Consider the following 53,138-nt stretch of genomic DNA (forward strand, 5'->3'; position numbering starts at 1 on the left):
CGTTGTTTGTCAACAACAACTATCGGCGGTATATATTTCGTTTGTCACTGTTATTTATGACATCGTTCGTGCGTTTGTACTGGTTTTAGCTTTAGGGTTTTTAGGGTTAGGGTTTTAAAGTTAGGGTTTTAGAGTTAGGGTTAGGGTTGGGGTTTTAGGGTTAAGGTTAGGGTTGGGATTTTAGGGTTAGAGTTACGGGAAAATGTGAAAAATGAAGAAATTGGAGGGGGAAGGGAGCAAAAATCTCTTTCCGAAAATAGCTGAAAAAACCTTAACCTAACCCTAACTCTAAAATCCTATCCCTAATCCTAAAACCCTAACCCTGACCCTAAAACCAGTACAAACACACGAACGGCGTCATAAATAACAGTGACAAACGAAATATACACCGCCAGAACGTCTTGTTGACAAACAACAGCAGTAATTGTTTTCACCTCAATAGACGTCATTGATTGGCTGAAATTACCGAAATACGACAACTTTAACACGAAATAACTTCGAAAATACACAATTTTCTCAAAAACGCCAAGAGTAAATGATGTTTTATGTGACACATTCTACCAGTATACGAATTTTCAAAGTGTTTAGTTACAAAAAATTATTTTTTAAATGTGCCGGCCAAAGGGAAAAGATCCGAAAAAAATTTTCGCCGACGAACGGGGAGAGGAGCACTATTTTTTTTTTTTTTTTGTGACCGGATGTTAACGTTGAGTTTTCGGATCCAGTGAGATTGATTGTTGAATTTTCCGAGTCTTCTCCCCACCCACTGTTCGCCAGCGCGTATTTTTTTTTTTTCATATTCGTTTATTACATGTTGTTTTACAACTATTACACTATTTTTTTTTTTTTTCGCTTGAGTCAAACACTGGAGTTTGACCAAAATAAATAGGCAGAGATACATCAACAAACATACATATACCAATACATTTAATCAAGATTTGAAAATCTTGCAATGCATAGTAGTAACTTTTCGAAAAGATCGCACTTTTCGTATCTTCTCCGCCACATAAATTCGCAGAGACAGGAGTCAATCATAGAACGGTAAATTGCTGAGGCTATATGATTTGGCTACAGCTATACTTCCAAATACAAAAAATAAAATACAACAGGCAAGTAAACGAAAGTTGATGAAAATTAAGCAAAAATAAAACAGAGTGGTGAAAATAATTATAGGCAGTAAGCAAAAATATCCAAAAACACAGTAGCCAAGCTGAAAAACAAACCGAATAAACCACACTAGGTTCAAAAATGAATTTAACAGACGACCCGGAAGTTGATGCTCTTCGATTACTTTCGCAAACAGCAGTAACGATCTTCAGCTGAATACACGTCATTGATTGGTTAAAATTATTCAAATACGACAAATTTAACACGAGCTAACTTCTAAAATACAAAATTTTGTCAAAAACGTTAAGAGTAAACCGTGTTCTACGTGACATATTCAACTAGTATTCCATTTAAAATGTTGTAATCTGTCATATATCATTTTAAATTAACTTTTTACATTTTTTTATTTTCTTATATCAAAAGTGCGAACCTATAGCGGAAGTTATCTTATTGCCATAGCAGAGCGAAGATGGATTTCTCAAATATGGATTTTGGTTCTATGCCGAGCTCGAAAAAGATTGAAGGACCTCCCACTCCCACTGGAGTGGTTGAATTCATGAAAAGTTTTTGGACTGATCCTTTGAAATGGTTTGTATCTTTATTGTTTGTGTTGTTCTCCAACAGTTTCTAAAGAGAATATACCTCCAATACAAATGCGTAGTCACATGTGAGTTTTTAGCTTTCATAGTGTATACTGGAAACTTTATTTTCATAATTTGGTAGTTATTAACTGAAATAAGATACCCTCTCTTGAGGCTTCCTGCTTCTCTTTTTCTTTTCTTCTACGTCCTCATCCAATAATTCTCAATATTTCGTTTGTTTGTATATTTAACCTCGGTTGGAGCTTCACTAAATTCCTTTCATACTACGTAACATTTAAATATACACCTAGCACGTTTATTTAACTTGTAAAACTCCCAGAAAATTGGTAATAACTTTTTTTATGTAGCTGTCATTAATAATTAGTATCATGAATGTTTCTGCAACATTCTTAAGTTGCCGAAATCATTTTACGAGAAAATTACTTTTAGAAAACACCCTTTCTTCTGAAATGCATTGCTCATGTTTTAATTAATTTTGAAAATAACGACAAACTTAGTAAAACAACTTTTATTGTTATTAAGTTGATATTTGGAACATAAATTATAAATTAACGGGAAATATTAAAGGAAAGTTAAAATCAAGGGCGGTCTTATGCTGGTTTGTATCAAAAAGGTGGGGCGAAAAACCCTGAGAAGCTTTTGTTTTTTTATTATTTTGTCTGAAGGTGTTTGTTATATAAGAAACAGGTTTTCTTTCTCAAGGTCAAAGGATAAACTTAGCGTGGGAATCAAATTCTTGTTTGTTAGGAATGAAACAAATAAATGAAATTATGCAATTGACGTGTAAGAACAAAATTACTATCGTAGAAACTCTGTTAAATTTTATTTCAATTTGTAAAATTTTAATTCAGTTTCTCTTTTCTATTTTTACTTTGATAATAATTTGCAATTTTTGTTAGCCCTCCGTGGGGTAAGTCATTGTTTCGTATCGAAACATTTCTAAATATAGTTTTGTTCTTGTCAAGTATTCTGTCAAGGAATTTCAGCAGTTATTCTGTCACTCCACAATCACACCCGAGTTCACGATAAAATATTTGAAGGGAGACAATCAAGAATTATGAGATTTAATGAAATGGTAATTAAAAAAACTAATGTTACCTTTCTCTTAATATTTCAGTACAAGATCTTAAATTAAGCGAGTTGGGGTTAACTTAAATAAAAGAAACGAGGTATTTCGGGTTGCAAGACAGTGTAGGAGAGAGAATAGTGATGTTGTAGGAGAGAAATGTGTTCGCATGGATGATGGTACGCTTGCATTAAATGAGGATGCAAAGAAAGAGGTCTGGAGATGCCACTACGATAGATTGCTTAATAAAGAGAATGAATGGGAGAAAGAGAGCCTGCCTTATGTCGACCCAATAGAGGGACCAGCTATCCGAGGTGATAGTACCAGGGTAGATAAAGCAATTAAGAGTATGAAGACCGGGAAAGCCCCCGGCCCATCAGGAATCACTGCAGAGATGCTCAAAATATCTGGCAGTGTTGGCTATAGCCTAGTCACCCGTATTACGAACCAGGTGATACACGAAGGAGTCATACCCTATGACTGGTGTAGCAGCATCATAGTCAACTGCTACAAAGGTAAAGGGGACGCTTTAGATACAAATAATTACAGAGGCATCAAGCTGTTAGATCAGGTTATGAAAGTTACAGAGAGGGTCACAGCCCAACTAATTAGGGAGCGAATCAATTTAGATGAGATGCAGTTTGGGTTCGTGCCAGGTAAAAGCACTACTGATGCCTTATTTCTAGTGAGACAGTTGCAAGAGAAATACCTAGCCAAGGATAAACCTCTGTACCTGGCTTTCGTTGACATGGAGAAAGCCTTTGACAGGGTCCCCCGATCCCTTATCTGGTGGTCAATGAGGAAACTTGGGATAGAAGAATGGCTAGTGAGAGCTGTGCGAGCCATGTACAGAGATGCGGCCAGTAAGGTGAGGGTTGGAAATGAGTACAGCAATGAATTCCGGGTAGAGGTAGGGGTCCACCAAGGTTCCGTCCTCAGCCCCCTATTATTTACCATAGTCCTCCAGGCAATCACAGAGGAGTTCAAGACAGGTTGCCCCTGGGAGCTCCTCTATGCTGATGACCTTGCCCTAATTGCGGAGTCACTATCAGAACTAGAGGAGAAGTTTCAGGTGTGGAAGCAAGGTCTAGAACTGAAGGGCCTTAGAGTCAACCTAGCTAAAACCAAAATCCTAATAAGTAGGAAGGTAGATAAAACACAAACCCCTTCAGGTAGATGGCCCTGCTCAGTATGTAGAAAAGGAGTAGGTAGTAACTCTATAAGATGTACCCGGTGCAAGCTATGGACACATAAGAGGTGCAGCAACATCAAAGGCAGGTTAACTAGCAAGTTAGTTTTTGTTTGTGGCAGATGTTCAGGTGCAATAAAGACTGCAAACAAACAGGAAACAACTTCTATCTCATTCCAGGGTGAAAAACTAGAGGTAGTCGATAGCTTCCGCTATCTGGGCGACCAAGTTAGTAGTGGGGGTGGGTGCGCTGAAAGTGTAGCTGCTAGAATAAGAATAGCCTGGGCAAAGTTTAGAGAGCTCTTACCCCTGCTGGCGACAAAGGGACTCTCACTCAGAGTAAAAGGCAGACTGTATGACGCATGCGTACGAACAACCATGCTACATGGCAGTGAAACATGGGCTGTAACTGCTGAGGACATACGTAAGCTCGCAAGGAATGAAGCCAGTATGCTCCGTTGGATGTGTAATGTCAATGTGAATACCCGTCAGAGTGTAAGTATCTTGAGAGAAAAGCTGAACATTAGAAGCATCAGTTGTGGCGTGCAAGAGAGACGATTGCGCTGGTATGGACATGTGGTGAGAATGGAGGAGGATAGCTGCGTGAAAAAGTGCCACACCCTAACAGTTGAGGGAACCCGTGGAAGAGGTAGGCCCAGGAAGACCTGGGCTGAGGTGGTGAGGCAAGACCTTCGTACATTGGGCCTCACCGAGGCGATGACTACGGACCGAGACCTTTGGAAATGGGCTGTGCGTGAGAAGACCCGGCAAGCCAAGTAAGATCGTTGCCAGTGCCCCTGGACTGGTTCTTGTGCGGGTGGCACATGAGATGCACCATTTTGAGCGTGGCCGTTGCCAGTACCGCCTGACTGGCTCCTGTAGGATTTTCGAGCGAGATCGTTGCCAGTGCCCCTGGACTGGCTTGTGCGGGTGGCACATAAAAGACACCATTTCGAGCGTGGCCGTTTTCGTGCGGGTGACACGTAAAAGCACCCACTACACTCTCTGAGTGGTTGGCGTTAGGAAGGGCATCCAGCTGTAGAAACTCTGCCAAATCAGACTGGAGCCTGGTGTTGCCATCCGGTTTCACCAGTCCTCAGTCAAATCGTCCAACCCATGCTAGCATGGAAAGCGGACGTTAAACGATGATGATGATGATGATGATTGATGTAAATGGTTTCAAAATGTTGGTGGAAAAGAGGATATAGATTTTCCAGTAAACCTAATTAAAGTTGTTCCCCTTCCTTCCCACCCTTTTTGGTTTTTTTTCATTTGTTTATTTGTTACAGAAAGTGTCGCAATTTCGTTGTTCACACCTCCCATGGTACTTTGAATTTTCTTTTATATATATATACACACACACACACACACACACGTCTAACCGCTTCATTGCTGTATTGTAGGTCTAGGTGTACGATTCTTTGTACAAGTATCACTGAGTGATGAAGTAGCGAAAGTAAAAGATAAATATATCAACCTTTGAAAATACCATAGAATTTGTTGTTCTTAAAAATGAGCAGTTCTAATCAAAATAGTTTTTGTAAATAAACATCGTTTTGTTTTTTATGTAGTAAATTTTAAATGCGAATTTTCGTTTTGTTTTCAAAGGCAAATCGTGAAGAGTTTGGCTGTGTTTGGCGGTGCTGTATACTTGGCACGAGTTATAAGTTCTTATGAAGCGTCTATCAAAGCAGAAGCACTTGCATAACTTATGCAATAGTGGTAAGTTTTTCAAAAGTACAGGTTTTTGTAAGCATAAGCTTTAATATTGGCGATCGTAAAGACTTTTTGAGGGTTCAATCAAAAATTTAGTCATGATGTTGAGAGGGAAGCAAGGATAAGTTGAATCAACTATGAAGCGTTGGTTGATGAACTCACTTTATGAAATTTAAGTAATGCACCATATTAAGATAATCATTACCATTTTATGTTCACTTTCAATACAGGCACAGGTTCTATGACACATCATTATGGCCTAAGTTCTTATTTGGAGTTATTGCACCCCTAGACAGAGCAAAGGATGATGTCTTACACATTCCAGTTTTTAGCATGATTTCTATGGTTGGATGCCATTCCTAAGACCAACTACTTTACAGTGTATGCTGGATACATTTTATCTTTACTAGCCAGGTGTTTATGTCCTCAGAATAACGTCTGACTAGTCGATATAAAGAACCTCACCCATTATCGAAAACAAAAAAAAACAGCCTGCTGGATGTTAACAACTGTGTAGAATACGAAAAAAAAATTGCACAAATGAACCTGAGGGGGTGAGGAGAGGACTTTTGGAAAATTCACACTGGAATTTTGAATTTGCGATTTTTGAAAAAAAAATGTTTGTAATCAGAATCTCTAGAGCTGGAAACGTAGGATTCAGTAAAAAAAAAAATCAATATATATATATATCCATTTTCCTGAAAGTTAGAGAAAAATCGGATCTTGTGAATTTTCCAAAAGTCCTCTAAAGTTTGTATGTGCAATTTTTTTTTTTTTTAATTCGTTTTCTACACAGTTGTTAACACCCAGCAGGCTGAGTTTTTTTGTTTTTGTTAACAGGTTTGAATAGCACCACAGTTGACAACACCCAAGTTATAAAAAAAAAGTTGGGTGTGTTTTTAGAAAAATCCTGTGTCACTTCAAAACATTCTTGCATCGAAGTAATAAGGCCACTTGTCTTGATTAGTGCAGTTGAGAAAGAAACTACTGGAAACCTGGAGATGCCTTAGTGAGGACAATTTATCCACCAGGATAGAGAGTTATAAGTGTAATATTTCTTCAGGAAATATCACAGGAGGTAATGGCATATTGGGTGCAGCTTTTTTGTGCAATTGAAAAGGATAGTAATATTTTTTTTTACATCCACTGTTCCATGATAGAGAGCACATCTCATTCATACATTCCATTTTGGACAGGGTCTCTACAACTGGACTCACTTCCGATCACCTCCCTTATTACAGAATGTACTGGGTGCTTTTTGTTGAGAGGTTGAAGAATGAACTCCTTTTAGTTATTAGAGATCAAGGTAGCCTGTTGGGTGCTGGTGAATGAACAGAACACAGATAGAGAAGACTAGTCTGACTCTGAAAAACTAAAGTCTTTTTTATATTATCTCTGTTCATTCACCAACACCCTAGAGGCTACCTAGTCCCCTAATATCTAAGAGGAGTCCTGCTTTGCATGCTGTATTAAGAGAAATTCCTGATAGAAAATATTATCTATAATTTTTCCCAAGCTGTCAGATTATTACAAATGGTTGAAGCTCCTACAACTGTTGGGGAGAAAACATCAGTAGAAAATTGAAGAAATAATTTGGTATGAGCAAAATGTTAATAGATAACTGAGGTGAGAAATAAAATTAGTTGGGACAGTTTTTCCACATAACACACATCAAGTGTACAATATTTTAAACTCTTGATGTCTCATAGAAAGATTTTATCAAATGTAAAATTTTGAAAACTTATAAAAGTCTGCTAATCTTTTGCAGGTTCTCTCACGTTAAATTAATGCAGCTGATTCCCAACCTGAATATTTGTAGAACAGTATGAGCAGGAAGGGAACTACTATAACATAGATAGTTACATAATACTTAATAGAATTCTAACACACTCAGTCCGAAACAGCAGGTGATTTCCTATACTAATTATACCTATCAGACTGACTAGTAATGTTCTTTTTCCATACTATATGGTTTAGAATTTCTTCAAGCATTTATGATTAAAAAATTATAGTTGTTAACAAAGAATTGTGTTAAAGAGGCACTTGTCTGTTAGATTTTTCTTAATATTTTCTCTTATTTCTATTAGATATGGGGAAAATTTGGTGTCTGATCTTGTGATTGACCGAAATTTATTGGTAAGTAACGGTTACGTCCCTTACCCTCATTAACTAAATTTTTGTAAAAGTTCTTTTTTTTTTTCTTTCGAGGTTAATTAATGATTAATAAAAACAGGAAAAGAATTCAGGACCCTAAAATTATTACTTAACATCAGATCCTACCAGATCAAGTATACCTATCAAAAGTTTCCTAGTTATCATTCCATCTTTTTTTGCTTAGATACAGTGCACCTAAGATCACATTATCCAATGTGTCCTCAAAAGTACATTTGATAAGCACATTTGGTTACTGGGTGCTATTTATACCAGATCAATTAACTTTCTTTAAGATGTAAATGTACATAATCATGTAGATTTTTTTTCTTTTTTGTCTGTATTTTACTTTGTAATGCAAAATCATTTCTTGTAAAAACACTACCAAATTTAGTGTTGGAGTGATCTGTCTTGCATCATATAATCACTTGGATGTTGCGCGTATGAAACCCACTAATCATTAGATCTGACCTCATTGTTGCTTTTTTTTTTTTTTTTTTTTTTGTGCCGTGGATACATTTTACTGACAATATACATGACACTTTTTCACCAGTATTCCTTGAGTATTCCATCTCACTTATCCATACCAATGTTGCTTATAAATATTAGAATTTCACTCAACTCATTTCTGTGTCATCTTTTTATGCATGTTAATATCACATGCCCTTACATATCTGAATCTATGTGATATTCAGCCTCTATTTTAGTTCATCCATGTTTACCTTTCACACATGCTAATTTTAGACATGCAATGAATCATACCCACCTCATTTCTCTCCAATTACCCTCAAATCTTTTATGTTCAGTGTCAATGTTTCGTTTAGCATGCAGCAGCATACTTACACATTTTCATAATCTGCTTTTTGTACTGAGGCAACAGCTCCTTGGGTCTCTTCTACCTTTTTCTCAATCTATTCACTATGATTTTACCACAGCCACTCCTTGGACTGATTAAATTCCGGAGACAAAAACCTATCAATTACATTTAGTGAGTAGTTTGAACAGTCCATGGATGCCCCTGTTAATTTCTTCTGTACATCTATCATAGAAAGCCCATCAAGTGTGTCTGTTTTGATGCATATTGGGAGAGAAAAAAACAGTGCTCTTTAAAGTGCTTTACAAAATGTCCTTTGCACCAATTTAGACACACTCCCTTATTGCCCTTACTAGCAGAGGTGCAGTGAACCAGCTATTCATCCATTGGAAACATAACCAATGGCAATTGTTCACCTGTTGTGTTATAAATCTCTAACCTTTTCTCTAAAAGATTACTTAAATATTAAATTTGAATTTGTTATATTTTGTCAAACAACAAATTGATTTTTTGCTTTTCTCCCTACAGGAAAACCTGATGATGAATAAGTTTACCAACTTATTTAATTCCTTTTCGTGTAAATATTTTAATTACTCCTGTCAGCAGTTTTCTATGCAATAAAAAAAAAATCTAATTACACTTCTGTGGATTGGTTTCTTTATTTTTCAATCTTTCATGATTTGCAATACTTCATTGTGGCTCTGGAGTTTTGTAGATACTCAACAGTTGATTAAAACTGAAGTATTTCTTGGTCTTGTAGAGAGAGGTAAGTCTTTAGGATGCAGCTTTTATTCTTATGTATGTGATATCCAATCTGAATGTTATACCACTGCACAGAATGTTTTCTTAAAATTATCAAGAGTTACTTGATGCTCAGTTTGGAAAAATTAGTTCCACCTAATTTTTAGCTGTAATATGCACAAGCAAATACTATTGGGTCATCCCATGAATGTGTTTTTTATACTTATTTTATTTTTCAAAATTAAGATGAACAAATTTTAATGTAAATTATACTCTCCTTCATTTTCTACAATGCTTTTCCATCAATCTGGTAGATTTGCAAGGCCCCTCTTCCAAAATTCACTTGTAAGTGACAAAAAATAATCCAATACTGTTCTTACCTCATCTACAGAATTCATATTTTTTCTCTCCAAATGATTTTAAAGACTGTGGAATAAATGATAATCAGATAGGGCAGTGTCCAGCAAATATGGTGGATGGAGCATCATTTCCCATTCAAACTGTTTCAGCCTTTCGAATGTCATCCTCGCTGTATATGGCCGAGCACTATCCTGCTGGAAGAAAACTTTTTTTCTTGAAACCAAAGATGGTCGTTTTTCTTCTAGCGCTGACTTAAGCCACTCAAGCTGCTCACAGTAGATTTCCTTGTTATCATTTGGTTGGGGTTTAAAAGTTCAAAATGGACTAAACCTTTCATATCTTACCAAACAGAAAACATCTTACATGGGTGAGGCCTTTCTTTAGCCTGGGCCGCACATGATTAGACTTGGAAAGCGTGAGGAACCCATTGACCCACAAAGGTGTCAATGAATGGTTGAATGATCAAATCCAAGCTTTTCTGCTAGTTTCTCAACAGTTACAATGGGATTTTGTTCCACCAGGGTTTGCAGGACATCCTCGTCAAGCACTAGAGATCTTCCAGGTCGAGGCTTGTCTTCTAGGCTGTAGTTTCTAGAATCACCATTGACACTGGCTTATGTTTATTGTCCGATCCTTGTATACTGCATTAATATTCCTCGCACTTTCCATTGCATTGTTACCTTTATTGAACTCAAAGTAAAATATACCAAATATGCACCTTTGTCACTTCAATTATAGCTTTAAAAAATAACTTAAAATTGAACTGCACTAAGAATAAGCACAAGGTAAAATTACTAACTGCTTTTATAGCAAGTTGATACAGGTAGTTTATCCTGTCTCCCCCTCTGACTTTCATACAATTGAAAAAAACCACATTTATGGGATGACCCAATATATCAGTATGGATGTTATATATATATATATGATCCTGGCTGGCTCCTGTGCTGGTGGCATGTAAAAAGCACCCATTACACTCTTGGAGTGGTTAGTGTTAGGAAGGGCATCCAGCTGTTGAAACATTGCCAGATCAGATTGGAGCATGGTGCAACCACTGGCTCTCCAGACCTCAGTCAAACTGTCCAACCCATGCTAGCATGAAAAACGGGCGTTAAACGATGATGATGATATATATACGAAGAATCGCTGTTGGCTGAAAGAGTGCTAAATGATCCAGTTGAAATGCTGAACCACACAAGAATGAGAAGGGACTGCAAGTGGTGCTGTGCTGATAGACCTGTCCAAATCCTACAAGTATGGAAAATGCAGCCTTGGTCTACGGACATAAAATGATAATGCAATTTTGTTGTATTAAATCTGAACTATCAATTTTGTATTTGCAGCATTGTATTCTCATTCTTTAACAAGGGAATCTCTGACTGTGCCAAATCCATTAACCTACCATCTTTAATTCTGTAAGGACATTCTGTTGATAATAGACTTTAAAAATAAAGATACATTTTTGTGATAAGAACACCAAAACTATCACTTTTTCAACCACTCTTTTTAGGCTGCAGCCATACTGGAGCACTGACTTGAATTTTAATTGAACAAATCAACACCAGTGCTTGATTTATTTTTTCTTTTTAACTGGGTACTTATTTTTTTTGGTCTCTTGCGATAGCACTAAGCTGCAGGGACATAAACATACCAACACTGGTTGTCAGGCATTGGTGAGTAGGAAAAGACACGAATATATACATACACTGGGTGCATAAGATATTTGAGAACAGATTTATCTGTTTTAAGTATAATGCACAGATTGCTATTTTGAAGTAATATTTCTTCCATTGCTAAAAACAGAAACACACACACATATATATAGATATATATGGGATAAATTATCCTGGCGGATACCGGCTTATTTCATAAACTGGTATAGATGCAGGCTATCCACAACAGCCCAATTACATAGTACTCTAGCATAACTCTTCGTGGGTCAGCAGGATTGGAATTACACAAAAGGCCATTGGGGTCCCAAGGGTCCCCCTTTTAATTTTGTGCCTTCCCACACTATCCACAAGGTAATATTTGTTTATTCTTGTATATATGTGTGAGTGCATGATACAGAACAAGAAATTTGGCACTTTATAGGTATATATTTGTAATTATTAGTGCTTAATGGTGGGGAATTAGAATATAATTTATTTGAAGAAATCAACATTTTTTATAGTTTTATAAACTATCCATATAGCACTAAATATAAAATAAGACAAAATTATTTAGTATATCAATTCATACCAGTACAAATACGAAGAAAATTGTCTTACACTTCATCAGAATACCTAAAAAAAAAAAGAACAAAAAAATAATTTCACAGAAGGCCAATGGGGTCCAGTTTTACCCCCATTGACCATATTTTATGCTATAACATCCATATGACTGAAAATGTGTACATGCATACATAAACTATTGACAATAAAAGTCATGAGATATAAAATCATTTATATAAAAAATGTAAAAGTTGTGTGACTTTTAAATTTTTCTGGGGTCCCAAGAGACCCAGCTTGCCCATGAAGGCTTAAATAGATACTGACACTTGTAAGCTTCAGTTGTCAGGTGGTTCCTTGTTCCTATTCCGAACTGCAAATATTCCATAGAATATATAATTGAACACTAAGAGGAGAGTTTGAGATGTGAATAAATCTCCACTCTGCTCTTGGTTTTCAATTGTATATATTGGGTCATCCCATAAATAATGCAGTTTTGTTTTGGGTTTTTTTTTCAAAATTACGATAAAGTTTTTTAATCTAAAATATACTCTCTTTCATCTACAATGCTCTTCCATCTAGTAGACTTCCAAGGCCCCTCTTCCAAAATTCACTTGTCCATGACAAAAAATACTCCTCCAGTACTGTTCTTACCTTGTCTACAGAATTCATATTTTTTCTGTCCAAATGATTTTGAAGACTGCAGAATAAATGATAATCAGATGGAACAATGTCCAGCAAATATGGTGGGTGGGGCATTGCTTCCCATTCAAACTACTCCAGCCATTGGAATGTCATCCTCACTGTATGTGGCTGAGCAGTATCCTGATGGAAGAACACCTTTTGTCTTGAAACCAAAGATGGTTGTTTTTCTTCTAGCAATGACTTAAGCTGCTCAATCTGCTTGCAGTAGATCTCCTTTGTTATCATTTTGTTTGGGTTTAAAAGTTCAAAGTGGACTAACCCTTTCATATCCCACCAACCAGATAACAACACCTCACTTAGGTGAAGATCTTCTTTAGCCTGGGTTGCTCGTGTTTCTCCTTTCCCTACCCACTGCCTATGGCACTTGACATTTTTATAGAGAACCCATTTCTCATCACCAGTCACTATTCGGTCCAAAGCAAGTTCATTGGTGAGGCATGACAGCAAAGAAGAGCACATATTCACTCTTTGGAAAGTTTGTGAGGAACCTATTGATCCAATTTGATGACTTTTCTGATGGCACACAGGTGTTGATAAAGTGTCGAATGACCAAATCCAAGCTTCTCTGCTAGTTCCTCAACATTTATAATGGGATTTTTGTTCCACCAGGGTTTGTAGGATATCCTCATTGAGCTCTACAGATCTTCCAGGACAAAGTTCATCTTCTAGGCTGTAGTTTCCAGCTCAGAATTTCTGGAACCACCATTGACACTGGCTCACGCTTATTGTCCATTCCCCATATACTGCATTAATATACCTCGCACTTTCCATTGCATTGTTGCCTTTATTGAACTCATAAAGCAAAATATGCAGAATATGCTCCTTTGACACCTCTGTTATAGCTTTGTAAAAATAACTGTTAAAATCGAACTGCACTCTTCAAAACTTGCGCTAAGGATAAGTACAAGGTAAAATTACTACCTGCGTTTATAGTAAGTTGATGCAGGTAGTTTATTTCACCCCCCCCCCCAACTTTTAGATCATGCAATTGAAAAACACTGCATTATTATTGGGACGACCCAATATATATATGTATGTATGTGCATATATATATATATATATATATATACACACACACACATATGCATATATGTATATATATATATATAGGTATGTATGTATGACATGTAAAAAGCACCATTCAAGTGTGGTCGATGCCAGTGTCAGTGGCACATAAAAAGCACCCACTACACTCTCAGAGTGGTTGGCGTTAGGAAGGGCGTCTAGCTGTAGAAATCTTGCCAGAACAGATTGGAGCCTGGTACTGCCTCCTGGCTTGCCAGTCCTCAGTCAAACAGACCAACCCATGCCAGCATGGAAAGCAGACATTAAACAATGTTGATGATGATGATGATGATGATATACTTTGTTTCTTCACACAGAGAGGAATAAACTTTTCATTAATTCTTTCCTTTATAACTGCAACAAGTTCTTTTAAACAGCCTGGCTGCAGCATTGTGCAGAATATGCCCTAGACATCCAACACCTTCCATCGATTCATTCATGCTTTCCTTGAATTTTGAATAGACATTATTTGTGCCTATGCACAAACGTCCACCAAAATTAGTATTTGTGTTATCTCCACTAAAAGCTATATATTTCTTCACATCCTGTCCTAACTCAATGAGGCTCTCTCTGCAGAAGGTTGCTACTGTTTCCAAGGTCTCATTTGGGAGGGATCTTACTCACAATAATTTTATCGGCAAACCCTTTTCATGTGAAAAACATTGCACAATCAACAGGAAAATTTACTCGGCATTGTGGTTACTTGCATCTGTAGATATGCCTTAAGAAGAAGAGTTACTTATATTTTTAACAATCTCGGCAATAGTGTATGGAGTCACAGCATTTTTTATTATTGCAGCTCATTTAGTCCTAGCACTTGAAAATTTGCATGCAATTTTAGAATCAGGAAATACTGTTGGTGGTAGTACGTTTGTACAGTCATTTGAACTGAATGACTGATGATGACAGATGATATGAAATGCCATTGCAACTTCTGCAGCTATTATTTTACTTTCTTCATCTGAGTTTTTCTTGATCAAGAAGTTTTTTTTTATATCTTACCAGCTTCTTTTGAAGTAGAGGCAATATTACTTTTGAGTTTTGCTGTTTCTATGTGTTGCTTGATATCAGACTTCTCACCATGTTCAATACTGAAAGTGCAATTACATACACTACAGTTTGCTTCAAAACAGCTACTGCCTTGTTTGATAAATGTCCATTAGCTGCAATATTCATCTTGAAATTTACACTTACCTTTTGGCATATGGGGATGGATGGATTGGTTTTTCGGTTAGAAAGAAAGTGAGCCGTGGCAAGTAGGAACACCGGGATCCAAACAAAAGCTCCCTAGGACGAAAGCCCCATAGTTAAAGTGTGAAATTGGAGAAAAGCCACCTCGGTTATATTTTTCAGTTATTTTTTCATTTTTTTCTTTTTTCTTTTTACTTGTTGCAGTCATTAGACTGTGACCATGCTGGGGCACCATCTTGAGGAACTTCTAGTCGAATGCATCAACCACAGAATTTTTTTTAATGATTTTCAACCAGCGCATGAGGTTAAGCCTAGAAGGTCTCCCCACATGCTAGAAATAACAGCCAAATCTCTTGAAAATTTTTATAACCCCTCGGTTATATTTTTGGTTATTCTTCGATTTTTTTTAACTGCGGCCATACTGGGGCACGGCCTTGAATTTTTAGTCGAATGTATCGACCCCAGGATCTTTTTAAGGTGATTTTCAACCAGCACATGAAGTTAAGCCTAGAATGTCTCTCCACATGCTAGAAATAACAGCCAAATCTTAAAAACAATTTTTTTAATAATTTCACGTAAACAAAAACGGAAAGCGCACTTGTAAAGAAAAAACTTTTATTTTCCAAAATTCCAATTTTTAAGTAAACAAAATATATTCAATAGAAAAAAAAAAAAAGAACAATAGAAAAGCAGGACACAAGACTCTTTACTACTCAATGTACATATTGTCTGAATTCTAACAGAAGGGAAAGCATTTACTTCAAGAAATGTGTGGAAACATAAAAACGATAAGAAGTACGTTTGAACGATAAGCCTTCGGTGTCATAATTCTGATAGACAGGAGAAAGTTCAAAAGATCAGCTCATTCTCATTAATCTGTAAGTGCTGGGAGAAGAAAACAAAAGACTCAATTTAAATTTTAAAATGCTGATTTCTCTCTGACTAAAAATTCTTCAAGGTGGTGTCCCAGCACGGCCGCAGTCTATTAACGGCAACAAGTAAAATAAGTTTTAAATTCTGATGTCGATACGTTCAACAAAAAATTATTCAAGGCAGTGCCCCAGCATGGCCACAGTATAATGACTGAAACAAGTAAAAGGTGATAAAAATAAAAATAAAAATACCTGAAAAATATAACCGTGGGGCTTTTGTCCACTTTCTCACTTTAACTATGGGGCTTTTGTCCGAGGGGCCTTTGTACGTGGGGTTTTTGTCCGTGGGAGCGTTTGTCCTACACTCAGTAACAACACAATTTGTTGACAGTATCAAGTTGCAAACACATCAGTTTTGTGTAAAGTGCTAGCATCACTAGTTTCCTCGTTACATTTAGGTTTTTTTCATTAAGAGAATATGAAAAAAGAAAGCACAATTACTGACAACTAAAAACCGAAAGAAGGTAGAAAAAGTATTTTTTTTATTACGAGATTTGAAAATGAACTAAATACAGGACATTTGGGGTGTCCCTGAAGGGTCAGTACGGGGCAGGGGACAAAATTATCAAATATGGGACATATCCCGTATATAAGGGACATCTGGCAACCCTTGACAAGTCATTTGTCTGACTCTCTACAGGGATTCTACAAGTAGACTGCAATTGTTCCTTACTTCTTCTTCTTTGTTTTCTCGGTACAGATTGAAACCACCCTATCTAGACATTTTATTTCTTTTCATTAATTACTGTATTAAAATTATCTATTAACCAATCTTTGAAACACTCGCTTCAAGAGGGTCTTGTATATTATGGATCTTTATGTATGTTTCCCCGTTGTGCCAACAAATAAAATAAAGAATTATTCTTTTCTATTCTAGGCACAAGGCCCGAAATTTTGGGGGATTTAACCAGTCGATTAGATCGATTCCAGTACGCAACTGGTACTTAATTTATCGACCCCGAAAAGATATGACTTCGATCAGGGAAATATTGATGTCTAGCAAAATTACCTTCGTGTGAAGAGTGCCAAATTAGTTAACTCCCTTTCCTCGATAATTGTAAATATCTCCTATAGCAGTTTAGAGTAATATATTAGCAAGTCAGGATATTCCTTCTGGGAAATTAATCCTCTACAAAAAGTAAAATAAAGAAGCTTACGGAAAAAATATAAACTTGGCAAAAGCCAACCTATGTTCCACAATAAGATATAAATGAAGAAAGCAGTCGACAGTTTTGATTAATGTGTTGATTTTGGACTTGTCAGATTTTTTTTTATTGAACCAGCGCTTAGAGACATCTAAACATGGCATCAACTGCAACGATGCTTTACCAGGAATTAGAGCAGGTAAGTGTTCAGTAAACAGTAATATAATGTTTATACGCAGCAAAACATTTTTGTTTGGCACTTACAAGATACTCGTTTTCTTTTTTTCCATTTATATATTTGCATTATGTTAATGACATAAAATTTCATAGGGGTGTGGTCCATCATCCGAAACTGCCAAAACAGTCGAGGAGACTTGGGTAAGTTCAAATACAGTGAGGAGTGTAGAATCGTAACACTTCTTGCTTTCTTTTCTTCAGAGAAAGTTCTAAACCCCCGAATCATTTGGGTTTACATTCCTCCCGACATTTGAACTTAGCTAACTTTTCTACTGACTAACTGTTGCCGAAGGAGACCTTCACTAGCGCCTCATCCTTAGACTCCTGATTTTCCCTTACTAAACATAATCTGTAGAGTAGAAGGAAATAAATAAATACGAAGCATAAATTAAGTTGTAAATTTTTATATCAATTCGAAAGCAAATATTGCCTTAGACTATATATATATTTATATCGTTTGAACTGAGTCTGTATTTACTCATTCTGTAATTACTTTATTTATTATCCAAATGTATATCTTAACTTAAGTGATTACCGTTTTACAAAATTAAATTTAAAAAATTGGACAAAACAGAACATAATTGAAAAAATTAAAGAGAACGGAAAAAAAGAAACAAACCAAAACAATTCACCACCTAGGATTGAAATGTTGGGGGTACTGGGAAACGTCTCTAATGGCTATTAAGGCACGCTTGCAGTGTTGCCACAGGTGATGGTGAGGCTGATGCACTGGAGCAGCCAAGTGCCCTCACGAGCCTCACCACATACCTCTGCTGGGCGAGTTGCCAGTGAAGACAGGTATCTCGCAGTTAGTGGTCCAACCCCACCAAACGTCTCAAATGCTACATGATGGAAAATGTAGTTGGCTAACAGATCGCAGTATTTCAGGATTTTGTTCCACTCGGCCGCAAAAGCTGTGGATCTCGCCCTGACCGCAGCATTCAGGATGTGAGAAGAAGCAAAGGGGTCTCTAACTGTGACATCCCAGACAAGGCATCTACCTCGCAACAGTGAGGCCATCAGTTCTTTTCCCACCACATCTGGACAATCCAGATGGTTCCAAGATGGAGGGAATGTTTGCCCGAGCCAAGCTCCTCTTGAGTATCAAGTTCAACTCCATATGACGTGCAAAGCAACCAGCATTCGGGTGGCAAGAAAGACCATGGAGGCCTGTGGAGTCGAGGAGCCTGCCGCAACAGCAGATCAAACCCTTGCATACATTAGCTCCCACTCTAAGGGCAATGGAGACACAAAGTTCGTTCAAGCTGAGTAGGCCACCAACATTAGCCACAGGGATGGCACCAATCCAGTCACCTGAGTACTTAACGCTAGTAGACAGTAATTGGCACCTTGAAAACTGGTCCAACTGGATAAAGAGGGAGTCGAACTATTATTTGTACTGAGAGATTTTGAGATAACAATTTCTACATTTTAGTGATAAAGGTGAATTGTTAAATTTCTAATTCAAAAGGCTACACCACATCTTAGTTGCTAACAGCTGAGAGATTTGCACCAAATACTGACTTTTTAATGCTCAAGAAAGAAAGTTTATATTTGTGAAACAATTGTATAGGCCAGGAAGTTAGATGATTTTAAGTAGGAAGGCTGTCAAATCACAACCCACTTCAGGTAGATGGCCCTGCTTGATCTGTAGAAAAGGCGTGGGTAGAAACTCCATACGATATACTTGGTGTAAGCTATGGACACACAAAAGGTCAGCAATATCAAAGGAAGGTTAACCGAGAATATAGTTTTTGCATGTGGCAGATGCAATGGAGCAATAAACACTGAAGATGTACAAAAAATATATTCTATCACATGCCAGGGAGAGAAACTAGGAGTAGTCAATAGCTTCCACTACCTAGATAACCAAGTCTGTAGCACCATCCGAATGTAAAAAGCAACAAACATGGCCAATGCCAGTACCCCCTGACTAGCTCTTGTGACAGTGGCATGTAAAAAGCACCTTCTAAACGTGATCGATGCGAGGCCCGCCTGACTGGCTCCTGTGCCGGTGGCACGTATAAGGCACCCACTACACTCTCAGAGTGGTTAGCATTAGGAAGGGCATCCAGCTGTAAAAAACATTGCCAGATCAGATTGGCGCCTGGTGCAGCTGCTGGCTCTCCAGGCCTCAGTCAAACTGTCTAATCCATGCCAGCATGGAAAATGGATGTTAAACGACGATGGTGATGAACATAGTTCACAAGATGGACAAGATGTATCTGAAAAAACAAATACTTCACATCAAATCATACTTACAAATTAAAAGAATGTGTTTCTGCTGTCAATAGACAAATAAAAGCAAGAGTACTGCTATGTCATATTGACAGAGATAACAACCAAATTTCCCATAAATCACATCTTACCATCTTAAAAGATTAAATTTGATGATGTAGTACTACATACTCAGACCTGGTTGAAACCGAAACGGTAATGATTTTCGATTACAGGCCTTCTCATACAAAGCTGTACTATAGCTAAATAACAGCATAGTGTTATAGAATATATAATAAAAACTGATTAAATTGTAGCCTATTTGTTGTGTAAATACTGATATTTAATATAGGAAGAATGCATGTAAAATAGTATGGAGAAACATATTTGATATAGAAATTGTGATCAAAGCAGAGACTGGTTTAGTTTGTGGCAAGGAAATGTTTTCATGAAATCAAACTTTTAAATTACCTTATTTTAACATATATAAGGAACCCCCTAATTTTGGGGGCTTAAAATTTGGGAAAAAGGTTTTGTAAGGGATTATCATTCAACCACAGTAGTGGTTGAGTATATTCTTAAGTCCACCATTTCGTCAATTGCAGCAGCTTCCAAGCTTCACCACTAATTTACTTCTCAACTAAATTGCAAGCTGTTAAGTTTTAAAGAGGACACCTCCTCAACTACACTTTGGCACAAATAGTTTGAGATTGGCATAAATAGTTTGGTTCAGTAGAAAAAAAAGTTACATCAAAATATCTGTGACCTCAAGGGGGTGGGGGGAGTAAGGCAGATATTCATCTTCAATTAACATAAATTTTAAATTAAAAGTATACCTTTCTTAGACTTAAATGATAGACAAATGCATGAGGAATTCAGAATTGCTAGTCGCATTGAACAAAAATTAGTAGAAAAAGAGTTATGAGGTAAAATGTTACGAAATTTCAAGTAAGGGAGTAATGCTTAAGCAATAAGAATAAAGAATATATTTCTAAAATGAATGTTTTCTTTCTAAGGCGACGAACTGGCAGAAACATTAGTGTGCTGGGTAAAATGCTTAACGATATTTTGTCTGTCTTTACGTTTTTGAGTTCAAATTTCGCCGAGGTCAACTTTGACGTACAGATTATTTAATTAATTTTTTTTAACTAAACACTTTCAAACTTCCAATACTGGTAGAATGTGTCACATTGAACAGGGTTTACTCTTAACGTTTTTGAAAAAAATTTTGACTATGATTTCAACACTTTTATCACTTCATTACCATAATAGTAAGAATATCAAAAGGCAACTGTCAACAAATGTTCTTCATACTTTTAATAACATTGTACCAGTTTTAGATATCAGTATTATTGTTTATGACAAGTGGTGAGCTGACAGAACCATTTGTATGCCTGGCAAAATGCTTATTGGTATTTTGTCTGTCTTTACGTTCTGAGTTCAAATTCTGCTGTGGTCAGCTTTGCCTTTCATCCTTTTGAGTCGATAAAATAAGTACTAGTTGGACACTGAGGTCAAGGCAATTGATGTGGACCCTCCCTCAAAATTGCTGGCCTTGTGCCAAAATGTGAAACCAATCTTATTGTTCATGAATATTTGTGCATTAATGTTTACATGTGGCTAATGGTGCTGTTGTGTTATAGGAGCCCTTCAATCCACATGAATTTGTGGAACGTTTGGCTTGGCGTACTATGGGAACCAGAGCACAGACTAACTGTGATGAGTTTGATCCAATGACACTGCATGCAGCATTTGAAAGAATGATTACTGACTTGAAAGAGAAAAATTTACAAGTTCACAAAAAAGTTGAAAGATTAGAAAATGCCTGCAAAGAAGAAGAGAAACGTCATTGGCAGCGTGTTGCTGAATTACAAAGAAAGAACCAAGTATGATTATATTCCTCTTTTCTCACAATATTCTTTCAATTGCTTTTGTAAATTATAAATGGTATGTGTAAATTTGTCATTTAAGAAATTATACTAAATTTATTACAATTGAAATTGTGTAATTATACACGGAAGACAAGCCAACAAGAGAGCCACTGTGGTTTCTTAACCTGCTAGAGACAGCCAAATTTCCCACAATATAGGAAGGATGCATTAAGTAATATAGTCCTTGATGCCTGATGACAGGGGGAAAAAATGGGCAGAGCTGGACTATTTTTCTATCACATGTCCACTTAGGCTAACCCAGAGTCAAACAACATTGTATACATTTTGAAATATTGTGTTTTGTCTCTGTTTTTAAAGTATCTGCTACAGATTCAGGCATATTGTAACCTGGCATGTCATCAATGGTATGTAAAAGGGTTGACATGAGGAAGTGCAGCCAGTCATAAAACACTGCCTTAAAAGCTTTGTCTAATCTATGCTAACATAGGAAAAGTGAATGCAAAAACAACAATATTGGTATATCTGTATTGCTCACTTACTTTGTTTTATTTTCTTGTTTTAGAGTTCTTATTCCAAGTTTCAAGAATTAGATGAACGAATCAATTTTGTAGCTACGAAAGTTGTCCACCTTGGAGACCAACTTGAAGGAGTAAACACACCACGAGCTTGTGCTGTTGAAGCACAGAGATTAATGAATTATTTTTCAGAGTTTTTATCAGATGAAGATTTGAAATCTACTGTATTTACTGATCCTTTCCAGGTAAATTATTTCTTTTGCTAGGGTTTATTTTAGGTCTTTTTGAAAACATTTTAAAATCAAAATATTATCTTCCTGTGTGAAATTGGAAACAATTGATGGTTATTTCTAAAAACTGGAAGATTTTCTAAATGATCAAATTTATCATTAATGGTCTGTTTAAATGACATAATTATCCTCTAAATCTGCTTGTATATATAACCATTTTTGTGTCATTTAAAAACTAGTCAAATATGATAATCCTTTTATAAATTGTTTATTAAATACATTGGGGTTGAGCCATTTAGTCATTATTAGTGCACAGACACTGTTAATAATAGTAATAATAATAATGATAATCCTTTCTACTAAAGGCACAATGCCTGGAATTTGTGGTTGTGGGGATTAGTTGATTACATTGATCCCCAGTTTTTCACTGGTACTTAATTTATTGACCCCCAAAAGAATGAAAGACAAAGTCGACCTCAGCAGAATTTAAAATCAGAATGTAGTGACAGGTGAAATACTGTCAGGTATTTCTCCCAGCGTGCTAACGATTCTGCCAGCTTGCCACCTTAATAATAATAATTTTGAGGGAAGAAGGTTGGTTGCATGAACCCTAGTACTTGACTGGAACTTTATTTTATTAACACCAAAAGGACAAAGCAAAGTTGGCAGCAACAAGATTTGACTGCTGAATTTAATAGATCAGAAGGAATATCACAAGGATTTTGTCCAATGCACTAACAACTCTACCACTTTATCACCCCTGATTGTTTGTAATTTAGGCACTAAGCCAGTAATTTTGATGAGAGTTAGCTAGCCGATGCCATTGACTTCAGAACTTGACTGGTATCTTATTGTATTAACCCTAGAATGAAGAAAGGCACATTTGACCTCAGCAGGGTTTGAACTCAGAATGTAAAGAACTGGCACAAATACTGCAAGACATTTTCTCCAGTGCTCTAACAATTCAGCCACTATGATGATAATAATATGTGTGTGTGTGTGTGTGTGTGTATTTAAAGGCTACAATGACTCTATTATGATGCAGTGTCCTAGCACATTAAATATTTAATCATTTACCAAGTAAGTGCAACTCAAGAAGATTTATCAAATATTTACTATGTTAATACTTTAATGATTGACCTATTCAAAGATCTCCTGCTTTTAAATCTTAACTAAAATCATACATTTCAAGAAAATAGCGTTACAGTACATAATAACATTGTTATTTGTCACTGTAGACACAGCGTAGCTATGTCATGAGTTCTTATTTTATCAGCCTAGAAGAATAAAACATTATCAACTCAATTAAGGGACTCTAATTCATATTAGAATAATTCAACACATCTAATATGAAACCATTCCATTCCCTGAGTTCTATGCAATTTTGTAGCGACTGATTTGTTTTCTATAGAAGAGTTCAGAGTATTACTATCCTGCCTCTACATTTTTGTTTTTTTTGTCTTTTGAGATATCTTTATTCATGATGTGATATTTTTAAAGAACTATATAATAAAAAAATATATATCTATTCCTTCCTTAGCTCCAGTTAGCAGCAGACATTATTCAGAAGTTACATCTTATTGCACAAGAACTACCAAATGGTGAAAAGTATGTTTGTTAAATTTTTATTCAATTTTAGTTGATTACATGTTTTGCATTTATGTTTTTTTGGGATCACTTCTGAAAGGTTGGTGACATACTCAAAAAAAAATTGTGCGGAAAATTTGTACTTTGTTCAATACTTTGTTCTCTAAATCACACATTACTTCATCAATATACCTTAGGTCTGTTCCTCTCAAAATTTTTATTGACTTGATCATGAGAAATTAGCAATCATTGATAGGCTAAATCATCGACCATTATCAGCATCAAAAATGGTTATTGCACTTCTGCATTGTCTTTATTCATATGTGGCCATACTGGCGCAATGCTTTCTAGGGTTTTAGTCAGACCTATCAACTCTAATTATCATTATCATCATTTGTTTGTTTTTCTGAGCTTGTGTGGATTACATCTCACCGCCTGTTGTGGCCCTTAGCCACAGATATATGTGTATACCTTTATGATAATTTCTAGAAATGTTCAGTAGTTTATTCAGATATATCATAAACCAAAGAAATCATTATTGTTATGCCAATCTATGCATTTTTACTTTTTAAGAAGAGTTAATGTACTTTAAAACTGAATTGTCTACAAAATATCAATATTTTAAAACAGTTTTCATTTCCTTTTTTGAAGGTTTTTAAATGTTGATAATTAAATAACCTATTTTTGGTCTAAAAGTATCGTGTCCATTCTTGTTATCTGCAGTTGATATAGTGAATATTGTGCCTTAAGACTAAGAAAAGTTATTTACTTTTTAATTTTTTTAATTTAATTTCAGATTTGTGAAAGCAAGACAAAGAATATCAGGTTTGTATTTATAGACATTTAATTTCCAACAATGTTTAAATAGTTTTGTCTATTCTTAGTAAAAACAAAAATCTGAAATTATAAAAAATAATATTGGACCAACTTGGAATATGTTTTTTTTTTAAATGTTATAGTCTTACTGCTCTTCATTTCCAACACTCTGAAAGTAGTATGTTGTTGCTACTTTGGCTGTCAGTGGCAGTAGTTACTTATAATTGATTTGTCATGACAAGGAACAAGGGTCTATACCAGTGGTTCCCAACCTGGGGTCTGTGAACTAAATTCAAAATTTCACATAATATATATATACATAAGGATAACCATATTAAAGGGGATCTGTGGGAAAACTCATTTAAATAAAAGGGGTCCTTGGTAGTGATATGGTTGGGAGCCATACACACACACTAAACTCTGAGTTTCATATTTCTCATTATTGGAGCAGCAGTATACATACCAATATGCCAAGAGCAATGCATGACTGAGCTGGTGTTCTTGGGGAAAGAATGCAACTTCTTAATTCATATGTTACAAATGGTTACAATGTCTAAGACAATAAAAATCTTCAAGGCCTTAAGATTTAAAGAATGATGAACAAAAAATGCTTTCTTTCACAAACCTTGCTATTAAGCAGGTGGCCAGTCAAAATTAACTTTGAATGAAAAAGAGAAAAAGAATATACAAACATATGCAGATACACACACACACACACACTCTCTCTCTCTCTCTCTCTCTATATATATATATATATATATATATATATATATATATATATATCTCTTGCACACACAGAAGCATGAGAAATAGAGCTGTGACATTCGGTAGAGAATCAAACATTGTTAAACTTTATTCATTGAGAGCTTAGCTTGCTCTTTTCTTCAGGCTTTTTTTTACATGCTGTGTCACTGATATTTTATTTGTTTACTTATTAACCTGAAATCTTCCCACAAGCAGAGGAGAATGCCTTGAGAAATAATTCTGTGGTTGCTTGACTTGCTAGAAATACCAAAGAAATCTCCCTCAAATTACACTTCCCGATAACATGAATGAAAGCCACATTGGATCATGTTGTCCTAGATTTACTTTATGTAAAAATGTGATGGTATGGCCATAGCTTGGATGTTTTTGACCTCAGGTTTGCTCACTCAGAGCTTTCTCTGCCTAAACTCCTATATATCATCATCCTTTGAATCTCTACATTAGGACAAACACCTCAGTGGTGCCCCACAAATTTAATAAGTTCTATGAAAGTTTATTTAGCTTGTACCAGTATTAACGAAATTGCAAAGGAACATAGGTACCACAGTTCTTCCTCTAAGGGACCCCCTTATAAACACTTATGAAATTTATACATAAATATTTGCTTAAAATAACATATGTTTTACATTTATTTATTTAACAGTATTTAGCAAATAGGTTTATTGTCAATTAAAAGATTTCGATTAAAAGACATATATAAAATCAAATTGCCCATAAAAAGTATTTGCTGTCCACAGACCTCCTGTCTTGTCCTTACAGACCCCCTGTGGTCTGCGGACCACAGTTTGAAAACCCCTGCTCTAAGGGATACAGTCTTTATTAATTTTTTTTTAGTGTTAACATTGCTTTCCAAATTGAATTCTGAATATTTTTGTGTGTGTGTATATGTGTAAGTATATAATTTGAGTATCTCTATCTTAAGCTTTAATTCTTTGATGGTTATAATTGGCAAGTAACTATTTTACTTTCATTCTGTTCTAACTATATTGTTGGTTTGTAGATAAATATAACCAGGTGGAAAATGAGTTGATTGAAGAATTCAGAATTGCACATCATGAAGGGGACACTCGCAAAATGAGAAGAGTTGCTGCCGTGCTACAAAATTTCAAGGTATTCATTGATTATGTGATCACCTATATTTACAAATTCAATAATCCCTTACCTGGCAAAGACAAGTTAACTCGTCTTCACCTAATTTGTCTTTTTCAAAGTGCGACAAGTAAACTCATCCAAAACATGTAATTTCAAAAACAGCCACAGATGAGTTTATACATCAATCTTCAGCATTTCTCAGTTTTTTCTGTTTCTTTTTTTTTTTTCAAATTACACCTAGATATCAAGCTCAGAAAAATATATATATGAAAAAAAGATTTTTGAGAAAACATGCTAAAAAAAGGAGTAAAATAAATGCGTATTCTTCTTTACTTTTGATGATAAAGTTTTAAAAAAAGCAATACATAAAAAAAATATTTAAAAAGTATGGGAAGATGAGCTATCTCATTTTTGCTGAAAATAGTATCTTTAAAATAAAATTTCAAGTTAAATATTGGAAATGGATAAAAACAAAAGTTATTTCAATAATCAGCATTAAAAAGGCTATAAAAAAAAGCAATAAAAAATTTGTCTGAAAATGAAACGTTTTCTATAAAAAAAGTTGCCGGGGAAGGGGTTAGTAAGAAGTAAATGGTATTTCCATGTAAAATTGTGGAAACAAGTTAATTGTTGAATAATGTTGTGAGAAAATGCACCTAGTATTCACTGTAAAGCAATCAGCAATAGGTAGATCATCAAAGCATAGAAATCAAGCCAGACTTGACATGTTCAAGCACCAGGCTGTTAAAGCAGTGGCTCCCAAGAAACAATACTCAAATCATGACAGCCCATCTGACCCATACCAGCATAGAAAACAAAAGTAAAAATGCTGATCATGATGATGACTGCTCTTTACACAGTAATTGTGAAGGAGTTATTTTTACTGAGGTTGATCCCAGTGGCTATAAATAGAATTTGAACTGCTGACTTGGCTGTTAATATACAGAATCAGTTGAATTTTGAAAAATAGTTTAGTTTATCATTTTGGCTTTTTTTTTTTTAATATTATATTTTGCCTGTTGTAGTTTAAAAGAAATCATTTATATAAATGATGAATTTTACTTTTATGATTTTATATTACAATAAATATTTCATAATCATTTAATGTTTGCCATTTGACATTAATATTTTTTGGTTTCTTTTCAGAGTTACAGTCAATGTATTGAATCTTTTATAGAAGAAACACAAAAGGTAACTATAATTCTTACTAACGAAATATTTTAGTTATTGTTGTGGATGTTTTTATTTTTTCATTTATTTATTTTTTTTAATATCTACTCCCACATATCTTGATTTTATTATATATTTTTAACTTGACAAATCTATAAGCAATGTGATTTGCATTTTTATATTAACTTCATTTAAAAAATTATATTCTCTTATTCATTTCTGTATTCGGTATGCAATTTTCTTGATATGAACTTGTGCTGAAACAGATTTTGTTATATCTTGGAAGGGTCATTATACCAATAATAAATACACACACTGATTCTACTTCACAATCAAACAATTAATTGGTTGAAGGTTAACAAATCAACTAATAATGAAAATAGAGTGAAATAGAATCAGTGTGCTTGACATAATGATCCTCCAAAGATACAGCAAAATTTTCTGATTCTTTTCTGATAGCAGCTTTCTATTGATATTATTTTTAGCATCAGTTTTACAATAATTTTTTCCATGGTGGCACAGTTGGATGTGTTTGCAACACAACAGCCTTCTTAAATCTCTCTAGTCTACATCTGATGTCTTTGTTACCACATTAAGTATTGTTTCTTACTATACTATTATTTATAATTTGGACATGTATAGATACCAGCCAATATTAAGGTCACAGATCAAACTGTTTGAATTTTCTTTGTGTTCTGCACCATAAAAGATAACATAAAATATCAGAAAATGTCAAATCTATATAACATTTGTGGTAGTGTAGATTAACCTATATTTTTAGATTTAACAAAACGACCTTTTCCTTATCTTGGTATTTTATTATCTATCATTATTTCTTTCTTTTTTTTTTAATCATCTGATATTAATTTTTAGCAACAGAAGCAGTATTAGTACCAAAGACAATCTTTAAAGACAACTTAACATGGATGTTTTGTTAGGACACTAAATACTACATTATTAGCCTTGCAAGAGCCTCTCATATAAGCACTCGGTGCATGAAAGCACACACACAAAACATAAGCAAGAATCATCTGTTATGGATGCCAGAACTATCCAATATATACACACACCACACATACATTTACTGTAGTGGGATAGGTTTTACAAATCATGACATTTGCATATTTCTGGAGTAATTCTTTTTGCAGCTAGACATTCTTCTTACATCCTAAACACTCAACTCTAAAATTATTGTGAAACTTTCTGTCAGATATATGTTATACTGAGACAGCTGTATGTTTAGCTAATGACCACAGTCCAATATCCCTAGTATTACAGTTTGAACTTATGAATATGAGGTTCAGTAAACCTTTTACGATACAGTTTTTTTAAAAATTTAATTGTTCATTTATTTTAATTAGTTGACCTAATTGACATTTCTCACTTGCATATCATATTTCACTCCCTCTCTCTCACTCACACACGCACATTGAGACCTAAGTGCAGTTTTTTGGAAGCTTGACCAGAATTAAGATTTCTCTCTTTTTTTTTTTTTTTTGGTGGAGGTCAGTTTCCATTTTTACTCCATAGCCAAGGGAGGAAGGTCAGGATTCATGCACTCTTTATTTTTCAATGTTTCTGTGACTATTAGGTACAAAAGAGGAAATTATCCTCAAACTAAGCAATGGTTTAACACTCAGAATGCAGTCAACTGGAACAAATATTACAAAGTATCTTATCTGATATTCTAATAAATCTCTCACTCCACTGCCATATAGTTGTTTTAGCCTTTCTCTTTCCACCTCCTTTTCATCCCTCCATCTGGTTCTTAGTTTTTTTCTTCTCTTCCTGTATCTTTGTAATCTGTCTTTCTCTCCTCGTTGGTCTGCTCTTTGCCAGTGATTCTCCACTCCCTGTTGTTTCCAGTCCTAATCTTTTTCCTTCCCGATAGATTATATTTGCCAAGTTCTCAAGCTTTTGTTCATCATCCCCTTTGAATTTGGTGGTCATTCTTGCTACCTCGTTGTCGTATTTCTTATAACTCGCTGCATCATTTTCCTTCGGTCACTTAATCTTTAGCTTCTTCATGCTTATCTCAATGGATAGAGTTTATAAACTCTCCATGCAGCCTTCAAAAATGATAACCTCAACCCTACCAGCTCATAAAAACCCCGAAGAAGTTCTACCCCATATAGTAAGAATATTACTTTTTTCTTAGCATTTAACCATATTCTGTGCTATGGGATAGCACAGAAACATGTAGGTTTTTTTAAAATTCTTTTTGAGCTTTACAACTTATAATCAATTTATTTGTATTGTAATGTTTTTAAAAATTTTTCAACATTTTTTTAACATACAAATAAATTTTTCACACATCCAATTCTTTTCATTTTCTCTCCTTCATTATATATATGTGTGTGTGTGTGTGATGAATCTTGCAGGCATGAAGTGGATTCGATCCACCATAGCCAAATTTAAATTAACAGTTCAACAGAACTTTTCTCACAGTAAAACAATAGTTTTTCTGTGACAGCAGTTTTACATTTGCCAGATTGCCTTAGCTAGGCCAAAATAATGTCTTCACCATTTGACCCTTCTAACTTCTCCTAGACCACCAAAAGCTAGAATTAAGATAACAAGTACCACCAACTAAATCCATTGTTCTCAACGATATGTCTATCCTTCTGGATAGTTATAAAAGCAAGAACCCCAAGCAAAGATCAGTTAGTCACTTGGTGACGACTGAGTTAGTCGGCTCGTGACAGCTCAATCAGTTAGTTAATGAATGACAAACTCGAGTCAGAGACAGCTACCATCAGGTAGGGAGCAGAACGCTAGAATCATGATCCGAAGCAAAGTAGCTACTAAAGACTTGTCAAATGGAGAATTGAAATTTACTGTCAGCAGCTATGAGACCCAACTTCCCACACTCTCTCACTTTCACTAACTCACTTTGTCTTCTCTGCACATTACCATATCTCTCTCTATGGTTTACTACTACAATACAAGCACACAGGCCGAAATTAACTTTTTTACTTCACACACTCTAGAATTTTATCACCTCCCCATTGAGGCAAGGTATATTCAATGTAGCGGTAAATAAATATTTTCTTCACAACTTCAATCACTGTTCTTTCATCTTTATATAATAGCAATCAATGGAGAACTAATCCTTACAAACAGATTACATCTATCCTGCTGTGTATCAACTATCGTTTATCATATTATTGCTTACTAGGCAGCGAGCTGGCAGAAACGTTAGCATGCCGGGCGAAATGCTTAGCGGTATTTCGTCTGCCGCTACGTTCTGAGTTCAAATTGCGCCGAGGTCAACTTTGCCTATCATCCTTTCGGGGTCGATTAAATAAGTACCAGTTACTCACTGGGGTCGATATAATCGACTTAATCCGTTTGTCTGTCCTTGTTTGTCCCCTCTGTGTGTAGCCCCTTGTGGGCAGTAAAAAAAATAAAAATAAAAATATTATTGCTTACTAATTAATTTCATCCATTACACACATATATATATATATACACACACACACACACACACGCACACATCAGGATTCTTTCAGTTTCCATCTACCAAATCCACTCACAAGGTTTTGGATGGTCCAAGGCTATACTAGAAGACATTTGCCCAGGGTCAGTAATGTTACTATGCCTAGAAAAAGAATATTTACATAAAATTCGTTATCAGTAACAGAAGCAGTAGTATTCCAAGGTACCATTCTGTACATCTTTTTAGCTCTACATGTCTATGTGAGAAGCTTCTTCAAGATGAATACCGCAGTAGTGTGGGTCTTCTAAACTATATCCATGTTAAGTAAGATTTACACAAAATCCTCCACTTGACATTTTTGCCAAAAGAATTTCATTATATAATTGAATTTTCTAACATTTCAATCCATTTTTACTTATTTTGATTCAAGTTAATGATTTCTTATTTATATTTCAGGGATGCTTCACATCAGATGATATCTTTGATGAGATTCTGCCACTGTGTACCAAAACAAATGAATTAATCAACAGCGTTTTTGCCAATCCTGAAATTGTAATGGGGAAATTAGTACAAAAAATCTATCTTGGTAAACTTCAGGTAATGTAAATAATCTCCTTAATATATAAAGCAGCTACATTTTTATTATATCGTCATAATCATTTTCATTTTTTGTTCACTCTCCATGCTGGAATGGGTTGGACTTTTGTCATGCCTGTACCAGCAAAAGAAAAACATGTAAAATGATGCAGACATTAAATGCTAGCATGGAAAGCGGACGGTAAATGATGATCATGATGATGTGTATGTATCATCATCATCATTTAACGTCCATTGTCCATGCTGGCATGGGCTGGACAGTATGACCGGGCTGGCATGCTGAAAAGCTGCACCAGACCCCATTCTGATTTGGCATAGTTTTCTACGGCTGGATGCCCTTCCTAACTCCAACCACTCCGAGAGTGTAATGAGTGCTTTTACATGCTACCGGCACTGGTGCCATTTGCATGACACCAGTATCTACCATGACTTCAATTTTGCTCAACTAAATGGGTCTTCTTCTCAAGCACAACATAAGGCCAAATGTCTTGGTCATTGCCTCTGTGAGGCCCAACACTCGAAAGAAACTCAGCCAGAATATACTAGAATCAATTTAATCTTTTTCATAAAAAGATTGGCTACATACTTACTCAAGAGAAATCAATAATATATTTCATGCTTATTCTAGAACAATTGAGAGATGATGTACTTGGCTATTATCAAAAAACTTTTCAAAAACACACTTAAGATTTTAAAAATTACAACTTAAAAACAAAATTTCTTGTAGGTTATCTTTTTAATTAACTATATTTTTGTTAACTTTCCAGGAAACTATTTCTAAAAAGTTGGACAGCCAGACTGACCCTGAGCAGTATTTAACTAATTTATATGATCTTTATACAAGGTAATCTTATTCATTATTTTACCCTTCTTTTCTTCAAAATAATAATTTTCTGGGCTTAATTTTTGGTATATTTATATCCACACTTTATTTTGATTGATTTCATCTCCACTCATCATCTTTGAATGTATATATAACCACTGTTTTGATTTGATCTGGTAACCTTTATTTTTGAAATAAATGTAATAATGTTATTCTACATTATAAACATTGAATTGAAACCCAAAAGAAACCCAGCTAACTGACAGGGCACAAATTATATATCTAATCTTTTTAGGGCAACAACATTACATTAGAGAACATCTACCATTCTGTATCAAATTTTATTTTATAATTTATTTTTGCTTTTTTAACTGTACTTTCAGTAAGGCTCTCTCTCTCTCTCTCTCTCTCTTTCTCTCTCTCTCTCTCTCTCTTTCTCTCTCTCTCTCTCTCTCTCTCTCTCTCTCTCTCTCTCTCTCTCTCTCTCATATTTCATTAAAAACATAGTTAATTCCTATGAATAATAATATTTTCATTGACTAAGCTGACGAAACTATATGTAACTACCTGTCAACAAATCGCAAGGGCATCTATTTACAATTAGTGTTTAAAAGGTCAACTCTTGATGCCAAGCACTGATAGCGTGAAAAACACATTCTTTTTAGTTTTAAACGAAAGCTAGTACTGTTTATAAAAAAGATACTTCCAGCAATAATTAGTATGTAACACAAAGTGGATAACTATTTACATTTGGTCCTCTTGTAACATGTAGCCACCAGTGATCATCATCATTTTCACTTAGTTATAAGGAAGCTGCTGTAAAGCAAATCTTATACCAAAAGTTCTGTGTATCTGAATAAAACAATTTTTCTACTACTCTTATTTTTGCTATTTTAAATTGATTCTTTTGTTTGTTATTTTTCAGGACAGCTAAGTTATCAAATGACCTATCCAAGTTCAAATTGAGTAATGACAGTTCTTTTCTAAATAAACAGAAAAAAAGTATTTTTCACAAACATCTTGAAGCATATATAAGGTAAGGCTTTAGAATTATTATTTAGTTCTCTCTATTTATCCTTCCCTACCATTATTATTATTATTGTTGAATTAGATGATATGCTAATCATAGTTGGGGTTTCTAATGTTATTGCCTCATGATTTTAATATTTATTTTCCCATGGGTTGGTTGGGTCTGCAGCACAACATATCATTAGAGTTAATCCATCACTCAGTTTAACAGCACTTCCTGGTCATGGATTCTTCTCTGTCGCAAGCATTTGGGGCTAGCATTCTGCTTTAAGTACAACTTCCTCCTCTCTTCTCACCATTTTCAAAGACCCTGGAAAGATCATAAGCTCAGCCCTTTCTCTTGTAACTAGGTCATAAAAATTATTTTTTAAATCCTGCATCATTATCTCATTGGGTTCATACATCCTGAGATCTGTTTCACCATTTCCAGCGTTTTCCTCAGTTTTTAGATAATTGTTTAAACTAAATATTCAAACATAAATATAACTTCACAATACACAAGATCAAATTGATGTAATGATTTTTTTATTTTTATTTTAGCCATGAAATTAAATTTCTGCATGAACGCAGTTCATTATTATTGCAAAGATATTATAATAGTAAAAACCATCAAAAAAAGAAAATTCAGTCTGGTGGGTAAGTTTTCCATTAATTGTTACAGGATTTTATCTAAGTTTACATTTGTCCTTGTATAGACTGTGCAGCTTTCTTTCCATTGATTTCTAACACTGGTACAAAGCAAGAAGTTTTGGGAGAGTTTTGGGAAGTATCTTTTTTATAACTGATACTTATTTGTTGGTCCCCACAAGGATGAAAGGTAAGGTCAGCCTTGGTATGATTTGAGCTAAACAAAGGAATGTAACTAAATGTCACAAGGCATTTAACCCAACTCATCACTGCTTGTGCTTTTGTTTATTAGATAGTCTGAGAAGAGAAGTGATCATTGCTTTATCAATTCCTCAAAGACTAAAAGAGGAGTAAGAAACTGAGATTAACACTATTAGTATTTAGTGCCCTCAATTGGCACTCATCTTTTTCTTGCTTATTATGCACAGAAAGAGCATAAATGTGAAAATACACCCTCCCAGATGTGTGAGCAGTTCTCACTCTTATAGAAACATCCTTATGTTCTGAAGAGGATTCCTGAAACTTCATCATTATTATCGCTCTTGGGACACTGAAGTTTGAATCAAGCATGTTGTGGTACTTCAACCACTCATCAGTAGGTTGCAATGAAATTTTAAAAAGAAATATGCATTACACAAATACATATTATGGAGGCATTGTTTTACAGCCAAATGCCCTTCCTTTCTTGTCACTAACTCATTCCTGTTTTTCAAGTAACAGAGCTTTCACTCTTCTTTGAAAGTAGAGATACCAGATGATTTGTTGTTAACAACTAACTTTCAAAAAACGCCAACTATAGCTCAGCAGTTTTCCATGCAGGGCACAGAATGCAAAGATTCACACTTAGCAAACACACGCAGACACATATATATATATATATATACAAATGGCTTTGTAAAGTTTCCATCTATCAAAGGCATTGATTGACCCTGGGATAGTGTAGAAAACACTTTGAACTGCTTAAATACACTGCCATGCCTGCCCCTTCAAGTATATGTGTTTGTCTTTGTGTGTATGCATGCCCACACACACACATACACACTCACTCACTCACTCACTCACTCCACAAAAACAAAATATACTCAGGAAAGATGTGGTTAACAACCAGATTTCTTTCTTTTTTTTTTTTTTTTGCATTTGCCTGTAAATATAGACATTTGTTTTGTAGTAAATATATTTTTAGCATCAATTGTGATGTTGCTCTATTTTTCCCTTCTAGCTTCCGGAGAGAATTTCAGGCTGTGATTAATACTGTAAATATCAATATTGGGCCAACCATTGAAAATTACGGAGGTGAAATATTTCTCTCACAAGAATTAGCAATGAATATTTTACAGGAAACAAAGTTAGCTTTTAAGCGCTGCAAAGTTGTAAGTACATTTTTACATTAATTAATTTTGATTTATCTTTTACTAGTTTCATTCATTAGACTGCAACCATGCAGGGACACCACCTTGAAGAATTTTAGTCAGGCAAATCAACTTTAGTACTTATTTCTTTTTTGAAGCCTTGCTACTAATTCTGTTGATCTCTTTTGCTAAACATCTTGGTTACGGTGACATAAACACACTGACACCAGCTGTCAAGTGTTGGTGAGGGACATACAGACACAAAGGGAGAAGGCAGTCGATGGTGTGTATTTTGGAGAGATTAGAACGAATGGTGGCGTGCATAAGGTGGTAGGATGTAGTACAGAGTATGGGTAGGATGGTTGAAGCAGAGTGGAGAGTGGGGTGGAAATGGAGGCAGAAACTTCTAGGGATGAGGAGGTGATGAAGGTAGCAACTGAGAAAGGAAAGGTGACTGCAGAAGCATGTTGTTTTGAAAATTAGTAGGGAAAGGTTAATAGAAGGTTGAAAGCAGTGGAAAGGTTTTTTTTAGTTGGAGGAGGAAAGGTTTGTAATCGGGTATGATTGAAAAACGAGAAAAGAGAGAAAGGAGAAAAAAAAGAAAAAAGAGTGGGGAGAGAGAAAGGCAATAAAGACGTGATGAGGAAAAATTCAAAAGGCATGAGGAGAAAAAATGCAAATGGCGTCAGGAGAAAAAAATACAAGAGGTGGGAGAAGAAAAAAAAGGAGAGAAAGAAGGAAGAAGAGAAGACAAAAGGGAAAAAGAAAGGGAGGGAGAGAGAGGCAAGGTAACAAGTGCAGATTGAGAGAAACGACAATAGGAAAAAGCAGAAAGTACAAAAAAGTTTAGAAAAGTTCAAAAGGTTCAAACGTCATGGTGTATTGGAGTGATTTCCCATCAAAGGAAGACTCCAGTGTAATCCATGGGTAGGAGAGGTGCAGCTGAAATGTAGGAGTCCAGGTGTAGGAGAGTAGAAGAGAATCCAGGTAGAATAGTCTAAGAAAAGTTCGAAGTGGAGGTGGAGACAGGATAAAACTGGTGCGACCACAACCACATATCCTCCTTCCAGATTCCAGAAAGACAATTCATCACATCCTTGGCCAGTCACGTGTGGCGCCTCAAAGATGAAGGGACCCCATATGTTATCAAGTGAAGAACCTTAGAGCAGCTGGAGCCCTACATAAATCCCTTGTTTCCCCTCTTTTGACACACAAAAAAAAAAAGATTGTCTAAGGGTGATAACCTGTCCTCACTAACCCCGGACTATTTATTCTTTGATGATTAACTGGCCAAATGACTGTAATGGATACCTGCCTCCCAGAGGTTGAGAGTTACATTTGTCTTCAGCTTTAGAGTCTGATGAGACGTTCATGAGGCTAAAGCCTTTGTGGATACAAACCTATTGGTCACTCTGTGACTGGACATAGAATTACTTATAAATATATATATGTATATATATGGGAGAATTTACGAAAAAAAATAACAGCAGACGAGGACAGGTGGTGTAAACAACAAAAAGATGTATTAGTTTAACATATAAATATTCATCTTTGGCAAGCAGTATTTTTATTCTTCTTTTATTCAAATATTTAATATTATACCTATTAAGGTAGAAGTCTTGCTAACCACCTCATTATTACTGTTTTTAACAGTAATAATGCTTTCATATAGTTGCTTTTTTATATGTATGTGTGTATATATATATATATATATATATATATATAAATTTGGAATACTTACAAGAATTGTTGGATCAATTATCAGTTAGGAGTAGATTTTAGTTTTCTGCTAGTTTCAACTGATGCAAGTTATGCCCTTCTCCAATTCATTGTTATTGTTGTTATTGTTCCCAGTCAGTCCTAATTGAGTAATTCTGCAAAGAAAGGTATCCCAGCCTTGACCATTCCAATTTTTATTCAGTCATACGATATCTAATAGTACATTATCCAATGTGCTCTTCCTTTTTTAAGACAGTGTAATTGTCGAAAGATTTGGCTACTGTTTTCTTGCAGATCAAGTAATGCATAAAGATTCCCTTATTGCATTATTCCCAACTTGGTAGTATTTTAAGATATGTAAGTGTTGGGTTGGACCCTTGTCTGCTCATACTCCAAAAGTCAGTTTTTCTCTTTAAAATTTTATTTTTGCATATTGTTTTGTTGTTTATTTATGTGTGCATGTGCGTAAGGGAATATGCTTATGTTTCATAATGTTGATATATTTACTTTCAGATTTCCAGTGCATCAGACCTACCTTCAAATGCTGTCAAAATTCTAGAAACACTCATCCAATATCTTGTAATGGAACATATAGATTATGCAGTTGAATTAGGTCTACAAGGTAATGTTTTAAAGAAATTTCACCTAAAGGAAATTTTAAAGGAATTTCACTTACAAGAAATCATAACACAAACAGATTCCATGTGATAAATTCTAAAAACTCATCAGTAGTAAAATCGTTTACATTATATAATTCCAGAAACTTTGTTACACCTTCATTTATTAAGACAGGTAGATACAGAAAATAATCTTTTCTACTCTAGGCACAAGGCCCAAAATTTTGGCGGGGTGGTGGATAGTTGAGTAGATTGATCCCAGTACACAACTGGTACTTAATTTAACTTAATTTATTCACCCCAAAAGAATGAAAGGCTAAGTCAACCTTGGCGGAATTTGAACTCAGAACGTAAAGACAGATGAAATACCGCTAAGCATTCGCCTGTCATGTTAACGTTTCTTATTTCTTTATTGCCCACAAGGGGCTAAACATAGAGGGGACAAACAAGGACAGACAAAGGGATTAAGTTGATTATGTTGACTCCAGTGCGTAACTGGTACTTAATTTATCAACCCCAAAAGGATGAAAGGCAAAGTTGACCTCGGCGGAATTTGAATTCAGAACGTAGCAGCAGACAAAATACTGCTAAGCATTCGCCTGGCATGCTAACATTTCTGCCAGCTCACCACCTTAGTTACAGAAAATAATAAAGAAAGAAAGCGTAAGGAATCATACAGCAGAAAAGCAACATTTTTCTTATCTCCTTGAAAAAAAAATTTAGTATCTAAGATGGCCAAATGCTAAGTATAAATTTGTTAACTATCTCATCATCATCATCATTGTCGCGGACGTTAAACAACAACGATGATGATGATGAGATAGTTAACGAATTAATATATTTCTTTTGGTGTTCTTCACTCTTTCTTTATAAATTTTTTTCATTTACACCTGTTATTTATCAGTCTGTCTGTCCATCCATTCTTTGACTTGTATGTTGTCATAAACACAGGCATGGCTGTGTAGTAAAGAAGCTTACTTTGCAACCAGATGGTTTTGGGTTCAGTTCCATTGTGCAGCACCTTGAGCAAGTGTCATCTAATATTGCACCAAGCCAACCAATACCTTGTGAGCAAATTTGGTAGATGGAAACTGTGTGGAATTCCATCATATATATATATATGAACCTGGTGCAGCCCCTGGCCTTATCAGCCCTCATCAAACCATCCAACCCATGCCAACATGGAAAACAGACATTAAATGATGATGATGGTATCATCATCATCCTTTAACATCTGTTTTCCATACTGGAATGGGTTGGACAGTTTGACCAGAGCTGGCAAATTGGGAAGCTACACCAGATTTTTGTCTGATTTGGCTGGATGCCCTTCCTAATGCCAACCACTTTACAGTGTGTGCTGTGTGGTTTTTAGCATGCCACTGGCACAAGTACTTTTTACTTGAATGTGTGTTTTTCTTTTGTCTCCCTCCCACCACTTAACAGGTGTTGGTTTGTTTAGCAAAAGAGACCAATAAAATATGTACCACACTTAAAAAAAACATAACTACTAGGATCAATTTGTTCTATTAAATCTTTTAAGGCTGTGCTCCAGTATGGCCACAGTCCAATGACTGAAACAAATAAAAGATATAAGTTCACATTAAGGCTTAACAACTTTGTGTTATTCTGTATTTTTCTAGCTAGAATTTTACATCCATCATTCACTGTTTTTATTCTCCCATTTCTATTATCTCATCTGACATTACATACAAAGTAGCCTAAATTTGTACTTAACCATTTTGGTAAGTACCATAGAATGGTAGTTGGTGACACAGAGCTTGAGTATGCTACCGAGTTTAAATTTCCAGGTGGAATTCATTTGCCTCAGGCCTAAACATGCCACTGTCTGGTCTTTAAATTTTTTGTAAATTCACATTATTATGAGCAAGTGTGACTATATGGCTGAGAAGTTTGCTTCCCAACCACATGTGTTTGGGTTCAGTTTTACTGCATGACACCATAGGCAAGCGTCTCCTATTATTGCTCCAAGCCAATCAATGCCTTGTGAGTAGATTTGGTTCACAGAAGCTAAAAGAAGCTCCTCATGCATGTGTGTGTATATAATTGTGTGTGTGTGTGTCCTTGTCTTGATAGTGCATAGCAGTTATAAATGATTGTCACTATCATACAAGTAGTGTCATTCATTTCCAATATTCTGTAAAAATGTGTCTGATCATGGGAAAATATTAATCTTGCTTGGTGACAGGAAAGTCATCAGACTGTAGAAAATTTGCTATAGTAAACTCTGTCCAAACCTTGCAGGCTTAGAAAAATGTATGTTGAAATAATAATAATGATAATGATGATGATGATGCTGTTGCTGCCTCCCTCTTCTTCCTCCTCCTCTTCTTCATTTTTACCTACAGACATTGACTTGCTACTGTTCATGCTGCATATCAACCATAATACCATCAATCTGTGATGGCTTGCAAAGATTATAATGTATCCAAAAACTTTCCAGTGTCTTAGATGAAAGCATGAACATTGCAACTTCCTATTTACTTCCCTCTGAAACATTTCAAGTTTTGCCTGTAAATTAGTTTAGGATCAAAAGCTTAAGAATTTTTTTTTTTTTTTTTTTAACTTATTGTTCTAATAGGTCAGTGGATTACAGAATGTTACATTTTTTTCTGCCATTTGTACTGACAGCACTAAATGTAATCAGTAACATTATTATTTCCTGAACTATTCAAAGTAACACTTTCAATAAATAATATACCCAGTCATATTCTTATTCGCATCACACCACATTCATTAAATACATTCATTTAATCAGAATCCTTAACCTAGAGACGCTATAGGTGCATGGCAAGAGTACATTCGTTCATTAATAATTTTCTATTACAGCTATTCCATTGGCTGATGCAAGGACCCTTCCTGAGATATATTTCTTCGATGTCACTGGTCAGGCAAACACTCTTTTCCATCTTTTTGAAAAGCAATTTATGGACAGTTTAGTACCATTGGTTCTGTAAGTATTAATCAAATATAACTGAACCTTTCTTATGAATTGTATTTTATTGTATTTTACAAATAATATCCAGGTTCATTAAGTAACTTCTCATATTTTTTAAGTATTAGTTTTAAAATCTTTGGCTATATTTTGTTTAATTAAATTAACATATAAAAAAGCTATAAGTTTTTGCCCATTTATCAGTATGATTTCCCTTTAGTCATAACTAAATGATAGAACAGTTACTGTTATGTTCTAACTGAGTACACCATGTCATGTACTCACAAGCAGAATCTAATGGTTTATTGCTGAGACTGTCTTACATTTAACCACTACATATTAGAATATGAAGCATGATTGTCAACTAAAGAGATGCATAGTATATTTGTAGATTGCACTGACTAGTCAACTACCCATTTTCGATAGGTTTAGTCTGTCAAAGCTGATCTGCAATTACACAGTATCACTGGTAACAGTAACTAGCTAATAAGGGCAATTCTATGTAGTTGTTTAATATGCAACCACATAGAGCCTATTATTGCATTAATAGTATGGTGGAGTTAACAATTATAGTAGATCGTTTCACTTTGCTTTGCATCACTCTGAGTTGATAAAACAATATCAGTAGGCACAGACATGGCTGTGTGGTTAAGAAACTCACTTTGCAAAGTGATTTCTTCTATAGCCCAGGGCAAACCAATGACTTTTGAATAAATTTCATAGATGGAGACTGTGTAGAAGTTCATCCTATATATTGATGTGTAAGTGTTTTTGTGTCTACGTTTGTTTCCCTATCATTACTTGGCAATTATTGTTCGTTTGTTTACATCCCTATAATTTAGTGGTTTGACAAAAGAGACCGATATATTATGCACCAGACTTTACTGAGGGTCAGTTTGACTAAAGCCTTTCAAGGTGGTGTACCAACACCAAAGTACTAATACATGCTAACCTCCCCAGCATCCATACCATCTTGATGCAGTCTCAGCTTTGCTAGGCAGGGCACGTAGCTCGCATGTCAGACGATCGATTACCAAAAAGATTGCTCTTTGGCGAGCTGCAAAAAAGGGAAAGTGCTCACAAGGCAGCCAGAAGAAGCGCTTTAAGGACACACTGAAAACCTCACTAAAAGCCTTCAACATTGACCATGCAACTTGGGAGCAGTCTGCTCTAGACAGAGAAAGGTGGCGATCAGCTGTCCACAAGGGTGCCAATACATGCGAGACAAATAGGACCGCTGCTGCAGAAGACCACAGACAAGCCAGGAAGAACAGAGCTAACAAACCTGTAGCAGGCAATACCATTCCCTGTCCACACTGTCAAAGACTCTTTCAGGCGCAGATTGGCCTCACTAGCCCACCTCCACTCCAGGATGACTAGATGGTCTTCATCGCATCAATGGACAAACTACCAACATTGCCACAGTCCAATAACTGAAACAAGTAAAAAATTAAAGATAAAAGTGTTCTAGATTCCAATTGAGTATAGCCTTCCCTACAAGTTTCCATACTTTCATTTGTATCCTACAGAGCAGTATTGCTATTATTGAGGCAGTGGATCAATTAAAGTAATGAAGTGCAAGGCTACCATATTTACTTGTGTATAAGTCACACTTCTAATTTAGTGTTAAATCTTGATAAAAAAATTTTCACTTTATAGGTTTAGCTTTTGCCCCATGTATAAGTCATATCCCAGCTTTTTTCATTTAATATCAAGTATAAAATAGGGTGACAAGTAAATATGGTCATTGCTAACAGATTGAACTACTATTTGTACTCAAATCTTATGAGGATCAAGATTATCTTTTAATTCTTCTCCAGGTCTCAGTTGGTTTATGGAGTGGCAGAACTGTTATAATAGACAAAATGTTTTATATTCTGTATTTAAATCCCATTGAAGTCAGCTTTATCTTTCATCCCTTCTCATTCAGTGAAATAAGTACCAGTCAAATACTGGGGTTGAGTATATTGACAAACCCCAGACTCCCCTCAAAATTGCTGGTCTCATGTGTATAATTTTTTTGTATAGTAAATTCTAATGACTGAGTTTTTTTCTGAAAATTCATGTCTTTTACTAATATAGGAATTTGTTAATATTTGAATATTTTACAGCTCTTCACCTAAGCATAGTACTTGTTTACAAAGGAAAAGGGAACTTCGTGATCAGCTAGAAACTAAAATTGATCTTGGTTTAGACAGGTAAATACATTTTACAGTACTAATAATGTGACAAAAATTACTGCTGTGTAAATATATATTGTTGCTATTATGCAAAAGTATCGGAAGTCCAAAACGTTGCTTTTTCAGAAAACGTAAAAATAGTTTCACCATTCCATTTTCCTTTTACACTAGCAACAGTTTCAACCTAACAATAATACTTTGTTGGATGCATAAGTCATAACTCCATGCATGTATGATACTTTCAATCAGAAATATTTTTGCAAAACTGTTGTATGTGGGACTTACTACACTTTTGAAAAATGCTAAACCATTGTACTACACTTTGACAATTTTCATATCTTGACATTTGAAGCAGCTAGAGATATGATAGTTTGAGCAAAAGAACTGGCTATTGCATCATCATCATCATCATCATCATCATTTAACATCCTCTTTCCATGCTGGCTTGACTGAGGGCTGGCAAGCCAGAAGGCTACACCAGGCTCCAATCTGATCTGGCAAAGTTTCTACAGCTGGATGCCGTTCCTAATGTCAACCACTCCGAGAGTGTACTGGGTGCTTTTTACGTGCCTATAGTAGAAAGGATTATTATTATTATTATTATTTGTTGAAGACAAGTGGCAAGGAAAGTAGTTGGGTGCAGGAAGAGTGTTGAGTAAACTAATATTAAGTGTACAATATTTGCTGGCAGAATAATCAAGTGTATCAGACAAAATGCTAGTAACGTTTCTTCTTGCTCTTTACATTCTCAGTTCAAATACTACCATGGTCCATTTTGCCTTTCAACCTTTTGGGGTCAATAAAATAAGTACCAGTTGAGCACAGGGGCCGGTGTAATTGACTTACTCTCCCTTCAAAATTGTTGGGACAACATTAGATAGAATTATTATTAATGTTATTATTGAAAGTTGATGTGACGGTTAGGTCTTTCAATATAAAGTTATTAAACTTTAGATATATCTACTCTTCTTTTAGTGGGTGTGTGTGTGTGATTTAATCTTTGATATTTCTTTTCTAGATCAATCTCTGCAATTATTGGAGCCATTCGCCATATACTTGTAGCAGAACAGAAGAAATCCGATTTCAAACCAGACTTGGAAGCAAATATGCAAATGCGTTCTGAGGTAACTGTTTACAAACGACAAAAACGTTTTCAAAAGATGTCAATAGTTTGGTTTTACTTTAGACATGGATAACCAGAACAGAGTGGGAAACAGAGAATTATGCTGGAGATTAACTCCCATACCTCTACCCTTTGTTATCTTTAGAACAAGCCTTTTATATATATTTATATAAACACATACACACTCACACACATGCACATAATTTACAAAAGTGATGACTAATACTTTCCAAGTGTTAATATTTTATATGATTACTTTTTTCTTCCTTTTGTAGGCATGTGCAAGGACTGTAATTTTCCTACACAGTCAGATTGAAAGTATTCGGCTAAGTTTAGACGGTAAAAATGTTGATGTTGTTCTTACTGAACTTGGTACACGATTCCATCGTCTAATATTTGAACATTTCCAACAATTTCAATACAACTCTTTAGGTAAGTTTGAATTCACCTTTAAATTCATTGGGGTAGAAGAGGATGTGATAGGAAGGAGACGGGGTGATGGGAGAGTGGCAAAAGTTGGAGTAATGTGTGTGAGAGAAAGAATGCTACTGAATAGCAACAAGGAATGTGACAGAGTAAGCCTAAACGTTTGCTTGCACTATTGACAAAATAAGGTATTGTGGTGAAGAATAAATTGAAACATTTAGCATCACCAGTTCAATTAATGTCTGTTTTCCATGCTGTATGGGTTAGACAGTTCAACAGGAGCTGGTAAGCCAGAGAACTGCATCAGGCTCTAATGTTTGATTTGACAGGATTGCTACAGCTGGATGCCTTTCCTATCACCAACCACTTTGCAGAGGCTAAAGTGATGATAACTAATATTGATGTAACTAATTATATGTTGATATAAAAATAGTAAAATTAAGGGAAAGTTGGACTTCTTTTAGGACTTGTGGGGAAATTTCCTGCTACAAAAGACAATATACTGATGTTATTATTAAGCCCCTAGGTCAACCTTGAACAAGTAGATATTTGATCAAAGGCATTTAAACCATGAACATAGGAGTATCTAGATATAAATTAGATGTCATTTCCTTAGATTAATCAGTGTTGATTTTTCTATGTAATATATGAATGATTGATTTTTGTGTTTAATTCTGTTTCAGGTGGAATGTTGGTTATCTGTGATGTCAATGAATATAGAAAAGCTGTCAAAGAATTCAAGATCCCTCTCATCAATCAGTTATTCGATAAATTACATGCTTTGTGCAACTTGCTAATGGTTGTACCAGAGACGTTGCAGCAAGTTTGTACTGAAGAGCCATTGGTAAAACAAGAAAATTTCTTTTTTCTATGTTCCGGTTTTCTGTACTGTAATTTTCTATTTATGTCTAATTTATTTGAAGCTATCCAACTGCTATTAATATCAGTGTATGTGAAGACAGAGAGAAAAAATATATTTTAAAGTTCTAATCGTGTGTGTGTGCGTATGCAAAGCATTTAAAATTTCTATAAATCACAATGCCTCTGATTACCTTTCATAGTAACTATGCATTTATAACAAAACCAGGGCTGCATCCTCAAAGAACCATTCAATTAATATACAAATCAATATGCTACAAACCACTTGTCAACCAATACTTTATATCTTACCTGTTTCTCCAACCATCGTATCAATCAGTAAAATTTCAAACTTAAACTCTGATTGTATTAATTTGACTATCTGAAATGTGTCTGCTAGAATTGCTTGATATTAACTGTTTATCAACTATGTTTGCCTCAGTGGTCTAGATCAGGGGTCCTCAACCATTTTTTACCAATGGACCACTTTTGATTCTTATTTTACTTGGGTGGACCCCCATAGCCATTCAATGTTTAAAAAATCCTATTGTATTTTTATGATTAAATATTATTAGGACTTGTGTAAAAATTGTTAAAATATTTTGTGTGTTGTGGATGTATAACCAATTTATTGCACATAAACTTTACTGGTCTGAAGCACAATTTTTTTATGGTCCCTGAAAAATTACCATGGATCCCCCCTCCCCCAATTTACTATATTGCATCTGTGGATCCCTCAAAATCTTATATGGATCCTGGTTGAGAACCCTTGGTCTTCATTAAGCATGCCAGAATTAATAAACATCAACTGTACTGACTTCACTGGAAGCTAGTTGTCTGCCAGAATTGGTACCAATTGTGTTTACCTCATTGGTCTAGAAGGTGTCTGCCAGAATTAATAAACATCATGTTTCGACTTCTCTTTTCTGAAAGTTGTCAACCAGAAATACTAAGGAAGGGCATGCAACCATAGAAACCATGCCAAAGCAAACGGTAGACCTTAGCACAATCTTCTGGCTCACCAGTTCCTATCAAACCATCCAACCCATGCCAGTGTGGAAAACAAGCATCAAATAATGATGTCAATGTATTGACTTCTCTAGGTTGGAAGGTATCTGCCAGAATCACTTGCTCAAACCTTCCTTCTGATATATTCTTTTACTAGTCTCATTTGTATATTCTATACTGGATCATCACCTTCTAGGGTATAGTCAATTATGTTGATGCCCATTGCTTATTTTATCAAAAGATAAATGGCAAAGTGTACCTGGGTAAAATTGAATTTAGAACATAAAACAACATAATCAAATACCACAAGGTACGTTGTCCGATGCTCTGTTGTTTGATAAGAACTGCTGTTTGTTTAAACTGTATGAGATTTCCAGAACTTGTTTTGTTTATAATAGAAAGGTTGCTGCACTAGTTTTCACATTCTTTCTTTCTTCTTCTTCCTCCTCCTTTTTCCTATGGCCTTGGTAATAAGCATGACAAAAACAAACATGAGATTTAGATGCAAACAGATAATGCATTTAATATCAATACAATATAAAGAGATAGTACATAAATACAATAGAATTGCAATACATATGGCAAAACAATTTCAGACATCACACTGTGTGTCAAAGGTGACATACTGGAGAAAGAGAGAGTGAGAGAAAAAGAGAGAGAGAGAGTGTGTGTGTGTGTGTGTGTGTGGATGTGTGCATGCACAGATATGCTCTCTCTCTCTCTCTCTCTCTCTCACACTCGCACATGCATGCACATACACATACACACATTCACATTCTCCCTCTCACACACACACACACACACACACACACACACACTGTCTCACCCCATTTTTGTTTCTCTTTGTAGACTGAAATTACTCATGAAATACTTTGAAAATTTTAATTTTTGGTGAATAGGAGAGGAAAAATGATAAAAGTACTCGAAATAAAGTTTTAATGAACTATGTAACTGCCTACAAATAATCTAGGTTAAAACAGATAAATCTATGCAAATCATTATGCTGATAGTGAACATAATAAAATTTCTGAGAAAACTAGTTATTTTTCATTTACACATCAAGCATATTATTAAGATTTCAATATTTTCTTCATGTACTAACCCATTTTTCTTTCTATTTCAGGCTGGACTTGACAAATCTGTTATTTTGGCCTTTGTACAACTTCGTGTTGATTTCCGATCATCTAAGTTGGCATCATTACTAAAATAAATTCTGTATTTTCCATGGCTGTTATATACACATGCAATCTTACTATTTAATTCTCTACTATAATATTCTTTCAGCAATATATATATTTGCATGTACAAACTTCAAGAGATTATAGTGAATCTAAGTTTGAAACAAAAATTGTCCAGCTTTTAAACATGTGTTGTAGATATTTAACATTTGTGAGAGCCTGTGTATTTCATGCGTACCAGTTGTACACTTTTTAAGAAAAGTTACTAATAAAATCAATAAAGAAATATTTTAAAAATAAAGAGTTTTTAAATAAAATATTTCAATTTACAGCAGTACATTCTACTCATTATTTTGTAAGGAAACATTTGCTTATTGTTAAAAAATGTTGATTTCTTATACTGTTAAAACTTTATTTAAATTTAAAACCATCCATTATGACATTTTATTAAAGTTTCTCTATTGTATTTTACACCATAAATACCACTGTATATTGGCTTATTTATTCATATTAAAGTGTTCGATAATTATACATTTTATCTATTCTTTTTAACTTTTATCAAGATGAAAGATTATGAGTTGACAAATTATGTACAAGACTTAATGCCATGTTAATGTATTAATTTCATTCCTTTAAGTTTGAGTGTAGGCCCAACATTGCTTTACATCTTCTTGTTGATAAACTACTACATGTTTATCTTCATGTTAGCTATGATTGAAGACATTCTGCCTTTGACTGTCCCACTTTTTTGATTATTCAAATTCTGTGGCTTAAGTAGCCCTTAAGTGCATAGTAAGGTTTAGTTGGAGTGCATGAGCAAGTTGTTTCACCCTAAGATAAAATGTCTTTGAATGGCTGAGTTCCTTTTGAGTGTTGGGCTTCACAGAGGCAATGACTGAAACCTTTGGCATTATGCTGTGCTTAAGAAGACCCATCAAGCCGAGCAAAATCGCAGTTATGGCAGATACCGGTGTCACGCAAATGGCACCCATGCCGGTGACACATAAAAGCACCCATTACACTCTCGGTGTGGTTAGCATTAGGAAGGGTATCCAACCATAGAAAACCATGCCAAATCAAACTGAAGTCTGGTTCAGCCTTCCAGCTTACCAGCCCTGATCAAACTGTCCAACCCATGCCAGCATGGACAACGGACATTAGATGATGAATGTGCATTATTGGGCCCTTCACTCAAAACATGATGTAAAGTGGCTGGCATTCAGAAGGGCCTCCAGCTGTAGAAACCATACCAAAGCAGACATTGGAGCACAATGCAGTCCTCAAACCTATCTGATCCTGTCAAATCATCCAACCCATGCCAGTATAGAAGATGGCCATTAAAAGATGATAATTATTATAATGATAACTATTGCAATTTAGCTGTGAGTGAACCATTTGAGCTTTCATGATTGTTGGGTACAGTGCAACATTATTTAGAAGAGGGATCTCCTACTTAGCTGTCTCATTTAGGTCCCTGGTAAAGCATATTTGAGACTAAGTGTAGTCAGAACAGAACTGGTAGAGATCTGACCAGTTAATTAGCATGAAATACCCGAGGGTTCAGACATCAGAGATTGTTGAAAGGCAAACTTGCTTGGTTTAAGCTTAGACATGACAGGTATGTTGCCTAACCTTAAATCATAATCTTGGCCTTAACTGTACTGTCTTTTCCATTATGTACAAAAAGTACTATCCTTGATCAAGGAAAGTACTTCAAAAAATTGTATTGGTATCTTTTATAGAAGATTGTATTTTTATTTATAGGTTTAAATGTTTTGTTTTCCCCCATCTCCACCCTTCCCCCAACAAATCTACTCAGATTTAATGATCAACTGATTAGCTATTCAGTTCATGTTTTTAAAATGTCCTTTGTGAGATATATTTTATACATTAAAGTCATGCATGACCTATGCAAATAATCAGTTTACAGTACACAACAAAGAAGTTAATTTTATTATTATTGTTCACACAAATATACTTTTGTCCTTTCTTTTTTCCAGTTTTATAAAAGTTTGATGTCTCTTAGGAAGTTATTTAATCCCTGTGGAAAATTAAAAATCTATAACTAAAATTAATGACTTGCTCAGCATTTAATTAAATATTCTTTTACTATCAAATCTATTAGTATAAAGTTCACTTTATTTCCTTTTTTTTTTTATGTTTCATGAAGAGAGATCTGATGATAATAGCAAATCTGACTAAGATAACCCTGGCAAAGAAAATGTTTTAATGTCATTTAAAAAAACCATTAATTATTCTAAGAATGAAGGGTGTTTTTAAATCCCTATCATACTTTGGTGAAATAGCGAGGGGATAACATAGTGACATTAAAGCTGGATGATGATAGTTGGCAGAGATACATGAACAGTAAAACAGGTTCAGTAAATGTATTTTTGATGAAGAAGAAGAGTCTGGTGATGGAACAACATAGAAATGATGGAAAAAGAGAAACAATTGCATAAATAAAAAGCTAAGACCATTGCACTAATAAAAGACACAAAACGAGCTTGATAAATATCAAAGATGGTAGTGTTGCTGATGGGAAGATTGTCAGTATATGAGCCTAGTAGCTGTGAGAATAATAAAAAAGTATATTTTCAAATATACATTGAATTGAACAAAAATCCCATATTGCTTAAGAATGTTGTTACCAATTAGGAATTCAGAGACAGTAAGTTAGTTGAGATTTGGAAGCTTTTTTGTTTACGCAGGTTAATTTATCAATTCTTTGATTGCTTTTTTTAATTCACACAATTAAAATACAACTATTACCAATTAAGTAGCGACAACTCCCTCTTGTTCATCATAGTCCTCCAGGCAATAACAGAGGAATTTAAGAGAGGCTGCCCCTGCAAGCTCCTCTATAATGATGACCTTGTTCTTATAGCTGGATCACTATCAGAACTAGAGAAGAAATTTCAGGTGTGGAAGCATGGTCTAGAATCAAAGGGTCTTTGAGTAAAGCAGACAAATCACAAATCCCTTTAGGTAGATGGTCCTGCTCAATATGTAGAAAGGCATAGGTAGAAACTCCATAAAATGTACTCTCCTTCATTTTTTACAATGCTCTACCATCTATCTGGTAGACTTGCAAGGCCCCTTCTCCAAAATTCACTTGTCCGTGATGAAAAATACTCCTCCAGTACTGTTCTGACCTCGTCTACAGAATTCATATATTTTCCGTCCAAACGATTTTGAAGACAGCGGAATAAATGCTAATCAGATGGGGCAATGTCGACAAATATGGTGGATGGAACATTGTTTCCTATTCAAACTGCTCCAGCCTTTGGAATGTCATCCTCATTGTATGTGGTTGAGCATTAGATTCAGAAAGTTTATGAGGGACTCATTGACCCAATTGCTGACATTTCTGATGGCACACAGGTGTCGTTGAATGGTTGAATGACCAAATCCAAGCTTCTCTGCTAGCTCCTCAACAGTTACAATGGGATTTTGTAGCATCAGGGTTTGCAGGACATCCTCATTGAGCTCCACAGATCTTCCAGGATAAGGCTCATCTTCTAGGCTGTAGTTTCTGGCTCTGAATTTCTGGAACCACCGTTAACTCTGGCTTACACATATTATCCAATCCCCATATACTGCATTAATATTCCTCACACTTTCCATTGCGTTGTTGCCTTTATTGAACTCATAAAGCAAAATATGCCAAATATGTCCCTTTGAAAAAATAACTGTTAAAATCAAACTGCACTCTTCAAAACTTGTACTAAGAATAAGGACAAGGTAAAATTACTACCTGCATTTATAACAAGTTGATGCAGGTAGTTTATCCCGTCCCCCTCCAACTTTTAGTTCAAGCAATTGAAAAAACTGAACGTGTGTGTGTGTATGTGTAATATTTCATATACATACATATATGATGAATTTATATAAACATATGTTATGTATGTATAGATAGATAGATAAGACAGACAGATAGATGCCAGCATGGAAGGCAGATGTTAGGTGATGATGATGAGGTTATATATGTATCATCATCATCATCATCATCGTTTAACGTCCGCTTTCCATGCTAGCATGGGTTGGACGATTTGACTGAGGATTGGTGAAACCAGATGGCTACACCAGGCTCCAATCTGATTTGGCAGAGTTTCTACAGCTGGATGCCCTTCCTAATGCCAACCACTCAGAGAGTGTAGTGGGTGCTTTTATGTGTCACCCGCACGAAGGCCAGTCAGGCAGTACTGGCAACGGCCACGCTCAAAATGGTGCATTTTATGTGCCACCCGCACAAGAGCCAGTCCAGGGGCACTGGCAACGATCTCACTCGAAGATCCCACGAAGGCCAGCCAGGCGGTACTGGCAACGATCACGCTCAAAATGGTGCATTTCATGTGTCACCCGCACAAGAGCCAGCCCAGGGGCACTGGCAACGATCTCGCTCGAAAATCCTGCGACGGCCAGCCAGGCGGCACTGGCAACGGTCACGCCCAAAATGGTGCATTTCATGTGTCACCCGCACATGAGCCGGTCTAGGGGCACTGGCAACGATGTCGCTCGAAAAATTTCATGTGTCACCCGCACAAGAGCCAGTCCAAGGGCACTGGCAACGATCTCAATCGAAAATCCCACGAAGGCCAGCCATGCGGCACTGGCAACGGCCACGCCCAAAATGGTGCATTTCATGTGTCACCCACACATGAGCCAGTCCAGGAGCACTGGCAACGATCTCGCTCGAAAATCCTACGACGGCCCCGCACAAGAGCCAGTCCAGGGGCACTGGCAATGATCCTGATCGAAAATCCCTCGAAGGCCAGCCAGGCGGCACTGGCAACGGCCACACCCAAAATGGTGCATTTCAAGTGTCACCCGCACATGAGCCAGTCCAGGGGCACTGGCAACGATCTCGCTCGAAAATCCTACGACGGCCCCGCACAAGAGCCAGTTCAGGGGCACTGGCAATGATCTCGCTCGAAAAATTTCATGTGTCACCCACACAAGAGCCTGTCACCCATACATATATATGTGTGTGTGTGTGTGTGTATGTTAGTCATTATTCAGTTTTATCTCAAGATTTCTTGTCAATAGAGAAGGAGCTGGTTTTTTAACCAAGATCCAAGGCTCCTTCATTGGAATTTCAACATCAACAACAGGGTATTTGTTTATGTATGTATGTATATGTGCAGATTTGTATGTTTTATGCATGTATTCTCATGCAGATATCTGCATATCTTGACATGCTCATATATACCTAAATGATAAACTTCTGCAAAGTTTTACAGATTTTTACAGTTCCAGTGATGGATTGGATTTGTAGTCTTCGAAGTAGCTTTCTCCTTTCTGGTTTTGAGAAGTCAAATTTCTCAAGATTGGTATTTAGGCATGGCGTTACATATCCCAGTGCCCTAATAATTACAGGTATAAACCTGAACTTGTAATCTGGATAGAGTAACTGCAGATTTCTTAATAGTTCAGTGTAAGTATTCTCTTTTTTACTGATCTTCAGCTTTATGTTAACATCCACTGGTTTCCACAACTGTACACAGTTTCTCTTCTCTATCTCAAATCATTATATCAGGTCTATTGTATTTACATTTTATTGAAGTTTTCACTGGGACATTCCACCAGTACTCCTTTTTATTATGAGTATTTGTGGCTTCCACCACACTGTGCGTTCTTATTTCTTTGTCCTTGGGGTTATTCTTTTGGCACATCTCATTATACAGTGTCCAAGCAAAA

At 35.5% G+C, this 53,138-nt stretch overlaps 1 protein-coding gene and 1 long non-coding RNA gene across 3 annotated transcripts; both read left to right on the plus strand.

The window, feature by feature from the left end:
- Positions 1-1,524: 1,524 nt before the first annotated feature.
- LOC149137531 (uncharacterized) lies at positions 1,525-9,284 on the plus strand. 2 transcript variants are annotated; one of them, XR_001409630.3, is made up of 4 exons: positions 1,526-1,695; positions 5,573-5,686; positions 7,768-7,816; positions 9,174-9,284. It is a non-coding gene; the product is annotated as an uncharacterized LOC149137531 (long non-coding RNA). The 2 variants fall into 2 exon arrangements; XR_016241428.1 differs by lacking the exons at positions 7,768-7,816; positions 9,174-9,284 and having other exon boundaries at positions 1,525-1,695; positions 5,573-5,684.
- Positions 9,285-16,917: 7,633 nt separating this feature from the next.
- Positions 16,918-47,969, plus strand: LOC106871180 (exocyst complex component 5). Its single transcript, XM_014917515.3, has 19 exons — positions 16,918-17,190; positions 21,089-21,331; positions 21,900-22,097; positions 23,623-23,690; positions 24,466-24,494; positions 26,251-26,360; positions 27,489-27,533; positions 31,408-31,548; positions 32,316-32,392; positions 33,297-33,407; positions 33,941-34,036; positions 35,247-35,397; positions 37,609-37,717; positions 40,560-40,683; positions 42,777-42,863; positions 43,864-43,969; positions 44,244-44,400; positions 45,078-45,238; positions 47,384-47,969. Exons 1-19 carry the CDS (start codon positions 17,149-17,151, stop codon positions 47,468-47,470), a joined length of 2,142 nt encoding a protein of 713 aa, XP_014773001.1. The 5' UTR covers positions 16,918-17,148; the 3' UTR covers positions 47,471-47,969.
- The last annotated feature ends 5,169 nt before the right edge of the window (positions 47,970-53,138 follow it).

The sequence above is a fragment of the Octopus bimaculoides genome, chromosome 1 (genome assembly GCF_046866305.1).
Source record: "Octopus bimaculoides isolate indiv1 chromosome 1, ASM4686630v1, whole genome shotgun sequence".
NCBI classification, from domain to species: Eukaryota; Metazoa; Mollusca; class Cephalopoda; order Octopoda; family Octopodidae; genus Octopus; species Octopus bimaculoides.

Bases quoted from the DNA above. Each gene is read 5' to 3' on its own strand.
- LOC106871180 (XM_014917515.3), top strand. From the start codon at position 17,149: ATGGCATCAACTGCAACGATGCTTTACCAGGAATTAGAGCAG. The intron at 23,691-24,465 runs GTATGTTTGTTA...ATTTAATTTCAG, and splicing joins GAACTACCAAATGGTGAAAA to ATTTGTGAAAGCAAGACAAA. The intron at 44,401-45,077 runs GTAAGTTTGAAT...ATTCTGTTTCAG, and splicing joins ATTTCAATACAACTCTTTAG to GTGGAATGTTGGTTATCTGT.